Below are 72,089 nucleotides of genomic sequence, written 5' to 3'. Positions count from 1 at the left end.
ACTACCTCGGTCTCTTAGACCGAGCCTCGGCCTCCCAGACCGAGCCTCGGCCTCCCAGACCGAGCCTCAGCCTCCCAGACTGAGCCTATAAATAATAAATAAAATGTGCTCAACATTTGTTTGTAAAAACGTTTTGGATCTGGACTTAAGTGGTATGCAGTGTAAAAATGTTTTCGTGAGAGCCCTAGTGATCATAGTCTAGACTCGAGAAGGAATCCTAGTTCGCTATGATCAGAGCTCTGATACCAAGCTGTCACACCCTGGCTTTGCGGAAGCGTGGTTTATTTTGGTGTGACTTCTTAATACCATAGCTTAATCATAACAAAGCTATATGAAATAAAAACCATGCAAGATCATCCTTTGAATTAAGTTTTAAAACATAAGTAACATAACATTGTCTTAAGGCGTTGACTCATGCAACGGAAACTACAACCTGATAACATAAAAACATTGTTCAGAAGACACAAACATCAACATGAAATAAACACAGTTTAAGAACTGTGACTCGTCCAGGAAAAAGTCACAACCCTTAAACTTGGATGACCTCGTAACCCTTATGCAGCGGGAAAACGTAACATACCGCGCCAGATCTTTAGTTCCTGAAATACATGTAAGTTAGAAAAATCAACAATAATGTTGAGCGAGTTCATGTGTAAGTGAGTATGTAAAACCTTTGTAAGTATAAAATCCTGGTATGTAGCAAATAAGGAAAAAGAGATCACCAATGGTTTGCAAGGCCATTGATATGTGTGAAGTGCAAGTAGGAAGACTCAAACCTAGCGGATTTATGCGTTGGGCACAAAGTCACCCCGAGGTCCGTTATGCTGGGCCTGGGGCTGGGCTCGCTACACCCAGATAGATCTACCGCTCCTGTCCCTCGGTCCTACCCTGAGGATTAATGGCCTCAAGTTTCCGCCTACCCACTCACATGATCTAAGTAGTAACACTCCTTACGCTAACCATACCATGTAAGAAGTATTCGTAATCATAGTAACATGTATTTCACCCCCGCAGTTTAGAAAACCGAAAACAGTTAAGAGTAAAGGGGGACATGAACTCACAGTGGTGCGTCTCTACCAAGTATATCTCCTGATCAAGCAGCTGTGCGACGACCTACACATACTAACTCTATTAGACGGACGGTCATGCCTTAGCTTTATGGTTTAAGTTTTTGGGAAATAGTTAGACAACTATTTCGTGTTTACATTCTCTATATACTTGGTAATTATTTTCCTTCCCAAGGATGGGGGATTTAATACATGTGCGTTCGTATAACTTCGGAATATATTATTAAGTCTCACTTAATGTGACACCTGTGTCACTTCAACCATCAAACAAATGCCAAACCAAAGAAATATCGTACTTCATACTTGGATTTGTAAAAATATGTATATCATTTGCACATATCAATTCTTGTCCGATTTCAAGCTCTAAATCGCTTTCTGGAAGGTTATACGCGCACTAATGCGTAAATATAACCAGTTTAATGCAACCAACACTCCAGAATAGTGAAATAGGCTTAACATACCTTAAATAACCTCCATATAACTTAGAAATAAGTTTTGGATGGTTTGGTGTGTTGAAATCAAGTTTGTTCGATCGCAGGGACTAATTGTGTCAAACTGCGAAACTATACCGATTCGTATAGTAACGAACCTTCCGGAACTTGATCATAAGTTAAATATGCCCTAAATATCCTTTACATAGCTTAGAATTAGGCTTTGAGGTGTTTGGTGCGCAAAAATAAACTTTTGGTCATTCAGGGACTAAAAGCGTCAAAAAGTGCATAAGTTTGCATTTTCGCGCATATCTTACGTTCTGAATATATCCGGACATCCAAAAATTTATGTAAGCATTAAAATATTTTATTTTAGTGTTTGGAATAAGAAAATTCCATTCGTCGCTTGATTTGGATCGTTTTTGCGTTCGTTACGACTTCCGTCGTAATTAACCGAACAACGCAACCGTACGACCAAACGAGCCGACATCCGAGATATTTTTGAGCACATTTCTAGTTCCCTATACTATAACTTCATTTTAGAGCCTTGAAATGAGGTTAACGGGGCTTAAACGTGTCAAAAATGAGCCGAAATGCAAGATTCTGAAGTTCAGGGACCAAAATTGACATTCTGCCATAGTTATCTTAGGAAGGGACCGAAATGAAAAATCTAAATTCCAGCTTGTTCCAGCTGTTCCCCTCATTTTCACATGGTTTTAATGAAACTATGGGCTCCCATGGTTTCACAAAACCATGGGCACATGTGTACGGATGAGATAGAAGCTCGTTTTGCGATGAACGATCCTAACGGTTCTAGATTTCCTATAAATACCCACCATGTTTTCATTCATTCCTCACATTTGAATCTGATTCAAGCTCTCTAAGTGGAAGTATATGCTTCCTACCTGAGAGAGAATTGGGTTCAAATCTTGCGGGGACCTTCTGTAAGTATTCTTTCGTTCTTTTCTTTCGTTTTTCGCTTAAAAGTCAAACTGCGTTTGACTTTCTGCATTGACCAGTTTATGGCCAATGCGAAGTTCGTTTGAACTTCATAAGGTTAGCGTAATCACGATGGTTGTAGTCCCTAGTGACTATACCTACTGATTACCACGTTATCTAGGCTCAGTGACGAGTCGTAGCTTCGGCCAGAATACGTATTCTCGCGTATTTTGTAACCAAGCTAATTTTAGGTATCACAACCGTTTGTTTTGATACCAAACCTGTTTTCTAACTTTGTTATGTTTCGACATGTTTAGCTCGTCACTTTTAGTTTAGTGCTTGTGTAGAGTCGTAAGTCAAGCGGACTAAACACCCACTTAGACTTTCGAACACGACCCGTTTGGTCGATCATTAGGATCTGACCAAACATTTTTAGTGACCATAGTTATATAGGGAATAACCTTCCGAGGTTATACCTTATGGTCACTTTGTTTAAGTAGTTGTATGATAGGTAGTTTATATGCCTTAGGTAAATTACCAAAATACCCTTTTTATGCATAATTGATATTTAAGCATATGTAACCCAAACTTTTGTCATTAAACATGTTTAGGCATATAATACTTGTCATAAGACTAGTTAGGCGGTCCGAACGTGTTTTACGCAAATGACGCGTTAAAGTAGCGTAAGCTACCTAAACGGGTCGTGATGGGTCGTAAGCACTTAGGATAGGTTTCATATTAGTATGTAGGCCTTGTTAAACCATATCATATGAGTTCCCACACTCATTTGGTTTACGAGACTCATACTATCCGATCTCCCGATTTAGGTCCGTTTTATTTATGTAGTTATCAATATTAGGTGCCGTTTGATTCCGTGCTCCTCTAGCTTTGCTTGGTGGTTATCTTAGGACTTCTAAGCAATCTCAAGTGAGTACATAGTCCCCTCTTTTACTGTTTTCAAACTGTTTTGGGGTGAAGCATGTGTGCCTATCTGTTATTTTCATGTTTTTAAAAGTATAATTGATTATACATATTTGTACTTATCTTTTTACAAACTGAATGATTTATGATTTAAACTCTGATTTTTCAAAGATTATAAAATAAATTGTTGGAATAGTACTTATTTTTGTTCACCAGACCGGTTGGTAGTATGATATAGCGCTATAGGATTTGACACCCCATTCCTGTTGTCATGGAATGTCTGAAACCAATTTGTTGCTCCATCCAAATAGGGATTGCCTTTGTGGTATTTCTATAGTCTCAAAGGTATATTTTGATACACTAGGTCTGAATGAATTCTTAAATCACATTATTTTTGTATATTAAGTTATACTCCCAAAAGTATAGTTTGATATGCTTTCATATGGGATATTGTACAAAAACCAACATATATTTTGTTAATCATTAAAACATAGTTTGATATGTTATCTTCATAATCCAAAGCATAGTTTTAATATGTTATTTTCGAACCAAAACATAGTTTAATATGTTATTTATAAATCCAAAGTATACTTTTGATATACTACTGAAAACTTATTTATGTTACCAACTAAAGTATGGTTAATATACTATTTTCTTAATGACTGGTTTTTGGTTAGTGTTTAGATGACGGGACGGGTGTAATGTGATGAAAACACGGTAGATACGCCGCTGGTACTTCTTATTTATGTAAGTGTTATCATCGCATTACATAACGTGGCATTATTTGGTACACTTGGGTTAATGGTTTTGGAACTAAAATATATTTTAATATATAACTTATTCAACTTTCTTAAAACCGAAGTATATTTTTATATATACTATAAATCTTTTTATCAAAATATTGTTTTTCAAACAATACATTTTATACAAACTCATTTTACTTAATTATTTAACTACCTATGTATTATTATTTTGTATCATCTGATTTCTTATAAATTTTGGTATGATTTATAAAAGAAAACATTTTTCAAGGATCATGACTACTTTTATTAAAACCTTTTCTTTAAACTTATAAGTCATGAATCCTACATCAATAAAACCTATGTATCTCACAGGCATTTTTATGCTGATGTACCTATTTTTACACATGTTTCAGGTACTGCTCTGTGATTATTGATGATATATGCTACACTTAGGATGGACTCGTGCCTTAGCGACTTTAAAACTTGAAAGATAATAGTTGTACTTGCGAGAGTTTCATGAATGTGTTCAACAAGCAGAGCTTCTAGATATTAAGGGTCATGGTCTTCATTATACTTGGAGTCAAAAGCCTAAAAACGGTGTTGGTTTGCTGAAAAAGATAGACCGGGTTATGGGGAACGTGAAGTATCTAGAGCTGTACCCTGAAGCGTTTGTGCTATACCATCCTTTTCGCGTCTCCGATCATACGCCGTGCATCCTCAAGATGTTCAACACGGTTAGGGTTCGGCCGAAACCTTTTAAATTCGCTAATTTTATCACGTCAAAACCGGAGTTCACGTTGTATGTGGAGCAGGAATGGAAGAGGAGTGTTCAAGGCTTTACTATGTTCTCGGTAACCAAAAAGCTCCGAAACTTTTTTTTTGGGTAAAGGGTTACCCCGGTGATTCTATATATTCACAAACATAAAAACAAGTAGTGTAGAGAGCCTACACTAGTTCAATCATAGGACATGCCCTATGAAAGCAAAACCAAACCAAACAACTCAAACAGAGCGAAACCACAAACAGAACCACTAGACTATGACTATCTAGAAAAACAAAACACAACTACTGCCCTCTAATCAGCTGCCATCTTCCTTCATTTCGGCACTCTTTATCTCCCATTCCCCTAGCAACCTTCGAACATTGGCACAATCTTTCAGCTTGGCTCCCATGAGTTTATATCGCACTTTTTTTTTTTTTTTTTTTGGGTAAAGGGTTACCCCGGTGAATCTATTATAAACCGCAAATAAGTACAAGTAGTGAGGATGAATTCCACACTAGTTCATATACAGGACATGCCCCGTATATGTAAGCCAACAAATAAAAAACACCCAAGACATTCACATCAAACCTAGCCTACTACACATCATGCAAGATATCTAGTAGACAAAACAAAACATAACCAAAATCTTCAACCGCCATCATCGAAAATGAAGTACCCACAAAAGGGCAGCCCCTTTAAACGAACCGAATGCAAACTAGCCATTGAATTTCTTTGTCGAAGAGGTGCTTGCCCCTGTTCTAGAAGACGAAGTATATGTACCCGCATCTTTGGTTTATATCGCACTTGTTGAGTAATGAGTTCACTTATCGCTTCCGGGGGCCGCAATTGATTCTTAAAAAGCCTAGCATTACGCTCCTGCCAAATGAAATAAGTAGTCGCTGCTACTAATAGTCTCGCAACATAGTCATTAACAGCTTTTGACTTGACACGATCACGCAACCAATTGACAATTTCCTCCCACTTCGGCTGAACTAGATCCATGCCAACTTTAGCTCTAACCAAACTCCACACTTGGGCCGAAAACTTGCATTCAAAAAACAAGTGATGATGAGAATCATGGTTCGCGTAACAAAGTAAACAACACAACATGTTCATGTTTTTTCTTCGAGAAATATCCCAGCTCAATATTTTATCTTGCGTAAGCAGTTTTCGCTTCATGATCAGCCACATTAAGAAAGCATGACGCGGAATGCATTGACTAAACCACACAAAACCACACCAATTAACTGGATCTTCGCGATGTCTAATCGAATCCCAAACTCGAGAAGACGAGAAATCAAGCTTATCATCTCCATGCCGCCACCAAAATTTATCAGATTCGTTCGGATGTAAAGAAACCCGATCGATCTGATCTAGAGCCGGGCAAACCTCCCTCCACGCAACAGGCCATCTCCAACCATTATCAGAATAGACTTCGGACACATTAGAATGCATATGAAAACCCGCATTCGCAATGAGACGAGGCGAGAAAAACTGCTCTAGAGGCCCTAATTCGCTCCAATTATCAAACCAAGCTGAAGTGTGAGAGCCATTCCCAATTTCGGTCCAAAAGAAGCTTCTCACCAAAGGACGCAGCTGAAGAATTTTTCGCCAAGACCAACAGCAAGCCGACGGCACCTTGCAGGCCCAAATACTTTTACCCCTAAAAGCTCCGAAACTTGAAGCCTTTTATGCGAAAGATTTTGTCCATGCAGGGTAACTTGCATGATAAAGTTTCGGATCTGAGAAAGAAGCTTGATGGGATTCAGGAGCTGATTGATGCTAACCCGCTTGATGTTGACCTTAGAACCATGGAAGCAGAATGCCTTAATGAGTTCAGAATTGCTTCTTATGATGAAGAATGTTTCTTGAAGCAAAAGGCGAAGGTGGAATGGTTATGTGCGGGGGATTCTAACACGTCCTTCTTCCATAATATGGTGAAATGTAGGAATGCAAGAAGCAGAAACCAGTCTATTAGGGATGTGGCTGGAGATCGTTTTGATGGGGATGATGTCCCGAGTGCTCTTGTTAATCACTATGAAAATTTTCTGGGTTCTGAGGATCAAGTTTCCAAGCTCAGCATGGATGTTTTTCAGAATGTTTTGGCCACGGATGTTGCGGAGAACATGGTTCGCCAAGTTACTCGTGATGAGATAAAAAAGGCTATGTTTAGTATTGGTGAGAACAAAGCCCCGGGACCAGATGGTTACACATCTGCGTTTTTCAAAAATGCTTGGGATATTGTGGGCACAGAAGTCTCGAATGCTATCTTGGAATTCTTCGATAATGGTAAACTTTTAAGGCAATTAAACCACACGATTCTTGCTCTTATTCCTAAAGTGGACACTCCAGATTCGGTCCTGGAATATCGCCCTATTTCGTGTTGTAATGTCTTGTATAAGTGTATTAGCAAGATAATTACAGATAGAATAAAGGGAAGTTTGGGGGAATTGGTTAGCATTAATCAGTCTGCGTTTGTTCCGGGTAGAAAGATCTCTGATAATATCCTTCTTACTCATGAGTTAATGCACAATTATCATTTAAACCGAGGTCCTGCTAGATGTGCTTTTAAGATCAACATCCAAAAAGCCTATGACACTGTTAGCTGGTCGTTTCTGGAGGATGTTCTCAATGGGTTCGGGTTTCATTTGAAGATGGTTACTTGGATTATGGCTTGTGTATCTACGGCTTCTTATTCTATAAGTATTAATGGGAATTTGCATGGCTACTTCAGAGGTAGAAGGGGTTTGAGGCAAGGAGACCCTATGTCGCCATATCTCTTCACTCTAGTTATGGAGGTCCTTTCGTTACTGCTCCAGCATGGGGCCAGATCTAGCTCAGCTTTCAAGTTCCATGCTCATTGTGTGAAGCAAAGGATTATAAATGTGTCGTTTGCGGATGATCTTTTTATTTTTGTTCATGCTGATTTATTCTCGGTCAAGAAGGTGCGAGATGGCCTTCAGAAGTTTACGAAAGTATCAGGATTGGTGCCAAGTCCGGCTAAGAGTACAGCTTATTTTTGCAATGTGCCTCAAAGTGTAAAACGTGAGATCCTTCATATTATGCCGTTTCGGGAGGGGAATCTTCCGGTTCGTTATTTGGGAATCTTCCGGTTCGTTATTTGATCGCATGGAGAAGAGGATTGATAGTTGGCTAAATAAATCGTTATCTTTTGCGGGTAGACTGCAACTTATTAACTCGGTGTTATCAGCTATGCACATTTATTGGGCCTCAGTCTTTATTATTCCAACCCGAGTTATAAATGATTTGGAGAAGCTGATGCGACGGTTCTTATGGAACGCTCACGGTCAAGGTAAAGTAAAAGCAAAGGTGGCTTGGTCTGATGTTTGTTTACCAAAGGATGAAGGGGGCTTGGGAATTAGGAGTATCTCGGATGTGAATAAGGCTCTTATGACGAATCACCTCTGGAGTATTATAACGGAAAGGAAATCCCTTTGGGTTCAGTGGATCCATCTTCATAAATTAAAGGGTAGGAGCGTTTGGGACATCAAAGCTCGGGGTAGTATCAGCTGGGGCTGGCGGAAAATCCTTTCTATCCGAAATGCGGTTCGCCCGTTCATATGGAAGATTGCTAGGAGCGGTTCTCAAATAAACGCTTGGAGTGACAACTGGTGCCAGTTCAGTCCGCTTAACTCGTTTATTACGCCGAGATCCATAGCTAATGCGGGTTTTAATATTAATACTTCTTTAGCGGATCTTATTGATGAGAACGGTCAATGGAAGTGGCCTTCTGCGTGGTATGATATTTACCCGGTCTTGATAGGGTTACATGCTCCGCCTTTGACGCAGAATCTGGTTGATAGAACAATATGGAAAGATTTGGAGGGAAATACACGGCCTTTTGGTTCGATGGAAGTATGGCATAATACCCGGCATCGGGAACAACCGGTCTCTTGGGTGAATGGGGTTTGGTTTAGTCAATGTATTCCAAGGCACTCGTTCCATCTTTGGTTGGTTATTAAAAATAAGCTGAAGACACAGGATCGATTAGCAAGCTGGGAAGCGGGGAGCGATTATAATTTGAGGCTTATGTGCTGTCCATTATGTAAGCATGATCGGGATTCTAGAGATCATTTGTTTTTCAGTTGCTCGTTTGCGTCTCAAGTCTGGTATAATGTTAAAGGTTTGCTGAATATGGGGGAAGTAAATGACTCGTGGCAGTCGATCATGAACTGGATGGATCAAAAGGCTAACTCAAAGAAGACGGAACACATTGTTTGTAAGTTAGTTATTGCGGCGGCGTCGTATTTTATTTGGCATGAAAGGAACAATTGTTTATTCTCTAATAAAGTGGCCAATGTTAATGCGGTGTGTGATAAAATCAAGAACATGGTTCGGCTTCGATTGATGGGATTCAACTTTAAGGGGGGTTCGCACAATCAAAGCATTCAAGAGAAGTGGAAGTTGCTTCCAAGTGATGAGGACAAAGACCCGGGCTAGGCGATTACTTTTTTTAGTTTGTTCTTTGTTTGTCGGGCTGTGTTTTCTTTCTTGTGTAGTTCAGTTGGTTTGGTTGTGACGTTTGTCGGGTTGGTGTTGTTTTTGGTGTCCTAGTCTTGGTATGCCAAGTCTAGTAGTGTATATCGGTTTCTCGATGCACCCTGTTCTTATTTTTTGGTTGATATAAAATTTCACCGGGGTAACCCTTTACCCAAAAAAAGATAATAGTTGTACTTATTTGATTGTATTAAAACAATGAGTTTATTTATTCAATAAAACGAAACTATTTAACCCATGGTTGTGAAACAATGATTCTGTTACAACACTCCCCGACGTTTTCGCCACGTTTTGTTGTTTTACGTGGTCGGGGTGTGACACTTAATATATATTTTACTTCTTATTCCAAAATATAAATATTCTTCCCAAAAATATTATATTTTAATACATGTGATTTTCCCAAAATAATACCTTGACAAAAATACGCGTTCATAAATATTTCCTTAAAATGCGTAAGTTACGTTTTAAAGATCGAGTGGTAATAATAATTACCGGTGTAACTTAAATAATTATTGCGAAGGCGTTCGTATTATTTTGGAGTCGTTAACACGGTAATATTATTTTTACCCTAAAAATAATATTTGTATATTTCACAAAATAATCATAAACACATAACAAGTGACGTTATGAAAAATATATACTAATTATATATTTACCAAGTTTTATTTTGTGAAATCCCACCTCTGATATTTTGTAAATAAAGTCGTGGCGAAATCTATAATTTGAAAACAAGTCAAACTGTATTTCTAACACTTATAGTGAAAATATTTCTAAGTGTTAGGTTTTTGGAAAAATTTCGCCAGAGTTTCCCCTGTAACTGGAGGTGGCCACGCTTTCAAGCGTATCATTTTCTTTTATAAATTCAAACAACAATTTTCTCAATCAACAACAAACAATATTCCACCAACACAAACTAGTCAAAATAGATATACATCGTAAAACACATGAACTTGTGGCTTGTGTAAAATATATAGTAACTTCCCATTATTTTTTTAATAGATCTTTCTACTTTTATAAATGAAACCGGTTTCTCGAAAATCTTATTTTTACAGAAAATGCATTTGTACATCTTCTAGTAAAAAATTACAAAAATAATTCTTTGTTAAAACTTTTTGTTACACAAGTGTCTACACACTTGTGTGTTCACAAAAATCACCTTCGTTTAGGAAAGATCCGGCTTTAAAAATATGATTTCATTTGACATTTGGTTCTTCTTTTTTTGGGTAAAGGGTTACCCCGGTGATTTTATATATTCACAACCAAGCAAAACAAGTAGTAAGGTAACATCCTTACTAGTTCAGACATGAGACATACCCTCATGAAAGTAAACAAAATTAAACAACCAACAAGGAAAACAAAGCAAACCAAGCAAACGACCACTAGACAACAATCTAGACCATCACGACACTAGACCACATGAAATTAACCATTCTCCATAAGTAAATCGGCATCGTGAATCTCCCATTTCTCCAGCAACTCCCGAACTCTGATTGTGTTCTTGAATCTGAGCCCCATCAACTTGTATCTCACACTTTCTATCACGGCTTTAGAAATGATGTCCGGAGGCCTCGCATGGTTTTTGAACAAACGATTGTTTCTTTCCTGCCAAATAACATACATTGAGGCTGCAACTATCAATTTACAAAGCAGGTTTCTCGCCGATTTCGAACGCGACCGATGCTTCAACCAATCCACAATCTCGGTCCATCTTGGTTCAACTGTATCCATACCAACTTTAGATCGGACCGTACATCATATTTCCGAGGACAACTTGCATTCGAAAAACAAGTGATCATGCGAATCCACATTTTCATAGCACAAGAGGCAGCACATCATGTTCATATTTTTTTCTCCGGGGATAGCTCCATTGCAAGATCTTGTCTTGCGTTAGAAGCTTGCGTCGAACAATGAGCCACATCAAAAAAGTGTGACGAGGAACACATTGAGAGAACCAAACGATACTTGCCCAATTCACCTCCTGCTCCCTAGCCCGAACCGAATTCCAAACCCCTGAAGAGGAGTACTCGTTAAGCTTATCATCATCCCTCCACAAAAGCCGATCCTGATTATTCAAGTTTCGTTGCATGAGATCCAATTGTATAAGCACCGGATAAGTATCTCTCCAAGCATCCGGCCATAACCAAGAACCCTCCGTATAGACATCCGCCACTTTTGCATTCAACGAGAAACCCTCTCTGGTTATAACTCTAGGAGTTAGAAAATTGCATAACGGACCGATAGTACTCCACAAGTCAAACCAAGCAAATGTGTTATTACCGTTCCCAATCTGAGACCAAACATGCTGACGGATTAAAGGCCTAAGTAGAGACATCTTCCTCCAACTCCAACAGCAAGAAGTCGGAACCCTATGGGCCCAAAAACTCCGACCTCTTAGACGATAAGAATGAATCCAAGCCACCCAAAGCGAGTTACTGTTACTTAGAATGCTCCAAATATGCGACACCATGAGAGCTTTATTAACATCCGCGATCCGTCGAATACCCAAACCTCCCTCATGTTTCGGCACACAAACCGAACTCCAAGACACTTTCGCCCTACCCCGCTGAGAAGGAGATTGAGCCCAAAGAAAATTCCGCATTTTTGATTCCAACTCCTTAATGGCTCTAGCTGGTAAAATAAAAACCGAGGACCAGTACACATGAAGAGCTAAAAGGACGGAAATGATTAATTGCAACCTGCCTGCAAAAGATAACATTCTGTTCTTCCAATTATCTATCCGATTTTCAAGACGCTCCACAAGAACATTACAATCCTTGTACAACAGTCTAGAAGAAATAAGCGGAACCCCCAAATATTTCACCGGCAGCGAACCCTCCACGAATGGCATGATAGACAAGATTTCCCTTTTGACATTATTCGGCACATTACAAAAAAATCCTGTACTTTTCTGCGCACTCGGAATCAGCCCCGACATTCGAGTGAACTTCGTTAGCGAAGACATAATACAACGAGCCGAACCCATATCTCCTCTAGCAAAAAGGAATAAATCGTCCGCGAAACAAAGATTAACAATACGCTGCTTTTCACATTTATTATGAAACCTGAAAGACGAATCAATCCTTGTAGCATGATTGAGAATACATGTTAAAACTTCCATCACGAGAGTGAAAAGATAAGGGGATAATGGATCACCTTGCCTTAACCCTCTTTTCCCCTGAAAATACCCATGAATATTCCCGTTGACACATATCGAATAGGAGGCCGTAGACACACATAACATGATCCAGTTGACCATAATGTCGTTAAAACCGAACCCGACTAAAACATTCTTAAGAAAACCCCAATCTACCGTATCATAAGCCTTCTGGATGTCAACTTTAAAAGCACATCGAGGAGGCCCAAAATGACGATGGTAATTGTGCATCAATTCTTGCGTAAGAAGGATATTATCTGATATTTTCCGACCAGGAACAAAAGCTGATTGGTTTATGCTCACAATCTTACTTAAAGAACCTTTCAGCCTATCTGCTAGCACTTTACTAATGCATTTAAAAATGACATTACAGCAGGAAATAGGATGATAGTCAGTAATTCTAGTCGGAGACGATACCTTAGGGATCAGAACAACTAACGTATGATTGAGTTGCTTCAGCAGATTACCAGTATTGAAAAAATCAAGAACAACATTTGAAACATCACTCCCCACAATCTGCCACGAACTTTTAAAAAACGCAGCCGTGTAACCATCCGGACCAGGGGCCTTATCATTCCCAATCGAAAACATAGCTGATTTAACTTCCTCCAAAGTAACCGGTCGCGTCATATGATTAGCAGAATCAGAATCCAGCTTATTAGTGAAAATATCCGGAGATGGCTGTAAAGAAATCTGACCCGCACAACCCAAAAACTGCTCATAATGGCTGACAAAAGCCGCAGCCACATTATCCCCTTCATAAATGTTGCCATTCGAATCCGATATCACATCAATACGCTTAAAATGATTTTTACACTTTAAGGATGAATGGAAATAAGCCGTATTAGCATCACCCGCACGGGCCACTCCACTTTAGATTTTTGCTTGAGGAATCTTTCCTCATCAAGCAACGCCTCCTGAAAATCCTTTTGCATAGCCGCTTCTTGAGAACGTAAAACATCGTTTAGGGGATCCATATCAATATCATTCTGAAGACCCTCAAGATTGGCACGCAGATTAGCTACCTTTTCGTGAAGATTACCTTGTTGAAACAAGAGGACACGAAGCGAAGATTTCATAAGAGTGAGTTTTTTGATAACTCGAAACTGATGAACTCCATTAATGTGCACATCCCATTTAGACTTGACAATATCCAAGAAACCCGGCTTATCCCATTTTGACATTTGGTTCTTCGAAAATACCACTTGTAGATCTTTAGATCCACTAGTTTAGAACTCTATTTCATAAGAAAAATTGTTTTTACACAAGTTCATGTTTATGTTGGAAAGGGTTCGTCATCTAGAAACTTTACGACTAAACATAAGGCTAGTTCATGTTTCGTGAACATGCTCTAGCGTGGTTCGTTGACGATCCATTCCCATACTAGCAATCAACAATAATAAATATTCATATTAAAACTAAATTTATAAGTTTTACACTATTATTTACTTTTTAACCACTTTGTTTATTTTTTTATAGACTTTAAACTTGATCTTTAGTGTTTATGATTTTTGCCTGATAAATTTCTTATTAACCACTTTAGACAAGCTTAAGAAGGCGTTTAGAGTCACTTACTACTAGCTCGTGGCTAGGGAAGAAACTAGACGAAAAATGGGTGGTTAATAGCGTTGAAGAGAGGTCCCTTTGATTCCGCAAGCACCGAGCCTCCTTATATGAACCCTTTCACCTTTGGTTGTATGTGAAATAACAAGATGAAAATTTGAAAGTGGGTGGATTTATGTGTATGCTCTCGGCCGATCTTCAAAGAAGGAAAAGGGAGTAGTGGATTGTTGTGTGATTAGGTGAAATGAAAGTCTTAGACTTTCATGCTAATTTATAATCCATTCTCCACTAGTAACCATTAGGTAAAATGTATGGTAGATATTAGACATGGGTAAATAAAGTAGTCAAAAGTGAATGGGGTGTGTCTCCTTAGGGGGAACGATAGTTGGGGTTTGTTTGTTTTTTTTTTTTTTAGATCTTAATCATCTAGTTAGGCACTAGTTAGTTTAATTAGGAGGTTAATCCAATTACTAGTGTGTGGTGTTTCATACCGGGTGTTAGGGTATTTGGGGACCCTAACTGGCTCAGAAAAAGAAAGACAATGTTAGTGACAATATTTTTATGTCCCGGGTTGTCACACCCCGACCACGTAGGACAACAAACCGTGGCGGAAACGTCGGGGAGTGTTGCAACAGAAGCTATTGTTTCACAACCATGGATACAAAAGTGTTTTGTTTTATTGATAATATTAAACATTGCATTCTCTTAACATAGAATAAACAAGTTTTACATCGTCTATCACTATTATTATGTCACTAAGGCCTCGTCCAGATCCTATATGACGCATGCATCCTAGTAGTCATTCAAGCATCAACACCTGAAACATATGTAAAAACTTAGTCAGCAAAGAAATGTTGGCGAGTACATAGGTTTTATAGGAGTGTCGAATTCATGGCTAGTTTAAGTGTTGCAATACTTTATTAAAAACTTTGTTTTGAAAAGAGTATAATATTGCAACTTAATTAACCAACTCAAATCAAGCGGGTTATAGTTTATAAAACCTCGTAGCCATGATTCTTAACCCAAAAACATTTGCTTTAGAAAACCAACTTGTAAAACATCTTGTAAAAACTCGTTAAAAACTCGTATAGTTTATATCTCTTAGAAAAACATCGTTGTGTGACATCGTTTCAAAATCGTTTACCCAAGTGAACTAAATAACGCCACGAGATGTAATATGATGAAAACACTTATATATAAGAAGTACCAACGGCGTATCAACCATGTTTTCACCACATTACCCCCATCTTGTTATCTAAACACTTAACCAAAAACCAATCGTTTATCGAAATCGTTTAACATCTTTTCCAAATCGTTCCCAAATAGTTTACTCGTTCCCAAATCGTTTCCAATCATTCCTAATCGTTTACTCGTTTCCAAATCGTTTAAATCGTCAACGTTTTAATTGTGAAAACTTATATATGGTCGTCTCGTTAACAATATTCAAACCTTTGTGACTCGTCCATCGTTCAACTCGTTCTCGTATTAACAAACCACCAAAGGGTAAGTTAACAAACATCAGATTCAGTCGCTACCCACAACCCCCACACATAACCATGGGTGTAGTAAAGTAACGGGATTTGTCAGATCCTATGGTACCATAACCTAATACTGGTCGGCTTGATCAATGCTAATGAATGTCATTCGTTATGTAACTACAACCAACAAGTTCGTTCACTTTATCGAAATCGTTCTTAGTTTAGTAAAAATCGTTTTAATCGTTTTTGAAACCATCGTTTAAACTTTGAAAACATTTCGTACATATGAATCACCCCAAAACATTTAAAACAGTAAAATAGGGGAACTCTGTACTCACATGTAGTGCAAAGTATCCTCGATCAAATAGAACTTCAACAAACTCGAGCAAACCAGAGAAATCAAGTAGCTCAGAAGGTCCCCGCAAGCTCTTGATCCGATTTACTCTCAGGTATGAAGCATAAACTTCAACTTAGAGAGCAAAAATCAGATTCAAGTGTGCTTTGGGAGTGAAATGGGTTTGGGTATTTATAGGAATTCAAGTACCGTTAAGATCGTTCGTCGAAAAATGTGCTTTGATCTAGACCTTACATGTGGGCACATGGTTTTAAAAACCATGGGAATACTTGAAACCATCAAATGGTATTGCAAACAAGGATCAAAACCATCCATGTGTGGCACATCGTTTTGAAATACCATGGATGCCTAAAAAAATGGACCAAGTTCAATGTATCTACAAGAATTTTCAAAAATGGTCCATGCACTTGTAAAACTTGATTTTTTGGCACTTTTAAACCCCTTTAACCTTATTTCAAGGCTCTAAAATGATATTAAAGTATAGGGAACTTAAAATATGCTCAAAGACATCACGGATGTCGGTTCGTTTGGCCGTACGGTTGCGTTATTCGGTTAATTACGACGGAAGTCGTAACGAACGCAAAAACGATCCAAATTAAGCAACGAATGGAATTTTATCATGCCAATCACTAAAATAAAATATTTTAATGATTACATAAATTTTTGGATGTCCGGATATATTCAGGACGTAAGATATGCGCAAAAAAAAATGCAAACTTATGCACTTTTGACGCTTTTAGTCTCTATTGATCAATAAAGTTTATTTTGGCATACCGAACCCTTCAAAGCCTATTTCTAAGCTATGTAAAGGATATTTATGGTATATTTAACTTATGATCAAGTTCCAGAGTGTTCGTTACTACACAAATCGGTATAGTTTCGTAGTTTGACACAAATAGTCCCTGTGATCGAACAAACTTGTTTTCGACACACCAAACCATCCAAAACTTATTTCTAAGTTATGTAGAGGTTATTTAAGATATGTTAAGCCTATTTCACTATTCCGGAGTGTTTGTTGCATTAAACTGGTTATATTTACGCCTCAGTGCGCGTATAACCTTCCAGAAAGCAATTTAAAGCTTGAAATTGGAATTGAATCGAATTGTAAAATCACCAAACACAAATACACACAAAATAATACCAAAACACATATAATAACACCAAACCAACATTGTTTTACATCGTACAGAGATTACAGAGCACAGTTGTCACAGTCTTCCCTACTTCAGGAAATTTCGTCCCGAAATTTTAACTAGAGGAAGCTTGTGAAAACAAATGCGGATATTTGGTCATCATTTGGTCCTTACGTTCCTAAGTAAATTCTGGGCCACGTTTGGACTCCCAACGAACTTTAACCAAATGAATCCGTTTGTTCTTCAACTGCTTGAAAGTATGGTCCACTATCTCCACGGGTCTCTCGACAAACTGCATTGTTTCATCGATTCGGATCTCGTCGAGAGGAATGTGAAGATCAGCGTCAGCTAAACACTTTCGCAGATTGGACACGTGAAAAGTCGGATGAATATTTCCAAGCTCTGGAGGTAGCTCTAGTCGATAGGCAACCTTCCCAATTCTTTCCACAATCTTGAATGGTCCCACATATCGAGGTGCAAGTTTTCCTTTCTTTCCAAATCTCACGACTCCTTTCCAAGGTGAAACCTTGAGTAGGACACGGTCTCCGACTTGAAATTCCAAGGCTTGCGTCGCATATCCGCATAACTATTTTGACGGTTTCGAGCTATCACAAGATTATCACGGATTTTCTTGATTTTGTCTGTTGTTTCCAGAACGAGCTCAGGTCCAGTAAGCTGAGCTTCACCGGTCTCGTTCCAACAGACAGGTGAACGACATTTGCGACCGTAGAGAGCTTCGAATGGTGCCATTTTTATGCTAGCGTGATAACTATTGTTGTAAGAGAACTCGATCAATAGCAGATGAGAATCCCAATTACCACCAAAGTCTATCACGCATGCTCTAAGCATATCCTCCAAAGTTTGAATCGTCCTTTCAGATTGACCATCTGTTTGGTTATTCAATAAAACGAAACTATTTAATCCATGGTTGTGAAACAATGATTCTGTTACAACACTCCCCGACGTTTCCGCCACGTTTTGTTGTTTTACGTGGTCGGGGTGTGACACTTAATATATATTTTACTTCTTATTCCAAAATATAAATATTCTTCCCAAAAATATTATATTTTAATACATGTGATTTTCCCAAAATAATACCTTGACAAAAATACGCGTTCATAAATATTTCCTTAAAATGCGTAAGTTACGTTTTAAAGATCGAGTGGTAATAATAATTACCGGTGTAACTTAAATAATTATTGCGAAGGCGTTCGTATTATTTTGGAGTCGTTAACACGGTAATATTATTTTTACCCTAAAAATAATATTTGTATATTTCACAAAATAATCATAAACACATAACAAGCCTTGTTTCTTCAACAGAAATCTAAATTGGACTGGTTAGATCTGGGCGACTCGAATACCAAGTATTTCCATAATGTTGTCAAAGCGAAAAATCACCGGAGTCGAATATTTTCAATTAAGGATGCGAGTGGTAAACGCTTTGAAGGTGATATGGTGTATGATGCGATGGTTGATCATTATGCAAAGTTCTTTGGGTCGACAATGAATGTTAGTATGCAGCCAACACGGGATCTGTTCCATACAAAGTTGACAAATGAGAAGGCAGAGTGGATGGTTAGACAAGTTACGGATGATGAGATAAAAAAAGCTATGTTCTCGATAGCAGGAAATAAAGCTCCGGGGCCTGATGGATATACTTCGGTATTTTTTAAAAGGGCGTGGAATGAGGTGGGTAATGATGTGTGCAATGCGGTGAAAGAGTTCTTCCATAATGGCAAACTTCTTCAACAACTTAACCACACAGTGATCTCGTTAATACCTAAGGTCCCAACTCCTGATTCTATAACGGATTATAGGCCAATCTCGTGCTGTAATACGTTATATAAGTGTATTAGCAAAATTATCAGTGACCGGATGAAGAATGGCTTGGCGGACATCGTTAGTATTAACCAGTCCGCATTTGTCCCGGGGAGAAGGATCTCGGACAACATTCTTTTAACACAGGAGCTCATGCATAACTATCACCGTAACTTTGGTCCTCCTAGATGTGCGTTCAAGATAGATATCCAGAAGGCGTATGATACGGTCGAATGGAGTTTTTTGGAAAACACTCTGAAAGGGTTTGGGTTTCATGCTAAAATGATTAAGTGGGTTATGGCGTGGGTCTCATCTACGTCATTTTCGCTAGCAATTAACGGTAACCTTTTTGGGTATTTTAAAGGGAAACGAGGTCTCCGACAAGGAGATCCAATGTCTCCGTATCTTTTTACGATGGTGATGGAAGTTCTTACGTTGATATTAAACCGGCAGGTATCGCTATCTAATGACTTCAAGTTCCATAATAAATGTGAAAAGCAAAGTATTATAAACTTGTGTTTTGCGGATGATCTATTTATATTTGCTAGAGGCGACTATAAATCCGCTCAGGTCATAATGACGGCTATTAACATGTTTAAGTCTATGTCGGGTCTGGTTCCTAGCATGGCGAAGAGTACAGTTTTCTTTGGGAATGTTAAGGATCAGGTGAAAGCGAGAATCCTTAGTATTATGCCGTTTGAGGAGGGGGTTCTTCCAGTTCGCTACTTGGGGGTTCCGCTTGTTTCTACTCGGCTGAAATATAAGGATTGTAAAAGGCTAATTGAGAATATGGAATCAAGAATCACTGACTGGAAAGCTAAATGTTTGTCTTTTGCGGGTAGAGTGCAGCTGATTCGTTCGGTTTTGGCATCTATGCATATATATTGGGCTTCGGTCTTCATTTTACCGAAACGGGTTATAGAGGAGCTGGAGGAGAAGATGAGATGCTTTTTGTGGTCTCAAGGGAATAAGATTAAAGGCAAAGCGAAGGTCAGATGGAAAACGGTTTGTCGTCCGAGATGTGAAGGGGGTTTGGGTATTCGTAGAGTACAAGATATGAACATCGCCTTAATGGCTTCTCATATATGGAGCTTGGTTAATAATAGACAATCTCTTTGGGTTAAATGGATCCATTCATACCGTATTAGAGATAGAAGTTTTTGGGATATTCCGCTTAAGAATGATGTTTCGTGGAGTTGGAGAAAATTGCTTCAGTTACGACCGATTATACGTAACTACATATGGGTAAAGGTTGGGGATGGTACAGGCACGATGATTTGGTTTGATAAGTGGCATGAGATATGTCCGATTAGCTCTTTTATCACTCCTAGATTGATAGCAAATGCGGGATTCAACCTAAATTCTAAGCTGGCGGAAATTCTAGTTAATGGTGAATGGAGATGGCCGATGGAATGGGTGAACCGGTTTCCTTTGCTTCAACAGGTTCAAGGAGTTCATCTGGATCCCCTGCGCAAGGACGAAATAATATGGAGAACACGACAAGGGGTTGATACCGGATTTTCTTCCTCCACGGTTTGGGATGATCTCAGGATAGTTCATGATGAAGTTCAATGGGCCAAGGTTGTGTGGTGTCCTCAAGCTATTCCAAGGCACGCTTTTCTCATGTGGTTGATTCTTAATACAAAATTAAAGACACAGGATATCATGAGTAGATGGAACGCTTCAGGAAATGCAAATTTAAATCTTATGTGTTGCTCGCTATGTACGAGAGGCCCAGACTCACATGAGCACTTGTTCTTTGAGTGTGAGTATGCTTCTAGAGTTTGGGATGGGGTGAAATTTCGTGCAAATATGGCGTCGACCCAGCATCATTGGAGCCAGATTCTGGATTATTTAATGAAAATTGCGGCTTCCAAATCAGCTGATCATATCATTTCAAAAATGGTGGTAAGTGCGGCTGCATATTTCGTTTGGGATGAGAGGAATGCTAGACTTTTTTCGGCTAGGAAGAGAAGCAGAGAACAGCTTGTGGATATCATTCTAAACACAGTAAGAATGAAGCTTCAGACAATGCAGTTTAGAGCATCCAGTCGGACTGAAAGAGCGTTACAATAGTGGAGGCTGCCCCGTGGATTGCTGGTAGCGGATGATGATTGCGGCTAGTGTCTTGTGTCTGTTTTTTTATTTGTAGTGGCCTCCTTGTTTGTTAGGAGTGTGTATGTTGCGTTTGTCTTGTTGTCTCGTTTGTTTTCGAGTTGTAACTCCCCTGTTTCATGTTGCTTGGGAGAACTGTGAAGTGCTTTTGCTTCACACTTGGTTTTATTTTTTGATATAAAATTCACCGGGGTAACCCTTTACCCAAAAAAAAAAATCCCACCTCTGATATTTTGTAAATAAAGTCGTGGCGAAATCTATAATTTGAAAACAAGTCAAACTGTATTTCTATCACTTATAGTGAAAATATTTCTAAGTGTTAGGTTTTTGGAAAAATTTCACCAGAGTTTCCCCTTTAACTGGAGATGGCCACGCTTTCAAGCGTATCATTTTCTTTTATAAATTCAAACAACAATTTTCTCAATCAACAACAAACAATATTCCACCAACACAAACTAGTCAAAATAGATATACATCGTAAAACACATGAACTTGTGGCTTGTGTAAAATATATAGTAACTTCCCATTATTTTCTAATAGATCTTTCTACTTTTATAAATGAAATCGGTTTCTCGAAAATCTTATTTTTACAGAAAATGCATTTGTACATCTTCTAGTCAAAAATTACAAAAATAATTCTTTGTTAAAACTTTTTGTTACACAAGTGTCTACACACTTGTGTGTTCACAAAAATCACCTTCGTTTAGGAAAGATCCGGCTTTAAAAATATGATTTCATTTGACAGTTGGTTCTTCGAAAATACCACTTGTAGATCTTTAGATCCACTAGTTTAGAACTCTATTTCATAAGAAAAATTGTTTTTACACAAGTTCATGTTTATGTTGGAAAGAGTTCGTCATCTAGAAACTTTACGACTAAACATAAGGCTAGTTCATGTTTCATGAACATGCTCTAGCGTGGTTCGTTGACGATCCATTCCCATACTAGCAATCAACAATAATAAATATTCATATTAAAACTAAATTTATAAGTTTTACACTATTATTTACTTATTAACCACTTTGTTTATTTTTTTATAGACTTTAAACTTGATCTTTAGTGTTTATGATTTTTGCCCGATAAATTTCTTATTAACCACTTTAGACAAGCTTAAGAAGGCGTTTAGAGTCACTTACTACTAGCTCGTGGCTAGGGAAGAAACTAGACGAAAAATGGGTGGTTAATAGCGTTGAAGAGAGGTCCCTTTGATTCCGCAAGCACCGAGCCTCCTTATATGAACCCTTTCACCTTTGGTTGTATGTGAAATAACAAGATGAAAATTTGAAAGTGGGTGGATTTATGTGTATGCTCTCGGCCGATCTTCAAAGAAGGAAAAGAGAGTAGTGGATTGTTGTGTGATTAGGTGAAATGAAAGTCTTAGACTTTCATGCTAATTTATAATCCATTCTCCACTAGTAACCATTAGGTAAAATGTATGGTAGATATTAGACATGGGTAAATAAAGTAGTCAAAAGTGAATGGGGTGTGTCTCCTTAGGGGGAACGATAGTTGGGGTTTGTTTGTTTTTTTTTTTTAGATCTTAATCATCTAGTTAGGCACTAGTTAGTTTAATTAGGAGGTTAATCCAATTACTAGTGTGTGGTGTTTCATACCGGGTGTTAGGGTATTTGGGGACCCTAACTGGCTCAGAAAAAGAAAGACAATGTTAGTGACAATATTTTTATGTCCCGGGTTGTCACACCCCGACCACGTAGGACAACAAACCGTGGCGGAAACGTCGGGGAGTGTTGCAACAGAAGCTATTGTTTCACAACCATGGATACAAAAGTGTTTTGTTTTATTGATAATATTAAACATTGCATTGTCTTAACATAGAATAAACAAGTTTTACATCGTCTATTACTATTATTATGTCACTAAGGCCTCGTCCAGATCCTATATGACGCATGCATCCTAGTAGTCATTCAAGCATCAACACCTGAAACATATGCAAAAACTTTTTTTTTTTGGGTAAAGGGTTACCCCATCAGCAAAGAAATGCTGGCGAGTACATAGGTTTTATAGGAGTGTCGAATTCATGGCTAGTTTAAGTGTTGCAATACTTTATTAAAAACTTTGTTTTGAAAAGAGTATAATATTGCAACTTAATTAACCAACTCAAATCAAGCGGGTTATAGTTTATAAAACCTCGTAGCCATGATTTTTAACCCAAAAACATTTGCTTTAGAAAACCAACTTGTAAAACATCTTGTAAAAACTCGTTAAAAACTCGTATAGTTTATATCTCTTAGAAAAACATCGTTGTGTGACATCGTTTCAAAATCGTTTACCCAAGTGAACTAAATAACGCCACGATATGTAATATGATGAAAACACTTATATATAAGAAGTACCAACGGCGTATCTACCATGTTTTCACCACATTACCCCCGTCTTGTTATCTAAACACTTAACCAAAAACCAATCGTTTATCGAAATCGTTTAACATCGTTTCCAAATCGTTCCCAAATAGTTTACTCATTCCCAAATCGTTTCCAATCATTCCCAATCGTTTACTCGTTTCCAAATCGTTTAAATCGTCATCGTTTTAATTGTGAAAACTTATATATGGTCGTCTCGTTAACAATATTCAAACCTTTGTGACTCGTCCATCGTTCAACTCGTTCTCGTATTAACAAACCACCAAAGGGTAAGTTAACAAACATCAGATTCAGTTGCTACCCACAACCCCCACACATAACCATGGGTGTAGTAAAGTAACGGGATTTGTCAGATCCTATGGTACCATAATCTAATACTGGTCGGCTTGATCAATGCTAATGAATGTCATTCGTTATGTAACTACAACCAACAAGTTCGTTCACTTTATCGAAATCGTTCTTAGTTTAGTAAAAATCGTTTTAATCGTTTTTGAAACCATCGTTTAAACTTTGAAAACATTTCGTACATAAGAATCACCCCAAAACATTTAAAACAGTAAAATTGGGGAACTATGTACTCACATGTAGTGCAAAGTATCCTCGATCAAATAGAACTTCAACAAACTCGAGCAAACCAGAGAAATCAAGTAGCTCAGAAGGTCCCCGCAAGCTCTTGATCTGATTTACTCTCAGGTATGAAGCATAAACTTCAACTTAGAGAGCAAAAATCAGATTCAAGTGTGCTTTGGGAGTGAAATGGGTTTGGGTATTTATAGGAATTCAAGTACCGTTAAGATCGTTCGTCGAAAAATGTGCTTTGATCTAGACCTTACATGTGGGCACATGGTTTTAAAAACCATAGGAATACTTGAAACCATCAAATGGTATTGCAAACAAGGATCAAAACCATCCATGTGTGGCACATTGTTTTGAAATACCATGGATGCCTAAAAACATGGACCAAGTTCAATGTATCTACAAGAATTTTCAAAAATGGTCCATTCACTTGTAAAACTTGATTTTTTTGGCACTTTTAAACCCCTTTAACCACATTTCAAGGCTCTAAAATGATATTAAAGTATAGGGAACTTAAAATATGCTCAAAGACATCACGGATGTCGGTTCGTTTGGCCGTACGGTTGCGTTATCAGGTTAATTACGACGGAAGTCGTAACGAACGCAAAAACGATCCAAATTAAGCGACGAATGGAATTTTATCATGCCAATCACTAAAATAAAATATTTTAATGATTACATAAATTTTTGGATGTCCGGATATATTCAGGACGTAAGATATGCGCAAAAAAATGCAAACTTATGCACTTTTGACGCTTTTAGTCTCTATTGATCAATAAAGTTTAATTTGGCATACCGAACTCTTCAAAGCCTATTTCTAAGCTATGTAAAGGATATTTATGGTATATTTAACTTATGATCAAGTTCCAGAGTGTTCGTTACTACACAAATCGGTATAGTTTCGTAGTTTGACACAAATAGTCCCTGTGATCGAACAAACTTGTTTTCGACACACCAAACCATCCAAAACTTATTTCTAAGTTATGTGGAGGTTATTTAAGATATGTTAAGCCTATTTCACTATTCCGGAGTGTTTGTTGCATTAAACTGGTTATATTTACGCCTCAGTGCGCGTATAACCTTCCAGAAAGCGATTTAAAGCTTGAAATTGGAATTGAATCGAATTGTAAAATCACCAAACACAAATACACACAAAATAATACCAAAACACATATAATAACACCAAACCAACATTGTTTTACATCGTACAGAGATTACAGAGCACAGTTGTCACAGTCTCCCCTACTTCAGGAAATTTCGTCCTGAAATTTTAACTAGAGGAAGCTTGTGAAAACAAATGCGGATATTTGGTCATCATTTGGTCCTTACGTTCCTAAGTAAATTCTGGGCCACGTTTGGACTCCCAACGAACTTTAACCAAATGAATCCATTTGTTCTTCAACTGCTTGAAAGTACGGTCCACTATCTCCACGGGTCTCTCGACAAACTGCATTGTTTCATCGATTCGGATCTCGTCGAGAGGAATGTGAAGATCAGCGTCAGCTAAACACTTTCGCAGATTGGACACGTGAAAAGTCGGATGAATATTTCCAAGCTCTGGAAGTAGCTCTAGTCGATAGGCAACCTTCCCAATTCTTTCCACAATCTTGAATGGTCCCACATATCGAGGTGCAAGTTTTCCTTTCTTTCCAAATCTCACGACTCCTTTCCAAGGTGAAACCTTGAGTAGGACACGGTCTCCGACTTGAAATTCCAAGGGCTTGCGTCGCATATCCGCATAACTATTTTGACGGTTTCGAGCTATCACAAGATTATCACGGATTTTCTTGATTTTGTCTGTTGTTTCCAGAACGAGCTCAGGTCCAGTAAGCTGAGCTTCACCGGTCTCGTTCCAACAGACAGGTGAACGACATTTGCGACCGTAGAGAGCTTCGAATGGTGCCATTTTGATGCTAGCGTGATAACTATTGTTGTAAGAGAACTCGATCATTGGCAGATGAGAATCCCAATTACCACCAAAGTCTATCACGCATGCTCTAAGCATATCCTCCAAAGTTTGAATCGTCCTTTCAGATTGACCATCTGTTTGGGGATGATAAGCGGTGCTTAGATTTAGTTGGTTTCCCATAGCAGATTGCATGGTCTTCCAGAAATGAGATGAAAATCGAGCATCACGATCAGAAATGATATCCAAAGGAACTCCATGTCGTGAAACAATCTCATCAACATAAATCTTTGCAAGTTTATCAGCAGATAGATCCTCGCGAATCGGAAGAAAATGAGCTGACTTCGTTAATCGATCGATAACAACCCAAATAGCATCATGACCTTTAGATGTATGCGGTAATTTAGTGATGAGATCCATCGCAAGGCTCTCCCACTTCCAAACCGGTATCTCTGGTTGTACAAGCAAACCAGAAGGTCGTTGATGTTCAGCCTTGACTTTAAGACAAGTTAGGCATTTCGATACATACAAGGCAACATCTTTCTTCATACCAGGCCACCAGAACTTAGTACGAAGATCCTTGTACATCTTATCAGCACCAGGATGGATAGAATATCGAGACTTGTGAGATTCATCCATCACTAGGGCGCGAAGATCATCTTGTTTTGGGACCCACAAACGATCCTTGAAATAAAGCAAACCATCGCCTTTTGCTTCGAGTTTAAGCTCAAGCTGATGTGGTAATTCCATACCCATCAAATTTTGTGAGACATAAGATTGCTGAGCTTGAAGAAAACGAGTTTGAATATCAGATAGTGTTTGAACAGAATGAAGCTTGACTCGCTCTTTTTGACTAAGCGCATCTGCCACGACATTCGCCTTACCAGGATGGTAGCGAATCTCGCAATCATAATCATTCAAGAGTTCAACCCAACGTCGTTGCCTCATGTTCAGCTCTTTCTGATTAAGAATATGCTGGAGACTTTTGTGGTCTGTGAAAACCACACACTTCGTGCCATAGAGGTAATGTCTCCAGATTTTAAGTGCGAAAACCACAGCTCCTAACTCAAGATCATGAGTCGTATAGTTCTTCTCGTGGATTTTCAGCTGTCTAGATGCATATGCAATAACTTTACCTCGTTGCATAAGGACGCAACCAAGGCCTAAGTTGGATGCATCGCAATAGATAACGAAATCATCGTTTCCCTCGGGCAGAGATAGAACAGGAGCATTACATAACTTCCGCTTCAGTGTTTGGAACGCTTCTTTTTGTTTGGGTCCCCACTCAAAAGGCTTATTCTTCTGAGTCAAAGCAGTGAGTGGAACCGCAATTTTCGAGAAGTTAGAAATGAATCGACGATAATAACCAGCAAGACCAAGAAAAGATCGAATCTCTGTAGGTGTCGTTGGCGCACTCCAATCCTTAATAGCAATAATCTTGGATGGATCCACATGAATACCTTGCTTGTTGACTATATGACCCAGAAACTGAACTTCTTTAAGCCAGAATTCACACTTGGAGAATTTAGCGAAAAGCTGTTCCTTCTTAAGGAGTTCCAACGTTAAGCGAAGGTGTTGCTCGTGATCGGCTCGAGTCTTCGAATAAATGAGAATATCTTCGATGAACACAATAATGAACTTGTCTAAATAAGGTTTACAGACCCTATTCATTAAGTCCATAAAGATAGCTGGAGCATTTGTCAAGCCAAAAGGCATGACTGTGAACTCGTAATGCCCATATCTCGTGCGGAAAGCAGTTTTGGGAATATCTTCTTCGAAAACACGAAGTTGATGATACCCAGAACGCAGATCGATCTTAGAAAAACATGAAGCACCTTGCAGCTGGTCAAAGAGATCATCAATTCGAGGTAGGGGATATCGATTCTTGATGGTAAGCTTGTTAAGCTCACGATAATCGACACACATTCGAAAAGACCCATCTTTCTTTTTCACGAAGAGGACCGGAGCTCCCCAAGGTGTGACAACTCGAATTTCCAAGATTCATATTTCGCATTTATTGCACGTTCACTGTTTGTGTAGTTAATTATTTGCACAATTAGTTGCTATGGAATTGTATACGTTTTGATACAATGAAGTGTATTGTGTGATTGTGCATGGTTATGTGTTAATTGTGATAAATTTGTTAAATGCATAAACTTGGTGGTGAAACTGTGAAATTGTTGTGAGATGGTGTACTTGTGTAAAAGTTAATACTTGAGGATGTAGAGAGCAATTAGTGAAATCCTAGTGATACTTAACCCTAATCCCTTTTTCACTAATCATTTCACAAAAATCCAAGCACGTACTGTTATTCTCTGATTCTTCCCTGGCAATCATCATCATTCCATCAAGCACAAGTCTCCTACATCAATCATAATCTTGCAATCTAGTTAGAATCAATCCAAGGTAATTATTAATGATTTGTTGTTGTTCTTGATTCTTGATTATGTGTTCATGAAAACCCTAGTTCTTCACAAAATATTCTGTGATTTTGATTTGATTCTGGATTATTGTGATTATGATGAATGATTAGTTGTATGCCGATAAGATTGTTCACATAATGATTGTTGTAATCATCGATTGATTGCTGATTGATTAGGGTTTTTGATCGTACGAATATTGAAGTGTAACTGTTGGGATGCTGTGAATTGGCTTGGAAAAATCACGTATGTTGTTAGTCCGTGGATTAGGTCAGAGTTTCGTAACCATGAATAATTGTCTGAGTTTTATTATAACACATTGATGTCCGAGCTTTAATAACATTACGTAGTCTGAGTTTTATTATTGGACTTAGTCCGACTTTTAAACATGTAATTGTGTCCGAGTTTCATATATATAACATGATGTCCGACTTTTAGATGAGTATGATATCCGAGTATCAACCAAGCACTCTTGTCCGAATTTTTATAAACACAAACATCTTGTCCGAGTTTTTATAAGATGCAAAGAGGTCCGAGTTCTTTGGTTGAGGCATTGTCCGAGTTTTATGGCCTGTGTATTGGTCCGAGTTTTATGTAAAACTCACCCTAGTCCGACTTTTGAATATTAAGGGGTCCGAGTTTTACCCCTTACCCTTGTCCGACCTTTTTCATCTAGTAGGGGTCCGAGTTTTCTCATGCACAAGTGTAGTCCGAGTTTTAAACTCCCCCCCCCCACACTACTGTCCGAATTTTATGTGTAATGATAGTCCGACTTATGTATGCTTTGTACATGATGCCAGTTTTAATGTATGCACGCATGATCCGAACAATTGTTGTGTCTTGTAGCCCAGATTGTGGTAATGATGCATGATCAAGTTCTGTTAATTTCGTTAAGTGTGTAACCCTGATTTAAGTGGGTTGTGTTGTTCAAGTTTATTGATTCTGTACGTATGAATAAATAAATAAGGGTTCTGGGTTATGACAAACACCAGTATTTAAGCTTTCTGTATGCTTCTGTATATAATTGCATGCAACTGTTCATTTCTGCATATAACTGTATGATTCGATATATGATTGTATGAAGTTGAATGCAACTGTATGATCCTGCATGCGTGAACATTCTATGTGATATCATCATGTACACAATAAACACATAAAACACAGTTGCTTGAATATCAAGGATTTGTAAACCCTAATTTGATGCAAACACTTACATCGTATCATGTGCAACATATCCTAGGTCTTGTGTAACGGACTTAGACATTTGATAAACCCTAGAGCATAGCATACCGAGCAAACCAAGGTGAGTTCACACAGCCAAGCATGGGGTTCCCAGGGTGGGAATGGGATTGAATGATTTATTCTTACATACTTAGTTAATCGAACCTAATGATATGGTCCTCGGGAGAGGAAGAGTAAAGATAAGATACGGCTAGACTTGTATACCCATTTGAACTGATCTTCGCACACACGCCAGGGGTTGGCTGCGATATTATGACTAATCATTCGCACACATGCCTTGGGAAGGCCGCGAACTATAGATACTAAAACTTCGCAAGTAATGCCAGGGTGGCCGCGATACAAATATACATAGTCTAGGATATTTGGGAGTATTACCCCAAATCTTCGCATACATGCCGAGAGGCCCGCGATGGAAACTAATACGATACATGACTTAACGAACGAACAAAATGCTACTCATACTATTACCATTACTGAACTATACACTGTGAACTCGCTCAACTAGTTGTTGACTCTCTGCTGCATGCCTTGCAAGTCGTTAGATACATGGAGCTTGCACAGGGAGGAGCAGGTCGTTGTGGAGCATGGATCGTGGATGCCATGTTGAAACATTTAAACATTTGAACTTACGTTATACATTGGGTTTTCATACTTATGCTTCCGCTACACTTTGAAACTATAATTATGTTTTGAACACCTATCGTATTGAATGTTTGGTTTGCATTTATTTTACTTGATATTAATTACATGTTCAATATGATTGGTGGCTTGATCCTGGTCAGTCACGCTCCCAAGCGGTAGTACTCCGTGTGTGGATTTTGGGGGTGTGACACAAGGTGAAAAGCTCAGACGAATGAATCCTTTATCAGATAACTCTTGAAGCTGTTTCGATAACTCTTGCATCTCTGAAGGTGCAAGACGATAAGGTGCTTTCGCAATCGGGTTGGCATTGGGTACAAGGTCGATATGAAACTCAACTTGACGAACTGGAGGCAAACCAGGCAGTTCATCAGGAAACACCTCTGGATAATCCCGAACAATCTGAATATCCTGAATACTCTCGCGTTTGTCTTTCTCCTCGGTGACATGTGCTAGAAAAGCAACATATCCTTTTCTCAAATAACTCTGGGCCTTTGTGCACGACATAAGCTTCAATCCACCTGAAGGTTTCTCACCACGAACTTCCAAAATATCGCTAGAAGACAAAGGAATACGGACAATCTTATCGAAACAAACCACCTCAGCGTGGTGTTTGGTTAACCAATCCATTCCAACGATAATGTCGAAACTCCCAAGTTGCATCGGTGTGAGGTCAATAGGAAAAATATGGTTATCAAGGTTCAACTGACAATCACGAATAACAGAATCGAGAACAAGAGGTTTACCAGTAGCAACTTCGACAGACAAGGGTTTCCTCAATTTAGTTCTAGGTATCGCAAGCAAAGTCTCAAAACTTTTATCGGCACCAGAATCAAAAAGAATAGATGCGGGTCGATTGTTAATAAGAAACGTACCATTGACAACCTCGTTGTCAGCCCTCGCTTCGTTTGCATTCAAATTGTATGCTCGCCCTCGAGCAGGATTCACGTTGGCGTTGACGTTCGCATTCGGATTCGCATTAGCATTTGCCAGCCTCAGACAGTTGTTGCGGAAGTGGCCAAACTCTCCACAATTAAAACATGATCCTGGTGGGAATCTAGCAGCATTCCCTTGTGCCGGAGCTTGAACCTGGGCACACGTCGTGCATTGCCTACAAGCTTGTGCAACATGATGACCGTTGCAACGAGCACAATGAGGTGCGGTACCGGCATACGCCTTTTTCGCAGGAGGTTGAGCCAGTGTGTTCTGTTCAGTCTGTGTCGTAACAGCAAAGTTCTGTGCACCCTTTCGCTTCCTTGATTTCTTCGACGACTCACCTTCTTTACCTTTACCCTTCTTCTTGTCTTTCGCAGAATCAGACGATTTCTTCTTGTCACCCTTGCGAGTGAGTTTACCCTTCCTGACTTGGGATTCAGTCAGGGTAGCAGACAATTCGATTGCTTGACGAAGGGTAGTAGGTTTAACAGCGGTCACAATATCCAGCATAGAATCGGGTAGACCATCGATATATCTTTCGATTGCTTTGTCTGGTGGGGTAACCATGGTGGGACACAATAGATTGAGTTCCTCAAAGCGATCCGTGTACGCACGGTGCTCAGCCTCATCTTGTTTTAAATCGTCAAACTCTCGCTCCAAAGCTCGTATTTCATGACGGGGACAAAACTCTCTCATCATGAGAGCCCGAAGCTCATCCCATGTTTGTGCCAACGCCACTTCGGCACCCCTATCGCGCATAATACCATTCCACCAGTTAAGCGCTCGCTTCTCAAACACGCTTGAAGCAAATTCAACCTTGCGTGCATTCGGACACTGCACATGCCTGAATGTGTTCTCAATACTCTCGAACCACTGTAGGAGCGCAGTTGCCCCTTGCGACCCAGAAAACTTTAGAGGTTTAGCAGAATTGAAGTTCTTGAAATTACACTGCGCATTGTTGTTATTATTGTTATTGTTGTATATCTCATGAACTTGAGTTACAACACCGGGAAGCACAGCAGCCACTTGCTGAGAGACCAGGGCTGCGATTTCTTCAATGGTGAAAGACTGTGCTTCACGTCGTGGAGGCATCGTCTAACAAGGAAATATGAGAAACGAGTAAGGTTGATAATTAGGAAAAGCAAAAGATGTATCGACAAAACACAAGGAAGGCGATCTTTTGTTTGTTACCTCGAACAAACAAATGACACGCAGTGACTAATCAAAGTAAATGAATCAAAATAATGTATCGCGAAGACATGCTCGCCTATAAGTGATCACTCACCCCAAGAGTTCCCAGGTAAGAGTGACTGGTCCGATTATGTGGATTTGTACGAACACTCTAGCCTTAGACAAAAAACTCTACAGGCATTCACTCTTCCAGTTTGCACGTGTTCACATTATTTAAACCCAAACTTTGACGAGATTTTGAAAATTCAAAAGGCACTAAGCCAAATATGAATCAACTGGAAGGGTTCAAAACCATATAACAGAGGGTTCAAAACCTAGTAATCAATCATCCTAGAACGGATGAATAATTTTCGAAGCAGATTCGGATTTGTGTTCTCGTTGTGGTTATCACCTAAGGATAGGTGATGGTTTTGTTTTAAAAAAATCTAAACACAAGTAAACTTGTGTTAGGGTCCTAAAGTTTTTTTTTTTTTTTTTTGGGTAAAGGGTTACCCCGGTGATTCTATATATTCACAACCAAAAAAGAACAAGTGGTGTAGAAAGCCTACACCAGTTCAATCATGAGACATGCCCCATGAAAGTAAAGCCAGTAAAACAAAACCAAAAGAAACCGAACGCAACAACCGGACATAAACACCTAGACACTCATCTAGACAGAACCGAAACTACAAATAAACTAACTAATTAGCCTCCGTCATCTTTCGTTTCAGTTGCAACATCCCAATCCCCAAGCAGCTTCCGCACCCTAGCGTTGATCTTCAGCTTAGCTCCCATCAGCTTGTATCTCACAGTTTTCAGAATAGCATCCTTCACCATTTCAGGTGGACGTAATTGGTTTCTGAATAGTCTAGCATTCCGCTCTTGCCAAATCGTATACGCAGCAGCCGCAACTAGAAGCTTCGCGACATAAATCTCCACTTTCTTTGACCGAATGCGAGCACATAGCCACTCGGTGATATCCGCCCATCTCGAACACACAGCCTCCATACCCACTTTACCCCGAATCATATTCCAGACTTCGTCCGAAAATTTGCATTCAAAGAATAAATGCTGATGAGAATCAAAGTTCTCGTAGCACAATAGACAGCACATCATATTCATGTTTTTCCGCCTTGAGAAATCCCACTGCAGAATCTTGTCTTGAGTAAGGAGCTTTCTCTTCATAATCAGCCACATCATAAACGCGTGCCTAGGGATACATTGAGCAAACCAAACAATACCACTCCAATCAACCTCTGATTCTCTATGACGAACCGAGTGCCATACGGCTGACGAAGAGAAGTCCTGACATTCGTTCCCATCTTTCCATAGCAATCGGTCAGATTTTGACGGGTCTAAATGAAAGTGATCCAGCTGAATAAGAACAGGGAAAAGATCCCTCCATGCGACAGGCCAATTCCAAGTATCGTTAGAGAAAATATTGAAAACAGTGTCATCTAACCGAAAATCAGCATCCGTAATAGTCCTTGGTGACAGAAAATCACCAAGAGGGCCTAAATCACTCCAAAAATCAAACCAAGCTGATGTATCACGGCCATTACCCACATCGGACCAAACATATTTCCGAATAACATGCCTCAACTGAATGATTTTCCTCCATGACCAAGTAGAATTTGAAGTAGCTTTGCAAACCCAGAAATTCTTTCCTTTAAGCCGATAAGAGTGAACCCATTTGACCCAAAGAGAATCCCGCTTCATCACAATACTCCAAATATGAGACGCCATCAGGGCTTTATTCATATCCCCAATCCGTCTAATGCCTAAACCACCTTCATACTTAGGAGTACAAACCACTTTCCACGAAACTTTAGCTTTACCTCTATTGAACGACACATCTTGAGACCATAAGAAATTTCTCATTCTAGCTTCAAGCTCCTTAACAACCCGCACAGGAAGCAAAAACACAGAGGACCAATAAATATGCATTGAAGAGAGAACTGAGATAATCAGTTGAAGCCGCCCCGCAAACGATAACAATTTATTCTTCCAGTGCATAATACGTTTCTCTAATTTTTCCACGAGCACACGGCAATCACTGTACCTAAGCGTAGAGGAAATAAGAGGGACACCCAAATACTTGACCGGTAACGTACCTTCCACAAAAGGCATAATGTCCAGAATCTCCTGTTTAACATGATCTTTCACATTGCAAAAGAAGACCGTACTTTTCTGGTTGTTAGGCACTAGGCCCGACATCTTAGAAAATTTTGAAAGAGAGGTCATAATACAATTGGCCGAGTTCACTTCCCCTCTAGCAAAAAGGAACAGATCATCCGCAAAGCAAAGATTTATAATCTGCTGTTTTTCACATCTGTTATGATATTTGAAGGAGGAATCTATCCGAACAGAGTGCTGAAGAATACCCGTCAACACCTCCATGACAAGAGTGAAAAGATAAGGAGAGATAGGATCCCCTTGCCTTAACCCCCGTTTACCTCTGAAAAACCCATGAACCATTCCGTTAACACAAACCGAAAATGAGGTAGAGGAAACACACATCATGATCCACCTCACCATATTATCGTTAAACCCAAACCCACGAAGCACACTTTTCAGAAACCTCCAGTCCACCGTGTCGTACGCCTTCTGAATATCAACCTTAAACGCACATCTTGGAGGCCCCACATTTCGATGATAGTTGTGCATTAACTCTTGCGTTAATAAGATGTTGTCCGAAATTTTCTTGCCCGGGACAAATGCCGATTGATTAATGCTAACAATCTCATTCAAACCTCCCTTTATCCTATCAGCAATTATCTTGCTGATACACTTGTATAGAACGTTACAACAAGCAATCGGGCGAAAATCAGTAACAACCATAGGCGTTGGCACTTTAGGAATAAGAACTATAAGCGTATGATTCAGCTCCCGAAGCAAATTACCAGTATCAAAAAAATCTTTAATGGCATTAACAATATCATTACCAATTAGCGGCCAAGCATTCTTGAAAAACGCAGCCGTAAAACCATCCGGACCCGGAGCTTTATCATTGCCAATGGAGAACATCGCCTTTTTAACTTCCTCCTCCGTAACCGGCCGTAGGGTCCTAAAGTTATAGTCTAGGTCAAAGCATTACTAATAACCTAATTCCCTATAACCATTGGCTCTGATACCAACTTTCTTCTGTCACACCCCGACCACGTAGGACAACAAACCGTGGCGGAAACGTCGGGGAGTGTTGCAACAGAAGCTATTGTTTCACAACCATGGATACAAAAGTGTTTCGTTTTATTGATAATATTAAACATTGAATTGTCTTAACATAGAATAAACAAGTTTTACATCGTCTATCACTATTATTATGTCACTAAGGCCTCGTCCAGATCCTATGTGACGCATGCATCCTAGTAGTCATTCAAGCATCAACACCTGAAACTTATGTAAAAACTTAGTCAGCAAAGAAATGCTGGCGAGTACATAGGTTTTATAGGAGTGTCGAATTCATGGCTAGTTTAAGTGTTGCAATACTTTATTAAAAACTTTGTTTTGAACAGAGTATAATATTGCAACTTAATTAACCAACTCAAATCAAGCGGGTTATAGTTTATAAAACCTCGTAGCCATGATTCTTAACCCAAAAACATTTGCTTTAGAAAACCAACTTGTAAAACATCTTGTAAAAACTCGTTAAAAACTCGAATAGTTTATATCTCTTAGAAAAACATCGTTGTGTGACATCGTTTCAAAATCGTTTACCCAAGTGAACTAAATAATGCCACGATATGTAATATGATGAAAACACTTATATATAAGAAGTACCAACGGCGTATCTACCATGTTTTCACCACATTACCCCCGTCTTGTTATCTAAACACTTAGGGGCTGTTTGGTAGCCTCTTAATGACCATTCAGATGCTACCTCTTAATGGTTTAAAACCTCTGAATGAATAAGAGGTAACCTCAAGTCTGAATGGTTAAGAGGTAACCTCTGAATGGTAAATCATCACATGTCACATTCTTCTACCTTCTCATTGGTAAAATTTTTAATAGTTCTATTAAGAGATAGCCTCTTAATGACCATTAAGAGGCTATCAAACAGCCCCTTAACCAAAAACCAATCGTTTATCGAAATCTTTAACATCGTTTCCAAATCGTTCCCAAATCGTTTACTCGTTCCCAAATCGTTTCCAATCGTTCCCAATCGTTTACTCGTTTCCAAATCGTTTAAATCGTCATCGTTTTAATTGTGAAAACTTATATATGGTCGTCTCGTTAACAACATTCAAACCTTTGTGACTCGTCCATCGTTCAACTCGTTCTCGTATTAACAAACAACCAAAGGGTAAGTTAACAAACATCAGATTCAGTCGCTACCCACAACCCCCACACATAACCATGGGTGTAGTAAAGTAACGGGATTTGTCAGATCCTATGGTACCATAACCTAACACTGGTTGGCTTGATCAGTGCTAATGAATGTCTTTTTTTTTTTGGGTAAAGGGTTACCCCGGTGATTCTATTAAAATGCAACCGCAATTAAGTACAAGTAGTGAGGATATGTTCCACACTAGTTCATATACAGGACATGCCCCATATATGTAAATCAAAACAAAAACCAAAGACCAATAACACCCCATAACCTAGTCTACTATACATCATGACACGACATCTAGTAGACAAACTAATGCAAAAACACAAAACAAACCCTCAACCACCATCATCAAAAATAAAATAGCCACAAAACAGCAGCCCCTTCAGACGAAACACAGCTAGCCTATCCATTCGAGAACTTGGTCGAAGAGGTGCTTGCCCCTGCTGTCGAGGAGAAAGGATGAGTACCCGATGTCATTAATGCACTAGTTTCATTGTAGACTTCTTCAACTTCCTCCTCATCCGATTCCTGCTGGTCAAGTTGACCTTCACCATTTTTACCCACATTCTTACCCCTATCCGATAGAACATCAAACGGATTGTGCGTTTTGACACTAGATGGCGGACCTGAGGTGGTAGCCCCACCATGCGGCTTGGATCCAATCGGCCGATATTCAAATTTCTGCTTCTGCTTATTAACAGGAAACCCTGATTTCCTAGCCGCTTTTTTGCGCTCCACATCCGTAAAACCCTCTTTGTCTACAACCGGCTGCTTAACTTGCTTCCGGGTATTGCTACCCTCTTGTTTGTTCTGACCAGTGATCGGCCCCTTAGGAGCCCTCCTAGGCTGTCTCGGGCAAGAATCATCAGAATGACCAAACACCTTACAATGTGCACACCTAAGAGGACTCCATTCATATTCTACGGACAAAATCATTTTACTAAATCCTTCCCCCTCCAACTCTGGAACTGCAATAACTAACTCCTCCTTAAACCCATTTTCAGCTGAAATTTCTACTAACGCTCTCGCGTAGCTACTCCTTCCCCAATTATCTGTGCACATAGAAGAAGTGTACGTGTCCAACATCTTAGGCTCACCAATAGCCGTAGCAATCATACTCAATCCATCCTCCGTATACGCAGCAATCGGAACATCATGGATTTTAACCCACACTTGCAACTTCTTTACCTCCTTCTTTTCTAACTTAGAAGTAGGAGACCAAATATGCAAAAACATAGGCTGAGATCGGATAATCCAAGGACCTTCTTTAAGAACATTCAACATACCAGCTTCATCAGCAAACTTAAAGAAAAAGAACCCATTAGCATTCATCATTGCTTTCTGTAATCCAAACCTCTTCCACTGATTCTTCACAAAATAGTCCACAACCGGATATGCAACTCTGTCCCCTAGGAAGTAACCATACAGCATGGCGAACACGTCCCTCCTTGTAACCCTAGAATTTTCTTCTTGATCTTTGTATAACAGTCTGACTATTGAGGAGTGGGAATTCTCATCTTCAATTCGAACTAGTTAGCAAAGGGATTGAGTTAATTTTTAGGGTTTTGTTTTTTGTTTCTGTGCTTTTTCGCCGCCCTAGTTCCTGGTTATTGATCAGATCGTATAGCGTTGTGGGTTTATTCACTGAACCGATTACTCTATATGGTTTTGAAAGATTCCGGGATTAGGGTTTGCTAGTTTAGGGTTTCTGCTGTGTTCTCGTTCGTTGGTTTCTGGTTTTCTTGTTTTTTCTCGTGCATGGTTGTCTGAGTTTTTCTTGAGATTAGAGAGTTGTTTTCTATAGCATGGATGAACGTAAAAAACATGGGGTAAGTAACCAAGGGGATCGTGGAAAGTCAGCGATGCAATTCAAGGGTATTTCTACTCGTGGAGTTAATAGTGTTGGTAATACGGTGCTGCCGAAAAGAGGTATTGTTATCAATGAACCGAAGCCGATTAATGTTATTGATGAACTAACTAAGGTTACGATACCGGTTCCGATTGAAAAGCCGGTGAATCAAGGTCCGGGCTGTAGTGTTCCGAATATAATGATGGATGGGCAAGAGGGGGTCAAAGAGGTTAATGCGGATAATGGCAGCGTTTTAAAAACTAAATCATATGCTGATTCGTTACTTGCAAATAAGAATGTTAAGCTGAATTTTCGTGCTCTTGCTAGTGATAGTATCCAGGAGGGATGTGATGTCGTTCTTCCAAGGGAATCTGTACGGGTAGTTCAAAACAAAATGGCTAATACCCTTTATGGTTATTTTCTGGGTGATCGGGTAGCATACCCGGTTGTTGATTATTTTGTCCGTAATAACTGGAAGAAGTATGGTGTTCAGAAATCTATGATGAATGCGAACGGATTTTTTTTCTTCAAGTTCTCGGAGGAGGCAGGTATGCTTAATGCTTTGAAAGATGGCCCATGGATTATTCGATCGCAACCTCTTTTTCTAGATATTTGGAGCCCGACTACAAAACTGGAAAAAAAGGAAGTAAAGAAAGTGCAGATTTGGGTTAAAGTTCATGATGTTCCGATTGCGGCTTATACGGAGGATGGGCTAAGCTTGATTGCGACTACGATTGGGGAGCCGAAAGTATTGGATTCTTATACATCGTCGATGTGTTCGGATATGTGGGGAAGGAGCAGCTATGCGAGAGCTTTAATAGAAGTCTCGGCTGAGAAGAGTTTAAGGGAGCAGATAACGTTAGCGATTCCTGAACCGGAGGGGGAGGGTTTTGTTAAGGAGACGATGTCGGTGGAGTATGAATGGTCACCGTTGAGATGTGGCCATTGTTGTGTATTTGGGCACTCTAACGAAACTTGTCCTAATCAACCGAAGCAGCAGGGTAGTGTTCGTAATGCTACTAGGGCTGGAAAAAAACCGGTGATTGATGACGAGGGTTATTCGGGAGTTCACGGGAAGAAGGTTGCTAAGAAGACGGGGTTCCCGGTCAACAAGCCGAAACCAAAGTTTGAATATCGGCCTGTGGTTTCTAAGAAGAATCATGCTTCGGGTAATGGGTCGTCTGAGCCCACGTTTCAATCGGCTAATCCTTTTGAGGTTCTAAATGATCCTAGTGTTAATGAGGATGGGGATGGCAATAATTCGGGTGAGATTCCTGTAGACGAGGAGGAGAATGAGGTGGAGGAGGGATATGTTGAAGGAGACGAGTATGAGCTTGATGATTACCTACGGCAAGGTACGTTTAAAAGCACTAATAGTAAAGGGGCAAGCACTCCTTCTTCGTCGGTTATTAATGGTTAGTATAGCTTCTTGGAACGTAAGGGGTTTGAACCGCCCCATTAAGCAAGCTGAGGTTCGGCAAGTTATCAAAGATGTTAATTTAAGCTTATGTGCTATTCTTGAGTCTCACATTGATCCGAGTAACCTTTCTAAAATTTGTAAGGCGGTCTTTCGGTCGTGGAGATGGACTTCTAATGGGTCTCTTTGTAATAAAGGTACGAGAATTATCGTTGGTTGGAATCCGTTAGTGTTTGATGTTATGGTGCTCTTTCAGTCAGATCAGGTTATGCACTTGCAGTTGTTTTTTAAACACGAGAAAAAAATGCTCTTTTGTTCTATCGTTTATGCTGCAAACTATTATATCTCTCGTAGGGAGTTATGGAACCACCTCGGCCTGCATAAGTCGCTTGTTCGTAATGATCCGTGGGTTATGCTAGGTGATTTTAACTCAGCGTTGTATCTTGAAGATAAGTCTATGGGATGTTCGTCAATTTCGGCTAGCATGAGAGACTTTCAAGCGTGTGTTAATGATATTGAGATGCTGGATTTGAATCAGTCCGGCTTACATTTTACGTGGAGTCAAAAACCAAAGAAGGGGATTGGTTTAATGAAAAAGATAGATAGAGTCATGGGGAATTCTCAGTTTTTAACCCTTTTCCCGAATGCGGTGGCTGTTTTTTGTCCAGCTCGGTTATCGGATCATAGTCCAAGTGTTCTCAAAATTCCGGTTATTGGGAAACTTAAACACAAGTCGTTCAAGTTTGCTAATTTTCTTGTTCATAAGCCTGAATTTTTAGACATTGTGAAGCGTATTTGGGAGACGGATGTTAGAGGGGTGTATCAGTTCTCGGTTGTGAAGAAGCTTCGGATGTTAAAGTCTCCTCTTCGGGTTTTACTCTTTCAGCAAGGCAATTTGCATAGAAAAGTGCAAGATTTACGTGAGAGACTTGATCAAATTCAGCGAGAGCTTGACAGTAATCCGGCTAGTTTGGCAATTAGTGAGGAGGAAACTACTACTCGCCGTTCTTATCAGGAAGCTTTATTGGATGAAGAGCGGTTCTTGAAACAGAAGTCGAAGGTGGACTGGTTGACGGTCGGAGACATGAATTCAGCGTTCTTTCATTCGTCCCTTAAAAATAGAGTTCATTTTAGTCGTATCAGTGTTATTCGGGACGCTAATGGTAAGGTGTATGAGGATGAGCATGTCCAGCTTGCTTTCGTTAATCATTACGAGAACTTCTTGGGTAATCAAGGTGACATTTCGCTTAGCCCGGCTCCAGAGTTATTCACAAACAGATTATCGAGTGAAGTTTCGGGTCTTATGGTGCGTCCGGTTACGCATGATGAGGTTAAAAAGGCGCTGTTCTCGATTGGGTCAGACAAAGCCCCGGGCCCTGATGGTTTTACTGCTGGTTTTTTTAAAGGTGCTTGGCCTATCATTGGTAGTGCAGTGTCGAATGCTGTGATTGATTTCTTTGTGACAGGTAAACTCCTTAGGGAATTGAACCACACGTTTCTTGTTCTTCTCCCCAAGACGTCCTCCCCGTCAGTGGTTACGGACTATCGTCCGATTGCTTGTTGCAATGTGTTGTACAAATGCATTAGCAAGATTGTAGCTGATAGAATAAAAGTGGGCTTGAATGATATAGTCAGTATCAACCAATCAGCTTTTGTGCCAGGTAGGAGAATATCGGACAACGTTTTACTTACACAAGAGTTGATGCATAACTATCATCGTAATGTTGGCCCTCCGAAATGTGCTTTCAAAGTGGATATTCAGAAGGCGTATGACACTGTCGATTGGAACTTTCTGAAGGGTATTTTGATGGGTTTTGGTTTTCATCCTACAATGATTCACTGGATTATGTTATGTGTTTCCACTACATCGTACTCGGTGTGTGTTAATGGCGAGGTTCATGGGTTCTTTAAGGGTAGAAGGGGATTGAGGCAAGGTGATCCGGTCTCTCCTTATTTATTTACGCTCGTCATGGAAGTTCTTACGGCCATCTTACAGCATACGGTCAGGATTGACAATTCGTTTAAATTTCATAATAAATGTGAACGTCAGCAAATTGTCAACTTGTGTTTTGCCGATGATTTGTTTATCTTCGCGAAGGGTGAGATTGCTTCAGCTAGATGTATTATGAAGGCGCTGGATTCATTTTCTAAAATGTCGGGGTTGTTACCTAGTGTTCAGAAAAGTACTGTTTTCTTCTCGAATGTTCCATCGTATGTGAAAGCTGCTATTCTAAAGTTAATGCCTTTTAAGGAAGGTTCGTTGCCTGTGAAATATTTGGGAGTGCCGCTTATCTCGACCCGTTTGCTCCAAAAGGATTGTCTTCTGTTAGTAGAGAAGATTGAAAATCGTATTATGCACTGGCGTAATAAACTTCTATCTTTTGCAGGTAGATTGCAACTTATAAATTCGGTTTTATCGTCCATGCATATTTACTGGTCTTCTGTGTTTATTTTACCGAACCGGGTGATTCAAAAGCTGGAGGCTTTGATGCGAAACTTTTTATGGTCTCATGATAGTGCGTTTCAAAAAGGCCGATCCAAAGTTTCTTGGAAAACGGTGTGTGTTCCTAAGTATGAGGGTGGTTTAGGTATTCGTCGGATCAGTGATGCTAATGTCGCCCTTATGACAAATCATATTTGGAGCATTCTTTCGAGGCGTAATTCAGTTTGGGTTGAGTGGGTTCACTCTTATAGGTTGAGAGGTAAAAGCTTTTGGGTTTGTAAAGTTCCAGCTTCCTGCTGTTGGTCTTGGAGAAAGATTCTTCAGCTCCGGCCGATTGTTAGGAAGTTTTTCTGGTCCGAGATTGGAAATGGTTCGGCTACCTCCGCTTGGCACGATAATTGGAGTGAGATAGGCCCGCTCGATCAGTTTCTTTCTCCCCGGATGATTGCTAGCGCGGGTTTTAATATGGAGTCCAAGGTGTCGGATGTCTATTCCGATACGTCTTGGAGCTGGCCGGTTGCGTGGCGGGACTTGTATCCGGTTCTTATTCAGCTCGATGGTATTTCTTTGCAGCCAAATAAGTTGGATAAAGTCTTGTGGCGTCATGGTAATCAAAAGCATGTGTTCTCGTCGTCTAGAGTTTGGGATTCGGTTCGGTTTCATGCTGTGGAGGTGGATTGGTGCCGTCTTGTGTGGTTTGGTCAGTGTATTCCGCGTCATGCTTTTCTTTTATGGCTTATCATGCGAAGGAAACTGCTTACTCAAGATAAGATCTTGAGTTGGGATTTATCGCGCAGGAAAAATATGAATATGATGTGCTGTTTGTTATGCTATGCCAATCATGACTCTCATACCCATTTGTTTTTTGAATGCAAATTCTCGTCCCAAGTGTGGCTGCTGGTTAGACAAAAAGCGGGTATGGGTTCGGTGCATGCTAAATGGGATGACATTGTTAACTGGTTACTTGATCGATCCAATTCAAAATTGGCGTCGGTTTACGTTGCTAAACTGATAGTGGCTGCTACGGCCTATTTCATTTGGCAAGAGCGGAATGCTAGATTATTCAGAAATCAGGTGAGGCCCCCGGAATCATTAAGTGACACCATTATACAACAAGTGCGGTACAAGCTGATTGGTGCAAAGTTGAAAAAGTGCGATAATGTTCGAAAGCTTTTAAGGGCTTGGGATATTGAAGCTTCAGATCTGCACGATGATGGCGGCTGATGATGCTTTTGTATTTTTTCTTGTTGAGTCTAGGTTTGTAGCCTAGTGGTTTGTTAGTCCAGTTTCGGTTGTCGTTTGTTTGGTTTTTCTCTGGTTTTTACTTTCATAGGGCATGTCCTATGATTGAACTAGTGTAGGCTCTCTACTCTACTTGTGTTTTTTTGGTTGTGAATATATAGTTTCACCGGGGTAACCCTTTACCCAAGTAACCATACAGAGTGTTCGCTAATTTTTCTTGAACTGCTCTAACCGACTCACGAGGAAGAACCACATCACAACCCTCATACGCAACAGGGCTAGCAAGAGATCTGAAATTTACCTTAATAGGTTTAGCTGCTAAAACCGAATCTGCATATGACAACGGTTTGGAGTTGTTACCACCATCACTAGACACTCCAGACGATCTTATGGTCCCTAAACCAGCCTTTTCAGCAACATGATCAGAATTAGGAGGCGCAAAAGTGCTGCTATCGAATCTTGAGTACAAGTTACCAGCCAATGGATTCAACTCATTCACTCCATGAACACCCGATGTTGGCGAGGTATCCAACTGAACCGGAGTAGAGACCCTCGTGAGTTCATCAATGATGTTAATACCACGTTTAGGCTGAATGGTATTCCCATCAACGTCCAGAAGACGATCCGCAATTTCCTTAAACGAAAGTGATGGCCGCCCACCTGGTTTCAACCGTTCTTCCATTGGACAGAACCCTAGCAGCCAGGATTCGTCAAGAAATAAACCACCTGAAAACCCCAGTAGCCGACAATCCCCTATACACCTGCCAAACCCCTAATCAGGTGAAGAGCAACCGCAAACCCTAGTGAATAAGCAGCCGCCAATCCCTAATCAGATGAATATGCAGCCGCAAACCCTAAACTGAACCAATCGGAAGAACTCAGATGCGCCAAACCTGATTCTGCCGAGACCCTGAAAAACACAATCTGATTCTGGACTGCCGAAACCCTAATCTGAAAATCAGGACCTCTTCACTAATCAGAGAATTATAGCCAATGAACAGCCGCACCTCTTCACTAATCAGAAAAATAGATGAAATTCGGAACCCTAAATGCAGAATTGAAGCGCGATTTCAACTGATTGTCTTCTAAGGATCGTCTATAGAAACCCTTAGATGATAACCAATGTCAATCGTGATTAGGAATGTCATTCGTTATGTAACTACAACCAACAAGTTCGTTCACTTTATCGAAATCGTTCTTAGTTTAGTAAAAATCGTTTTAATCGTTTTTGAAACCATCGTTTAAACTTTGAAAACATTTCGTACATATGAATCACCCCAAAACATTTAAAACAGTAAAATAGGGGAACTATGTACTCACATGTAGTGCAAAGTATCCTCGATCAAATAGAACTTCAACGAACTCGAGCAAACCAGAGAAATCAAGTAGCTCAGAAGGTCCCCACAAGCTCTTGATCTGATTTACTCTCAGGTATGAAGCATAAACTTCAACTTAGAGAGCAAAAATCAGATTCAAGTGTGCTTTGGGAGTGAAATGGGTTTGGGTATTTATACGAATTCAAGTACCGTTAAGATCGTTCGTCGAAAAATGTGCTTTGATCTAGACCTTACATGTGGGCACATGGTTTTAAAAACCATGGGAATACTTAAAACCATCAAATGGTATTGCAAAACAAGGATCAAAACCATCCATGTGTGGCACATTGTTTTGAAATACCATGGATGCCTAAAAAAATGGACCAAGTTCAATGTATCTACAAGAATTTTCAAAAATGGTCCATTCACTTGTAAACCTTGATTTTTTGGCACTTTTAAACCCCTTTAACCTCATTTCAAGGCTCTAAAATGATATTAAAGTATAGGGAACTTAAAATATGCTCAAAGACATCACGGATGTCGGTTCGTTTGGCCGTACGGTTGCGTTATTCGGTTAATTACGACGGAAGTCGTAACGAACGCAAAAACGATCCAAATTAAGCGACGAATGGAATTTTATCATGCCAATCACTAAAATAAAATATTTTAATGATTACATAAATTTTTGGATGTCCGGATATATTCAGGACGTAAGATATGCGCAAAAAAAATGCAAACTTATGCACTTTTGACGCTTTTAGTCTCTATTGATCAATAAAGTTTATTTTAGCATACCGAACCCTTCAAAGCCTATTTCTAAGCTATGTAAAGGATATTTATGGTATATTTAACTTATGATCAAGTTCCAGAGTGTTCGTTACTACACAAATCGGTATAGTTTCGTAGTTTGACACAAATAGTCCCTATGATCGAACAAACTTGTTTTCGACACACCAAACCATCCAAAACTTATTTCTAAGTTATGTGGAGGTTATTTAAGATATGTTAAGCCTATTTCACTATTCCGGAGTGTTTGTTGCATTAAACTGGTTATATTTACGCCTCAGTGCGCGTATAACCTTCCAGAAAGCGATTTAAAGCTTGAAATTGGAATCGAATCGAATTGTAAAATCACCAAACACAAATACACACAAAATAATACCAAAACACATATAATAACACCAAAGCACATTGTTTTATTAATAACCAACATTGTTTTACATCGTACAGAGATTACAGAGCACAATTGTCACACGGGTAAAGTCCGGTTGTTCGGTTGGATACTGATCCGTTAAAGTGTCAAACGAAGCTTTAAAGTGTCTTTATTATTATTTTTAGTGAAACAAAGAGTTCCCGATACTTTGGAAAGTGTCTAGTATTATTTTCCCATGTTTTTGCACTTTACTAGCTAGCTTAAATGCTGAATTTTATGTTAAAGTGCAGAATTTTGTGGTTAGAACATGTTTTAGGCACATCCGGTCACTATAACTATCACCTAGTGACGCAATTCTACAACCCTCATTTCCCTACACTCTCTACAGGTGTAGTAAACTATCTCTGGCTCATACAGGCCTTAGAGGCAGTGTCTGCCTGGTGCTTGGCTATGTCAACACGTTTACTGGGTTATCCGTTCATTGTGCTACTGTGCTTTTGTGCATCAAGGTTGTCACTAAAGTTCTGTATGTAAATACTAGAGTGACAGTTGAGAGATGATGCAAGTATGTGTATGTATCAGTATTCAAGTAGCAGTTTATCTACAATTTCAAGCAAGCACAGTAATTAAGCAGTAATTAAATAGTAATTAATTCGTACGGATACCTGATTTGGTGAGGGTTGTCACACTTTAAGTACATTCATCATACCATCTTTATCAGCGAATTTGAAAAAGAAAAATCCATTGGCGTTCATCATTGTCACACCCCGACCACGTAAAACATCAAACCGTGGCGGAAACGTCGGGGAGTGCTGTAACAGAATTATTGTTTCACAACCATGGCATACAAAGTTATATTTTATTGATTAAACAAACGAGTTACATTGTCTTAAAACAACTGAAATAAAGAGAACATAACATGTTTAAACTAGTCTAGCTCCATTTTTATGTCACTAAGGCCCAAGTCCACCCTAGCGTGTCACGAACATCCTATGCATTAGCTCCTGAAACACATGTGAAAATACATACATCAGCATAAAAATGCCTGTGAGTAACATAGGTTTTGTGAAAATAGGATCCATGACATAGGTTTTAGAAAAATGTTTAATGAAATGCAGTCATTAACCTTGTTAATTGTATTGTTTGTAAATCATTTGAAAAGCGATGATAGATATGTATTTTTGAAAGAATAATGTATGGTTAAATGAATAACCAATAAAAATGAGTTTGTATAAGATAAGTTGTTTGTAAAACAATGTATTGTGAAAAATATGTTATATATCTGAAATGATTTAAACAACGCTGCGCTATGTAATATCATACAAACACTTATATATAGGAAGTACCAGCGGCGTATCCACCATGCTTGTATCATATTACACACGCCTCGTTACTTGAATCATTTACCCAAACAAACCACCAATGTAAACATGTTTATGTATAACCAAATGTTGAAATGTTTATGTGAAAAACCATGTCTAATGTCAAGTGTAAATCATGAAATGCGTATAACAATGTCAAAATGTCTATGTCAAATGTCAATTATGTCATGTGGTAAACAAAATGTCATGTATGGCAAGTGAAATATGTATCAACTAAACCATAGGTGAAAATGCACAAAACAATGTATTGAAGTAAAACATGGTTTAAATCAATGTTATGTTTTGTGGAAATGCATGCTATACTGAATACAAACATTTATGCGGTATTGTGAAAATGCATACATCCAAGCCTTGCGACTGTGGTGATAAACCTTTAAACAAATTAAAGGTCTATCTGTGTTATGTTTTATCGAATTCGGTCATTCCTTCCATCCAAACATGTCACACCCCCAAATTCCACCTGCGGAGCATCATCCGCTTGAGGGCGTGACTGACCAGGATCCAGCCACCAATTAATTATATTGTTTAATTGAATTAATAACCATAGTAATACTTACTAACCATACGATTAGCAAATATCATGATCAAAGCTTAAAGTTTTTAAGTCTAAATAGTAGTAAGTAGCGGAAGCATAAGCAAAACAATTTTAAACGAGGTTCATATTTCATGTTTATTTAACACCCAACACAGGGGTAGACGAGCACTACACATCCCCAAGCAGCAAGCTCCTGAGTCACTGGTTACCTGCAAAGCATGCAGTAAGGTGTCAACAATAATGTTAAGCGAATTCACTAGTTGTCCAGTTTTAATTACCAAAAACTTGTTTCACCAGTTAATTTATCCGTTTATACATGCCATGGGGAGCTACCCCAAAAGTAAGCGACTAAACTGTTTTTCCAATACCGAACACTAGGTAACCGTTGCGTTTCCGCAGAATGCCCCGATGTCAATGTTTTATCATCATTGACGGATGCCTGAGTCCATTAGTTCATGCCCGATCCCATACACGGGCACCGTGTGAGGCTGGTAAAACCTAAATAGCGCTATCAACTAATAACCCGTTCGCCTGGCCCCGGCGACTAATCGGTATTATGTAGTAGGGACTTGAGTGATAGAGTTTCGTTTAGTGCTGTTTGTTTTTTGGGTAAAGGGTTACCCCGGTGATTTTTATATCAAAAAACAAACCAAGTAGAAGGCTGAAAATGCCCCCTAGTTCTCTGAGTGACATACCACCACAGAGTTCAACCACAAGACAAACAAAACAGAAAACCAATTACATGATAAAAAAAACAAACATTGGTCTTCAGTCTTCATCCAAGAATTCTTCCTTTTCCATCTTCCACTCTTCTAAGAACCTTTGAACATTCAAACTTTGCTTGTACTTGAAGGAGATCAGCTTTGTTCTAACCGTGCTAATAACAATATCGGCCGTCTTCTCTGGAGGTCTTAATCGATTGCTAAAAAATCTAGCGTTTCTTTCACTCCAAATAACATAAGCTGCAGCCGCCACTATCAATCTACCTGCCACCGAAACAACCGTTTTCGAGTTTGCTTTGGAGATTAACCATTCCGAGATATCCTCCCAAGAGTCCGAAGCCATATCCATGTCTATTTTCTGCCGAACCTTATGCCAAACTGATGACGAGTATGGGCATTCAAAAAACAAATGCTCATGTGTTTCCAAACCCGTATGACATAGGAGGCAACACATCAAATTCATAGAACCCGTAACTACATGATTCCACCTCAGAATTCTATCTTGAGTCCACAATTTCTTTTTAAATATCAGCCAAGCCATGAAAGCATGTTTAGGAATATTAAAGGCGGACCAGATCACCTTCGACCACCTAATCGGCTGATCACGAGTCCGGATAGTATCCCACACTTCTCTAGACGAAAACGGGACAAGCCTCTCTTCAAAATTCTTCCATACCACCCTATCTTGCGTGCTAGATAACGTTAACGGCTGGAGCTGAAACAAACTCGGATATTGGCTCCTCCATTCTTCCGGCCACTCCCATCGACCATTTATAAATGCTTCTGTAACTTTTGACATAACCGAAAAACCATAACGAGCCAATTGACGCGGAGTAACAACATGATATAACGGGCATTCATTCGACCATTTATCAAACCACAGATATGTATTTTGCCCATTACCAATCTTTTTCCACATATGCTCTCGAAACACATCTCTGCATCTCATTAGTCTTTTCCATCCCCATGTTGAACTAGGCTGAATAGGAATATCCCAAAGACTACGACCACGAAGCCTATATAGAGACACCCATTTAGTCCATAACGACTCTCTGCCAGAAACAATACTATATATGTGATAAGCCATCAGCGACTTATTAACATCCGATATTCGTCTAATGCCTAAACCCCCTTCATTTTTTGGAAGACATACCTCTCTCCATGCTACTTTAGCTCTCCCCTTGGAACCCATGCCATGACCCCAAAGAAAATTTTTCATCTTGCATTCCAAATCTTTTATGATACTAACGGGCAGAATGAAAACAGACGCCCAGTAAACATGGATGGAGGATAGAACTGAAAGAATCAACTGAAGTCTGCCCGCAAAAGAAAGAAATCTGTTTTTCCAGTCGTTAATACGTTTAGACATCCGGTCTACCAGAATTCTACAATCTTTTGACAATAGCCGCGAGGCAAGCAAAGGAACACCCAAGTATTTAATAGGAAGTTTCCCTTCATCAAACGGAATCAAACTCGAGATCCTTGCTTTTGTCAAACCCGGCACATTACAATAAAAAATTGTACTTTTTGCATTACTTGGCACTAACCCAGACGTTTCCTCAAAAATTTTCAAGGCGCGCATAACGACCTTCACCGATCCAACATCCCCTCTAGTGAATAAGAACAGATCATCCGCAAAACAAACATTGATTATCATTTGCCTTTCACATTTGTTGTGAAATCTAAATGACGGATCCAAATCAGCGGCTCTCTTGAGAATCAATGTTAAGATTTCCATGACCATAGTGAACAAATATGGCGACATAGGGTCCCCCTGACGCAACCCCCGCTCCCCTTTGAAATACCCGTGAACATTACCATTTACACTTATGGAAAAAGAAGTGGTGGTGACACACTCCATAATCCATAAAATAAAACGCTGATTGAAGCCGAACCCATGCAAAACATCCCGTAAAAAATTCCAGTCTACCGTATCGTAAGCTTTCTGAATGTCTACTTTCATAGCACACCTAGGCGGCCCACTTTCGCGATGATAGTTATGCATAAGTTCTTGCGTCAGCATCACATTATCCGAAATCCTCCTTCCTGGAACAAACGCCGATTGATTTTCACTTATGATGCCCTTTAAGCCTTCAAGAATCCTAGCCGTAAGAATCTTGCTAATAGCTTTGTAGACCACATTACAACACGATATCGGCCTATAATCCGTAACCACTTCCGGGGTAGTAACCTTTGGAATTAAAGCCAAAAAAGTATGGTTTATCTCCCTAAGCATTTTCCCCGAATCAAAAAAATCTATAATAGCAGCTGTTACTTCATTTCCAACAATAGACCATGATTTTTTAAAGAATTCTGATGTGAACCCATCCGGCCCCGGAGCCTTGTTTTCATTAATGGAGAATATAACCGCTTTTACTTCATCCGTCGTCACTTGCCTACACATAAAAACCGCCACTGAAGGGCTAATAGTAGCCGATAAAATGTTTCCATCCACTCGGCTAACCCTGCTTCCGTTAGAACCCAAAAAATTTTTAAAATGATTAACCAGGGCCGCTGAAACTTCGTTCCCTTCATACACATTTCCAGCAGTATCTTTAATAACATTTATTTTATTCACGTGGTTACGACATTTAACCACATTGTGAAAGAACGCTGTATTCAAATCTCCAGCTTCAAGCCATTTCTGTTTAGCCTTCTGTTTCAGAAACCTTTCTTCATCTAACATAGCCTCCATGTATTTTTTCACACAAATTGACTCAGCTTCTTTAATTGTTAAGTTGAAAGGATCCGCATCTAGCAAACTCTGCAACGACTCCATTTCCGCTTTCAAATCAGCCACCTTTTTATGGATATTACCTTGTTTCATGAGAAGCAACCGTAACGGACGTTTGAGCCCTCTTAACTTCTTGACAACACGAAACATCGGAACCCCCACCACCTCCATATCCCATCCCATCGCTACTACATCCACGAACTCCTTCTTATTAGCCAAAAGATTTGTAAACTTGAAAGGTTTAGGTTTATTCTTTTCGGACTGAATAATTTTAAGCAAAGCTGGCGAGTGATCCGAGATTCCGTTAGGAAGGAACATACCATACGCGTCTATAAACCTATCCACAAAGCAAACATTCACCAAGATTCTATCCAATTTCTTCCTAATTCCCATCCCATTCTTTGGACACCGACTCCATGTGTAATGGATGCCATGAGCTCGAACATCAAAGACTTCAAGATAGTTTACACAATCAATAAAATCCTGCATAGCACTCGTCACATTTGATGACCCCATACACGTATCGTCTAAATTCAGCACAACATTAAAATCCCCCATAATCGCCCACGGGTTTCGCTGAGCCGGACCTTTATGCATTTTAAGCGATTCCCAAAGCTGTTTCCTTTCTTTTTCATTATTACTCGCATAAACAAATGAGACATTTAGCATAGAATTGTCTTTTTTGAATCGGATTTGAACATGAATAACTTGATTCGTTGCATGCAACACTACTAATTCAACATTATCCACATTCCAACCAATAATAACTCGCGTTCCTTTGTCACACAAATTGCCATTCGACGTCCAATCCCATTTATTAAACACCTTATTACATACCTTCTCCAAATTATCTACCTGAACATGAGACTCCAATATCGCTAACACTTGCAAACCGTTATCCCTAACAAACTTTTGAACCTCCTTTTGTTTGAGGGTGTGGTTCAAACCCCTCACGTTCCAAGTAGCCACACTATCCATTAAAAACCTCCTGATCAGGTGTGCTTGCACCTGTTTTTTTTACGTTACTTGGATTTGTGTCATCCATGAAATTGTATCCTCCCACCATCGAACTCAATCTAACCTCATCATTCTCGGTTCCCCATTCATCCTCCATATCATTCAAAACCTCAAACGAGTTTTTCATTTGAACCTCCGGGCCCTTAGAAACTTTTGACGTTTTAGACGAACTCGGTTTAGAAGACGACATACCTTCATGTGATTTCTTCGGCCTATAGATGAACTTCTGCTTTTCTTTCATGTTAAACTGTTGTTTTACTCCTTTTTTCCGCAGATTACCATTCTTAAAACCTTGATCATCAACACTCTCTTTGACATGTTCTTGCTTATCAGCTGGTTCCTTAACGTTTGTTGGGCACTCATCAGTTCCATGCCCAAAAACATTACAAGTTTTGCAATGAGGTGGCTTCCATTCATATTCAACTCGAATATTACTCTTTAGGTACCCCCCCCCTCTTCTACATTCGGTATAAACACCGTGACACTATCCTTTAGATCTTTATCCGCATCTAGCTCAACGATTGCTCTAGCATATCCACTCCTGCCCCATGAGTCTAAGCACATTTTGGTCGTTTCATTATCAAGAATCTTTGGAATTCCAACCTTTGAAGCAATTAAGCTTAGACCATCCTCAGTGTAAGCAGCTAGAGGAACATCATGTAACTTGACCCAGACAGGTATCTTTTTTAATTCTTCCTTTTTCAACTCCGTGTTCGTCGACCATTGTTTTAGAAAAAGCGGATTGTTTCTAATCAGCCATGGACCATCTTGCATTACTTGTTCCATTCCTTCCTTTGAATTGAACTTAAAGAAAAAGAAACCCTTACCATTCATCATGCATTTCAGCAATCCATACTTCTCCCATCGATGACTAACAAAGTACTCAACCACTGGAAACGCCAATCGTTTCCCCAGAAAATATCCAAACAAAACATTAGTAAATCTATCCTGAACTTGCTTAACCGAAGCAATCGGAATTGTGACATCCGTATCCACATCCTCCCCCGCTTTACTGTTTTCCAGGAAACGAAAATTCACCTTTGGCAATGGTTTAATACTGGATACCTTTTCTGCATACGATTGACCTTTCATAGTATTCCCATCATCCAACTTAGTTGATCCCGAATCTTGTTCAACAGGCACACTAATCTTTATTAATTCGTCAATAACATTTATAGGTTTTGGATCAGATTGAGCCTGTTGAACTACACCCCTACGCGGCGCAAAAACATTACCTTCTATATTAGTCACCTTGCTCGCTAACCCCTGGGCCGGTAATGGCGGCTTGAACCGACCATCCTGAATATTTCCGTCAGACCTTTTACGTTCATTCATGGTGAAATAAGCTCCTCTCCCAAATACCAGATCAGCAACTCAGCATGCACACCCAAAAGACCAAGACAGCAACGAAACTCAAAAGAAAAACCCTAATCTAGCAAAACCCTAATCCAGCAACCTTAACGAAATCAAATAGAATACCCGATCAATCAAGGTTACTGCCTCACCAGTAGGACCGAAAGACCCAATATGCTATTCAATCAGTTTTAGTTGAAAGATTAAAGCCGGCGATAACGAGAAAAATCCAAGAACAAACCGATCAGAAGCCGCTAACAGGTTCGTTACAGAGAAGATGGTAATCCTACTCCGATCACAGACTGTTATACGCCCACATCACGACGAATTCCAGGATTCAGGGAAGAAGAAAATCGCCTGCCAGAGAGAGAGTCTAGGGTTGCAATCCAGCAACCTTAACGTTTAGTGCTGTTTGTTGCAATCCGTATAAACAGTAATTAACTAAAGGTTCCCAATAACAAGGGAAGAAAAGTAAGTTGTATCCCTCATAAGGGGATAGTGTTGTTTTTAGTTCCGTTTCTCAAACCACCGGGAACGCATGCTTTAAGTTGTGAACTCACCTTGGGTTGCTCGGTAGATTATTTACTCGGTCAATCACGTTGGTCACCACGTCCAAGCATGGTTACCAATATAGGTCAAGTTTTTTTTTTTGGGTAAAGGGTTACCCCGGTGATTCTATATATCAACATAAACAATACAAAGCAAGTAGTATGGAGAGTCCATACTAGTTCAAACATGGAACATACCATGAAAGTAAACCAAACACACAATTACATCAAAACCAAAACAACTAGACTACCAATCTAGACATCCCCTCAACAAACACTCTACTCATAATCAGCTGCCATCATCAAACACCCGTGTATCATATATCTCCCAAGCTCGAAGCAGCTCCTGGACTCTCAATGTGTCCTTCAGCTTAGCTCCCATAAGTTTGTAGCGAACCGTATCAAGTATCACGTCACATAGGGCCTCTGGCGGTCTTGTCTGGTTCTTGAAAAGTCTAGCATTCCTCTCTTGCCAAATAAAATAGGTAGTTGCTGCCAGGACTAATCTGCTAATATAGACGGATGCAGACTTAGACCGGGACTTATGAACCATCCAGTCAATAATAGAGCTCCAATCTGAACCAACATTATGCATACCACACAGGAAATAAACACACAGGATACATACAGTTATAAATTGGGTTATTGGGCCGGCCCTAACATTTGCACAGTCATACAGAATTCAGCAACACATAGTCCAGTCAAACAGGTAGCCCAATTAAACATGCTGTGGCCCAATAACCATAGTAGGCAGCCCAGTCGAGACAAGGCGGTCTCGACTCGAGAGCACGCGGTCTCGAGTCGCAACCAAGAGATCTCGAGTGATCACGTTTTGGTCTCGAGTGGTGCTGGTCAGGAGTCGCAACCTCAGAGGTCTCGAGTCCAGTCTCGAGTCGAGATCATGAAGTCTCAAGTCGAGACCTTGCCGGTCTCGAGTCCCTGAAGTCCGTCTCGAGTTGTCATGGGATGGTCTCGAGTCGCAACCAAGGGGCTTCAATTTTGGCGTGGATGGAGCAGCACTCGAATTCAAATACCTTAGATCGTGTGGTATGTAAGTTGGTGGTAGCGGCTGCGACGTATTTTATTTGGCAAGAACGCAATAATAGGCTCTTCAACAGAATTCATGGTTCGGTGAGTCAGGTTGCTGAGAAGATTAAACACACAGTCCAGATTCGGTTGATGGATTTCAAGCTTCAAAAGCATGTGGATTACAACAGAGTTGTGACGAGGTGGCAGATCCCAGCAAGGGCGCTGAATGAAGACCCGGGTTAAGCATATCGATGGGGGGATTTTAGATAGATAGTTCGTTCGGTGGTCGTGATTTATTGTTTCGGGTTGTTCTTTGTTTTTGGTTGTCGTGTTGTGGGTTTTGTTTAGTCTTGGTTGTCTTGACTTGTAGTGTGTGTCAGTGTTTTGGCACACCCAGTTCTTTTTTTTGGTGATTTATAAAATTTACCGGGGTAACCCTTTACCCAAAAAAAAAAACATGTACTATCCAATAGAAATGCATTTCCATGATATTGTGTACTATCCAACCACAATGCACAAACATGTTTTCTTGTCTGATTTCCAAACAAAACGGATCAAACATGGTAATTTGAAATATTCATATCATATTCAACATGTTCTTCACATATTCAAGTATTCATGCCATATTCAAATAGTTCATTGTATGTTCATATCGTATTAAATCAAGTCATTACCAAAATGATCTTAAAAGCATAACAATAAGTGATAACATGTAATATCTCATTCTTCTCCTTCAAGAACATATATGTGCACATTCATTGAACTTATCCTAATCTATTCAACAATCATGCATACCATTCGGTCAAAACATTATCAATAGCAACAACACATGGTTCGACTTCTAACTAGCTAAAACATGTTCGTCATCATCATTAGTGACATTTCTATATCATACATACATATATCATACATAAGTATATACATATATATATCATACATATATGCTACGGATCAAGTCATGCATCTACAATTAGTCTTTAAAGGTGTGAAGAAGGCTATGTTCTGTTCAATGGTGTATGCTAGTAATGATTACAAGGATAGAAGGGAGTTATGGAATTCTTTGAATAGACATAAAGGATTTGTAAATGACAAACCTTGGGCTATTATGGGGGACTTTAACGCGATGCTTGAGCTCGGTGATACTCATTTGGGGGCTTCTGGTATCTCGGCAAGTATGATGGAATTCAAGGAGTGTATTAGGAACATTGAGGTGTTTGATGTTAAAAGCTCAGGGTTGCACTTTACTTGGAATCAAAAACCTAAGCATGGGGTTGGGATTATGAGGAAGATAGACAGAGTCATGGCTAATTGCCATTTCACGGATGTGTTTCCTAATGCGTTCGCGGTTTTTCAGCCACATAGAGTGTCGGATCATTCAGCTTGTGTATTAAAGCTTCCTGAAGTTGTTAGAAACAAGCATAAACCGTTCAAGTTCCCTAACTTTCTCATCCACAAAGCTGAATTTGCTAATCTCGTTAAGGATGGTTGGGCTACTCGTGTTGATGGGGTTCCCATGTTTAGAGTGGTGAAGAAGCTAAAAAGCTTAAAGCAGCCTTTAAGGTCTCTTTTTCGTCAGCAAGGAAACCTTCATGTGCGTGTGGAAAGTATTAGGAAGGAGCTGGATGATTTTCAGAGCAAAGTGGATAAGGACCCGGATAATTATGCACTCCGAAACTTGGCAGCTGACTGCCAGAAAAGATTCATGGAAGCTAGTTTAGATGAAGAGCGGTTCCTTAAACAAAAAGCGAAGCAAAAATGGCTTCGTGAGGGGGATGCAAACACCAAATATTTTCATAGCATGGTTAAGAGCAGGAACCACATGTCTCAAATCCAATTTATTAAAGACGCTAATGGGAATGAGTTTGAAGGAGGGGCGGTGGCCAATGTGCTTGTGGATCACTATAAAGCTTTTCTAGGAGTCAAGGGTAATGTCACAAAGTCTCCGAATGATATGTGCTTTCCTAGACGAATTAATGTTGATAAAGCTGAAATCATGATTCGTACTGTTTCTGATGATGAGATAAAGACTGCTTTCTTTGATGTCGGTGATGACAAAGCTCCGGGTCCTGATGGATATTCGGCAGCTTTCTTTAAAAAATCATGGCAGATTATTGGTGAGGAGGTTATTTTTGCTATCAAAGACTTCTTTAACAGTGGCCGATTATTACAAGAGATTAACCACACCTTTCTGGCGCTGATTCCTAAGGTGAACTCCCCAACATTTGTGACTGATTACCGCCCTATATCTTGTTGCAATGTTATTTACAAAGCTATTAGTAAGATTCTCACTAATAGGCTTTTGGAGGGTATTAATGATGTGGTAAGTTTAAACCAGTCTGCTTTTATTCCGGGCCGTAGAATTTCAGACAACATCATGCTAACTCAGGAATTGCTCCATAACTACCACCGAAATACGGGTCCCCCAAGGTGTGCTTTCAAAGTAGATATTCAAAAGGCTTATGATACTGTGGATTGGGATTTCCTTCGAGCAATACTTTTGGGTTTTGGTTTTCATCAGAAGATGGTAGGTTGGATTATGAGCTGTGTTACCTCAGCGTCGTACTCGATCAGCATTAATGGAGAGATCCATGGGTATTTTAAGGGTCAAAGGGGGTTAAGACAGGGTGACCCCATTTCCCCGTACTTGTTTACGCTAGTCATGGAGGTCCTCACGTCCATCCTTCAAGATGCAGCAGCTAATAGCAGTGTTTTTCGGTTTCATAATAACTGTAAGAGGCAAAAAATCATGAACTTGTGTTTCGCTGATGACCTGTTTCTGTTTGCCAGAGCTGATTTTCATTCGGTTAAAATCATCATGGATTCGTTGAATAGCTTCAGAGACATGTCCGGTCTCGTTCCCAGTTTGAGCAAGAGCTCTTCATTTTTTTGTAATGTTCCAGCTCGAGTTAAGACTCAGATTTTATCTCTAGTGCCGTTTACAGAAGGAGCTTTGCCTATTAAGTATCTGGGAGTGCCGTTGATTGCCTCTAGACTTCTTAAAAGTGATTGCAAAGTGTTGGTTGACAGGATTTCTAAACGGCTTCTAGATTGGAAGACGAAACTCCTCTCTTTTGCGGGGAGACTTCAGTTGATTAACTCGGTTCTAGCAGCCATGTATTCTTATTGGGCTGCCGTTTTCTGTCTCCCAGTCAGTATCATCAAAAGCATCGAGAGAATTATGAAAGATTTCCTTTGGCAGCATGGTTCTACGGGTTCGAAAGTAGCGAAGGTGGCATGGAAGGATGTTTGTCTTCCTAAGTGTGAAGGGGGTTTGAGTATTAGAAAGGTGTCGGATGTCAACAAGTCGTTAATGATCTTTCATATCTATAGTATTGTATCGGGGCGGAATTCGTTGTGGGTGGAATGGATTCAGGCTCATCGGCTTCGAGGGCGGAGTTTTTGGGATGTTAAAGTGCATCAGAATTCAACATGGGGTTGGCGGAAGCTGTTATCTTTCAGGAGCTTGGTCCGAAAATTTTTTTGGAGCCAAATTGGTAATGGAGTGACTACGTCCTTATGGCATGATACTTGGTGCAATCAGGGTCCTCTAAGTCGTTATGTCTCTCCCAGGAACATGTCTCAACATGGGTTATCTATCTATTCAAAAGTCGTGGATGTAGTGCATGATGGCAATTGGATTTGGCCGGATGCCTGGCGGGATCTGTTCCCGGTTCTTTTCCAGCTGAACCATGTTAACCTCGTCCCCAATAAACATGATGTTATCCTTTGGCGGTCTGATGAAGGTAAACTCATGGAGTTCTCTTCAAAGTTGGTTTGGGAAACTACCCGTGCTCGAGGTCAAGAAGTTAATTGGTCAAAGATTGTGTGGTCGGGATGTAATATTCCGAGACACTCTTTCCACTGCTGGCTGATTTTTAGAAGAAAATTATGGACTCAAGATCGAATTCAGAAATGGAACCACATCACTAGTGGTTCGATGAACATGATGTGTTGTTTATTATGTCAACGTGAGTTGGAATCACATGAGCATTTGTTTTTTCAATGTTCTTATTCAGCGACAATTCTGGATGCGATCAAGGAGAAATCTAGTATGAAGTTGGTGCCTAACAAGTGGAGTGACATAGTTGGATGGTTGCTGCCGAGGGCGAACTCTAGGTCCCTAAATTCGGTTATTGCTAAACTTCTTGTTAAGGCAGCTGCGTATTTCGTTTGGCAAGAGAGAAATCTCAGGTTCTTCAATAATCAATTGCGGCCACCGGAGGCGATAACAAATACTATTATTGACACTGTGAGACTGAAGTTATCCTCATTCAAGTATAAGGATAAGCCGAACGTGAGGAAAATCTTGGAAGATTGGAAGTTGAGCTCTATAGAGACCTTTGAAGAGACATGATTGTTTAGTGTCTAGAGGGTAGTTTTTAGTTGTGGCTTGTTTTGCTTGTTTATACTCTTATGTGGCATGTCATGTAAGAGAATTGGTGTAGGCTTTTTCTACTCCACTTGTACGTTATTGTTCTGTTTGATATAAAATCACCGGGGTAAAACCCTTTACCCAAAAAAAAAATATATATATCATACATACATACAACACATAATAAAACAGATAATCCTTAGTTTTCATTTAATAACGTATATACACACAATGGTATTACAAGATAATAGCTCGGGAAAACCTAGAGTGTCACATTATCCCCGAGTTTTAAGAACTTTCGTCCCGAAAGTTAAGGCAGCCACTGACAAGCTAGTGTAAATGAGAACGTTTCAACGGGGTGTCACATCATCCCCCCGTTAGTTTGGAATTTCGTCCCGAAATTCGGTTGTAGCTTCAGTGCTGGGGTTTTCGTTTGGGAACAACTGGGGATACTTGCACTTCATCTGGTCTTCCCGCTCCCAGGTGAACTCTGGGCCACGTCGCGAGTTCCAACGGACTCGTACGAGGGGTATTTGGCTACGTTTGAGGGTTTTGATCTCTCGATCCGTGATCTCAATCGGTTCCTCAGTAAAGTGTAGCTGTTCGTCAATAGTTAGTTCCTTGAAAGGAATTACGAGCGTTTCATCTGACAGACACTTCTTCAGATTAGATACGTGAAACACGTTGTGTACCGCACTCAGTTCTTCAGGCAGATTCAATCTATACGCAACCTTACCGATTCTCTCGGTAATTTCGAATGGTCCGATATATCGCGGATTGAGCTTGCCCCTTTTACCAAAGCGAACCACACCCTTCCAGGGTGAGACTTTAAGTAGAACCCGGTCACCGACCTGGAATTTCAGTGGTTTCCTACGCTTATCAGCGTAACTTTTCTGGCGGTCACGAGCTGCCGCCATGCGTTGTCTGATCTGGTCAATCTTTTCCGTTGTGTCTACCACCAGTTCTGGGCCTGTGATTTGGCTATCGCCAACTTCCGCCCAGCAGAGAGGTGATCGGCATTTACGACCGTACAATGCCTCAAAAGGTGCTGCCTGAATGCTAGTGTGGTAGCTGTTATTGTAGGAGAATTCCACTAGCGGTAGATGCTTCTCCCAATTCTTGCCAAAATCGATCACACATGCCCTAAGCATGTCTTCCAGGGTTTGGATGGTGCGTTCAGACTGCCCATCCGTTTGCGGGTGATAAGCGGTGCTCATGTCCAAACGTGAGCCAAAGGATTTGTGCATAGCTTGCCACAAATCCGAAGTAAAACGAGCATCTCGGTCGGAAATAATGGAGGTTGGCACCCCGTGCCTCGAAATTACTTCCTTTAAGTAAACCTCCGCCAAGGTAGAAAACTTGTCTGTCTCTCTAATAGCCAAAAAGTGTGCGGACTTGGTCAATCGATCTACTATTACCCAAATAGTGTCATTTCCGCGTTGAGACCTAGGTAGCCCTGTAACAAAATCCATGGAAATTTGCTCCCATTTCCATTTCGGGATTTCTGGTTGTTGGAGTAGGCCTGCTGGTTTCTGGTACTCTGTCTTGACTCTTGCGCAAGTCAGACATTTGCTGACATATGTTGCTATGTGGGCCTTCATGCCAGGCCACCAGTATGTTGTCCTCAAGTCATGGTACATCTTATCCGAGCCAGGATGTACTGAGTAACGGGACTTATGGGCTTCGTCCATCACGAGTTCACGTAAATCTCCATAGAGTGGAACCCAAATGCGACCTGTTACATAGTAAGCGCCATCTTCTTTCTGTTCTAGTCGCTGTCTCGATCCTCGCAGGGACTCAGCCCTGATGTTTTCCGGTTTTAATGCTTCAACCTGAGCATCTCGAATCTGAGTAGGTAGGTTAGACTGGATGGTAAGTTGCAATGCTCGCATGCGCTTTGGTGTAGTGTCCTTTCGGCTGAGGGCGTCTGCCACGACATTGGCTTTGCCCGGATGGTACTTGATGGCGCATTCGTAATCATTTAAGAGTTCGACCCATCGACGCTGTCGCATGTTTAATTCCTTTTGCCTAAAGATATGTTCGAGACTCCTGTGATCGGTGTAAATAGTGCACTTGGTACCGTACAGGTAATGTCTCCATATCTTAAGAGCAAAAATCACTGCTCCCAGTTCCAAGTCGTGCGTAGTGTAGTTTCTTTCGTGCGTCTTAAGTTGTCGAGAAGCGTAAGCAATGACTTTCTCGCGTTGCATTAACACGCAACCGAGTCCATGGATAGACGCGTCGCAGTAAACCACAAAGTCGTCAGTACCTTCAGGTAACGAGAGGATAGGAGCACTACAAAGGTTATCCTTTAGCCTTTGAAAAGCCGATTCCTGAGCTTCTTTCCACTTGTAAGCAATACCTTTCTGAGTGAGAGTTGTGAGGGGTTGAGCAATCTTTGAGAATCCCTTGATGAATCTGCGGTAGTATCCTGCCAATCCCAAGAATTGGCAAACTTCGGTTGGAGTCTTGGGCGTAGGCCAATTCTTTATCGAGTCGATCTTAGCGGGGTCGACGTGAATCCCGTCCTTATTGACCACATGCCCAAGGAAATGGACCTCTCGAAGCCAGAAGTCACACTTCGAGAATTTGGCGTACAGTTGCTCATTGCGTAAGAGTTCGAGGACAAGGCGTAGGTGTTGTTCATGCTCTTCTTGACTTTTCGAGTAGATCAGGATGTCGTCGATAAACACAATCACGAATTTGTCAAGGTAAGGCTTACACACTCGGTTCATGAGATCCATAAAAACCGCAGGCGCGTTAGTAATTCCGAAAGGCATGACGAGGAACTCGTAATGACCATAACAAGTCCTGAACGCAGTCTTGGAGATGTCTTCATTGCGAACTCTCAGCTGATGATAGCCTGATCGCAGGTCAATCTTAGAATAGTAGCTCGATCCTTGCAACTGATCGAACAGGTCGTCGATGCGTGGGAGAGGGTAACGATTCTTGATGGTAACTTTGTTCAACTCACGATAGTCGATGCACATTCGGAATGTGCCATCCTTCTTCTTAACAAAGAGTACTGGTGCTCCCCAGGGTGATGAACTAGGACGGATAAATCCTTTATCCAATAGTTCCTGTAATTGCGTAGAGAGTTCCTTCAGTTCTGCAGGGGCTAGTCCATAAGGTGCTCGAGCTATGGGCGCTGCCCCAGGAGTTAGCTCGATTTGAAATTCGACCTGACGGTGGGGAGGGAGTCCAGGTAGTTCCTCAGGAAATACCTTGGGGTAGTCACGTACTACTGGAAAATCTTCAATCCTCTTTTCCTTTTCATGTGTGTCGGTGACAAGTGCTAAGATAGCGGTGTGCCCTTTTTGTAAACACTTCTGGGCTTTTAGAAGCGAGATAATGCCTGTGACTCCTCCGCCTTTGTTACCTTGAACGATGAGGGGTTTGCCAGAACGGCGAGGAATACGAACCGCTTTCTCTTGACAGCGGATCTCAGCGCGATGTTTGGATAAACAATCCATGCCGATGACGACGTCGAAGCTTCCAAGTTTGACAGGGAAAAGATCGATACTAAATGTTTGACCAGACAATTCTAGTTTGTAGTCGTGGATCACGTGCGAGGCCTCGATGTTTCTACCATTGGCTATCTCAATGATGTGCTTAGAACTTAATAATGCAGGTGGGTGCTTAAGCTTCTAACTAATACGTAGGGATACATAACTAGCATCGGCTCCAGAATCAAATAACACAGAAACATAACGACCATCAAGTAGGAACTTACCCGCCACGACGTTGGGGTCGTTCCTTGCTTCTCCAGCTCCGATCACAAAAGCTCTTCCCCTTGCACCATTCCCAGCATTGTTGTTTTGTTCATTGTTCCCAGCTCCCTGGTTGTTGTTGCGATTCTGATTCAGTTCAGGGCAATCCTTTCGCATGTGCCCTGTTGCCCCACATTTAAAACATCCGCGGTTGTTTCCCTGCTGCTGTTGCTGTTGGGGTTGTTGCTGATTCTGCCTTGCCGGGAACTGACTTCTACAATCCTTGGCTTCATGCCCCATCTTGTTGCATCGCTGGCACTGACCTTTGTTACATGCCCCATTGTGGTGTCTGTTACACTTGTTGCACTTAGGGTAGCTTCCCCGATAGCCACCCTGTTGCTGAGGGCCTTTGTTGTTTTCAGTTTTCCTTTGCTGGGCTGGGGCCTGAGTAGAGTTAGTATCCTTGCCCTGATTTCCATCCCACTTTCGTTTGCCGTCACTGGATGTTCCTTCCGTAACACTGATCCTCTTGGGCAACTTGCCCTCTTCCACAGCCTGGTTGGTGAGTTTGTGGGCAAGACGAACCACGGGCTGTATGGTATTGAGGTTGGCCGAGGTCACATGGCTCCGGATTTCTGGGATCAAGCCTTTGATATACAATTCGATCCTTCGATACATAGGTCGGGACATGTTTGGGCAAAGCGCAGCATAGTCGTTGGACAGCTTGGTGTAGGTCTCTATCTCTGACCCAACCATCTTGAGACCATAGTACTCGTCCTCGAGTTTGTAGATGTCGTCCCTGTGACAATACTCTTCCTTGATCATATCCTTGAAATCTTCCCATGCAGTAGCATTAGCAGTCTCCAAACCAAGCATTTGAATTTGCGCCTTCCACCACGAAAGCGCGCTTCCCTCAAGGGTACCAGTAGCAAACTTCACCCAATTAGCAGGAGGACATTCGCAGACAGCAAAGACAGCTTCCACCTTCTCGATCCAGTGCAGAAGCCCTATGGCACCCTCAGTGCCATTGAAAGGAAGAGGCTTGCAATCGATGAAGGTCTTGAAAGTACAAACACGTGGTTGCGCAGGCGCATGCTGACCTGTTGTGAGGAGTGAAGCGAAATGGGTTTAGAGGTGAAAAGACGATGCGGCGGTAGGATCTAAACATCCTAAAACAACGAGCTTACCTCCAGGGTGAGCTGCGAAAGCTGCAGCCACCGTGTTGATCAGGTTAGTGAACTGAGCCTGAGTCATGATGACGTTCCCTCGTCCGCGTCCACTCATTGTCTTCATAGCCAGAAAACATAGTATGAGTGTGATGTCGTAATATAGCGAGAATGAGATAGAAGAGGGGAGGCGTATCTATCTAATTAGGCAAACTAGTACGTATAGCAGAGCAGAAAGCATAAGACAAACAAGCAAGTAAACATGGGTCCGAGCTATGAGGTCAGGTAAGTCGAGTCTTGCACTTGGAGTGTAGTGTCGTCACGGGTTATAGTCTGGTTTTTCTCAAAAAGATTTTCCCCTTATTAAAACCAAGTTCACTATAACCAATGGCTCTGATACCAATCTGTCACACCCCCAAATTCCACCTGCGGAGCATCATCCGCTTGAGGGCGTGACTGACCAGGATCCAGCCACCAATTATATTGTTTAATTGAATTAATAACCATAGTAATACTTACTAACCATACGATTAGCAAATATCATGATCAAAGCTTAAAGTTTTTAAGTCTAAATAGTAGTAAGTAGCGGAAGCATAAGCAAAACAGTTTTAAACGAGGTTCCTAGTTCATGTTTATTTAACACCCAACACAGGGGTAGACGAGCACTACACATCCCCAAGCAGCAAGCTCCTGAGTCACTGGTTACCTGCAAAGCATGCAGTAAGGTGTCAACAATAATGTTGAGCGAGTTCACTAGTTGTCCAGTTTTAATTACCAAAAACTTGTTTCACCAGTTAATTTATCCGTTTATACATGCCATGGGGAGCTACCCCAAAAGTAAGCGACTAAACTGTTTTTCCAATACCGAACACTAGGTAACCGTTGCGTTTCCGCATAATGCCCCGATGTCAATGTTCTATCATCATTGACGGATGCCTGAGTCCATTAGTTCACGCCCGATCCCATACACGGGCACGGTGTGAGGCTGGTAAAACCTAAATAGCGCTATCAACTAATAACCCGTTCGCCTGGCCCCGGCGACTAATCGGTATTATGTAGTAGGGACTTGAGTGATAGAGTTTCGTTTAGTGCTGTTTGTTGCAATCCGTATAAACAGTAATTAACTAAAGGTTCCCAATAACAAGGGAAGAAAAGTAAGTTGTATCCCTCATAAGGGGATAGTGTTGTTTTTAGTTCCGTTTCCCAAACCACCGGGAACGCATGCTTTAAGTTGTGAACTCACCTTGGGTTGCTCGGTAGATTATTTACTCGGTCAATCACGTTGGTCACCACGTCCTAGCATGGTTACCAATATAGGTCAAGTTGGGGTACAAGTAATCACGTATGATACACGAAATAAACACACAGGATACATACAATTATAAATTGGGTTATTGGGCCGGCCCTAACATTTGCACAGTCATACAAAATTCAGCAACACATAGTCCAGTCAAACAGGTAGCCCAATTAAACATGCTGTGGCCCAATAACCATAGTAGGCAGCCCAGTCGAGACAAGGCGGTCTCGACTCGAGAGCACGCGGTCTCGAGTCGCAACCAAGATATCTCGAGTGATCACGTTTTGGTCTCGAGTGGTGCTGGTCAGGAGTCGCAACCTCAGAGGTCTCGAGTCCAGTCTCGAGTCGAGATCATGAAGTCTCAAGTCGAGACCTTGCCGGTCTCGAGTCCCTGAAGTCCGTCTCGAGTTGTCATGGGATGGTCTCGAGTCGCAACCAAGGGTCTTGACTCGCAACCACAGTTACGTGCACAGAAATCCTTCTAGAACCTGTCAACATGTACTATCCAATAGAAATGCATTTTCATGATATTGTGTACTATCCAACCACAATGCACAAACATGTTTTCTTGTCTGATTTCCAAACAAAACGGATCAAACATGGTAATTTGAAATATTCATATCATATTCAACATGTTCTTCACATATTCAAGTATTCATGCCATATTCAAATAGTTCATTGTATGTTCATATCGTATTAAATCAAGTCATTACCAAAATGATCTTAAAAGCATAACAATAAGTGATAACATGTAATATCTCATTCTTCTCCTTCAAGAACATATATGTGCACATTCATTGAACTTATCCTAATCTATTCAACAATCATGCATACCATTCGGTCAAAACATTATCAATAGCAACAACACATGGTTCGACTTCTAACTAGCTAAAACATGTTTGTCATCATCATTAGTGACATTTCTAGCTAAAAACATGGCAAACACTTATCATCAATGCTCAAGAATCATAGCAAACACATAAATATACTAACCGGTTTATGTTGGGGGTATGAAGGATCAAAGAATCAACTTCCGAGTGACGATTCCGAGCTTGATCCGAGAGCCTTGATGTTTCCGGTTGAGTCCAAGTGAGGAGGAGAGGAGGATGATTTTGTTAGGGTTTAGGGTTTTAGTGAGAGAGAATGAGAGGAGAGGTTTGATGCACAAAGGTTGTTGTCAAAAATGGAAATAGTGGCCAAGTCCAAGAGTTTTATACCCGTCTCGAGTGGGTTAGGGGTTTCCGAATTGGGCTTCTCGGTTGTATGGCCCAACCGGCCCAAGTGTCTACTGTTTACTCGAGACCGGGTGGTCTCGAGTCGGGTTCGCTGGTCTCGGCTCACTTTATACATAAGTATATACATATATATATATCATACATACATACAACACATAATAAAACAGATAATCCTTAGTTTTCATTTAATAACGTAGATACACACAATGGTATTACAAGATAATAGCTCGGGAAAACCTAGAGTGTCACAAAACATACCTAGGATGTCAGGAACGGGAGTTGTCAATCCCTATGGTACCATTACCTACTAACGAGCGGCGTGATCAAAGTTAATGAATGTATATGGTCCCACTTAAACAAACCAAATGTCATACCCAAAATGTAGCATGTGATGAAAAATGTACTAATCATGATGAACATACATAGCATGTGATGTAAAACAAATGTACTAAGTATGATGAACATACATAGCATGAAAAGGTAATGTAAAACAATGCACTAGGTATGCACTAAATGGACATACATAGCGTGAAATGTCATGTAAAACGATGTACTAAGTATGCTACAAAGAACATACATAGCAAAAACACAATGAAATCATGTACTATAAGTGTACTAGAGAACATAGCAAGCATATGATGTGAAAACATGAAAGCATGAAAGTAACAAGTAGGCACATGTGTTTCACCCCAAAATGTTTGATAAACAGTAAAAGAGGGGTACTATGTACTCACTTGAGATTGCTCAATAGACTTTAGATATCCACAAGCAAAGCTAGAAGATCACAGATTCAAACGGCACCTAATATAATCTATATTAATAAACGGACCTATGGAGGATCGGGTAGTACGAGGGTTCGTAAACCAAATAAGTATGGGAAGTTATGTAATATGGTTTAACAAAGCCTACATACTAAAACGAAACTTATTCTATGTGCTTTTGACCCATTACGACCCGTTTAGGTAGCTTATGCTACTTTAACGCGTCGTCTGCGTAAAACGCGTTCGGAATGCCTAACTAGTCCTATGACAAGCAAGATATGCGTTAACACGTTTAATATTGTTTCCAAATCAGTTTATATGTCAAAAGTTATATTACATAGGCTTAAAATGAATTTTGGCGTAAAAAGGGTATTTTGGTAATTTTCCTAAGGCATAAGAACTACTTATCATACAACTACTTAAATGACGTGACCATAAGGTATAACCTTGGAAGGTTATTCCCTATACAACTATGGTCACCTAGAGTATTTGGTCGGATCCTAATGATCGACCAAATGAGTCGGGTTCGAAAGTATAAGCGATTGATTAGATCGCTTACCTTTACGACCCTAAACAAGCACAAATCTAAAAGCGACGAGCTAAACATGCTAGAACATGTCTAGTAAAGTTAGAAAACAGGTTTGGTATTAAAACAAACGGTTTTAATACCCTACAGTAGTTTGGTTACAAAATACGCGAGGAAACGCATTTTGGCCGAAACTACGACTCGTCACTGGACCTAGATAACGTGGTAATCAGTAGGTATAGTCACTAGGGACTATAACCATCGTGATTACGCTCACGTTATGAAGTTCAAACGAACTTCGCGTTGACCATAAACTGGTCAATGCAGAAAGTCAAACGCAGATTGACTTTAACGCTAAAACGAACAAAACACGAAAGAATACTTACAGAAGGTCCCTGCAAGCTTTGATTCTCCAAGTAATCTTAGGTATGAAGTGATTAGCACTTCAACTTAGAGATATCTCAGAAAATCAAATGTGGGTTTTGCAAGTGAAGGGGTGGGGGGTATTTATAGGATTTCTAGAACCGTTAGGATCGTTTATCGGGAAACGAGCTTCGATCTAGACCCTCCACTTGGGCCCATTGTTTTGTAATACTAGGGGTACTAGAAAACCATCAAAGTTTGCCCCTAGATTGATCAAAAGCATGTCCAAATTCACTGAATACCAGCTGCTGTTTCAGAAAATGGTTTTCTGTTACTGGGCCTCTCACACAGCCCGCGTAAGATACACATAAAAGCTTACGCGGCCCGCCTGGCTGACTATTCAGAAATTACAGTTTTAGTCCCTGAACTTCAGAAACATGTATTTCGGCCTATTTTTGGAACGTTTAAGCCCCGTTAACCTCATTTCAAGGCTCTAAAATGAAGTTAAAGTGTAGGGAACTCGAAACATGCTCAAAAATATTTCGGATGTCGGTTCGTTTGGTCGTATGAACACGATGTTTGCTTAATTACGACGAATGCGCATAAGTGCGAAAAACGATCCAAATTGCGCGACGAATGGATTTTTCTCATGCCAAACACTAAAATAAAATATTTTAATGCTTGCATAAAGTTTTGGATGTCCGGATATATTCAGAACGTAAGTTATGCGGGAAAATACAAACTTATTCACTTTTTGACGCTTTTAGTCCCTGAATGAGCATAAAGTTTATTTTAGCACACCGAACCCCTCGAAGCCTATTTCTAAGCTATGTAAAGGATATTTAGGGTGTGTTTAACTTATGGCCATGTTCCGGAATGTTCGTTACAGTTCAGATTGGCATACTTTCGCAGTTTGTCAATTTTAGTCCCTGTAACCGAATAAACTAGATTTTGCCATACCAAAGCCTTCAAAACTTATTTCTAAGTTATGTAAAGGTTATTTAAGGTATGTTAAGCATAAATTGATGTTCCGGAGTATTTGTCGCGTTTAACTGATTACGTTCACGCACCAGTTTGCGTATAATTCTCCAAAAAGCGATATAGAGTTTTGAAATTGAATAAAAGTCAAAACATGAAAAACATCAAACACAAATAAACAAACATTGGGATCAAATAACTTTATTTCATTGATAACTGAATTGTTTACAATGATTACAAGCACACATCAATGTCACAGTCTCCCCTACTTGTGGAAATTTCGTCCCGAAATTTGTTTAGAGGAAACTTGTGGGAAAAGATGTGGATACTTCGCCTTCATTTGATCTTCACGTTCCCAAGTAAACTCAGGTCCATGTTTAGATTCCCAGCGAACTTTAACCAACGGAATGCGCTTGCGTTTAAGCCATTTGACTTCACGATCCATAATTTCCACAGGTTTCTCAACAAAATGTAGTGTTTTATCAACACGAATTTCGTCAAGTGGTATGTAGAGGTTCTCATCACCTAAACACTTTTTGAGATTGGATACATGGAAAGTTGGATGAACATTACCAAGTTCAGGAGGTAACTCAAGTCTGTAGGCTACCTTACTGATTCTTTCGACGATCTTGAATGGTCCAACATATCTAGGTGCAAGTTTTCCTTTCTTTCCAAATCTGATCACACCTTTCCATGGTGAGACCTTAAGTAATACACGATCACCGAGTTGAAATTCCAAGGGCTTGCGTCGTCGGTCCGCGTAACTCTTTTGACGGCTTCGAGCTGTCTGTAGGTTATCACGAACTTTCTTAACCTTGTCAGTTGTCTTTAGAATGAGGTCAGGTCCAGTAAGCTGAGCCTCACCTATTTCATTCCAGCAAACTAGTGAACGACATTTTCGACCATAGAGAGCCTCGAAAGGAGCCATGTTGATGCTGGAGTGATAACTATTGTTGTAGGAGAATTCAATCAATGGAAGATGTGAATCCCAACTACCACCAAAATCGATCACACAAGCTCTAAGCATATCCTCCAAAGTCTGGATTGTTCTTTCAGTTTGGCCATCTGTTTGTGGATGATATACTGTGCTCAGATTGAGTTGGGTCCCCATAGCAGATTGCATGGTTCTCCAAAAACGAGAAGAGAAGCGAGCATCTCTATCAGAAATAATGTTCAAAGGAACACCATGTCGAGATACAATTTCATCCACGTAGATTTTGGCCAGCCTTTCAGCAGAAAAATCCTCACAGATTGGCAAGAAATGCGCTGACTTAGTAAGACGATCAACAACTACCCGGATGGCATCATGACCTTTCTTTGTGCGCGGGAGTTTGGTAATGAGATCCATAGCAATGTTTTCCCATTTCCAAACTGGGATCTCTGGTTGCTCCAGAAGACCATAAGGATGTTGGTGTTCAGCCTTAACCTTGAGACAAGTAAGGCATTTTGAAACGTATAAGGCAATGTCTTTCTTCATACCAGGCCACCAATACTGAGTACGAAGATCCTTATACATCTTATCTGAGCCAGGATGAATAGAATAACGAGACTTATGGGCTTCATCCATAAGCAAAGTGCGAAGGTCATCAAGGCTTGGGACCCACAAACGGTCCATGAAATAATACGATCCATCTTCCTTCAGAACAAGATCAGGCTTAATGTCCTAGGGTAATTCCTTACCCATCAAATCTTGTGAAACACAAGCATGTTGAGCCTGAGTAATGCGTGCTTGGATATCAGATCGAGTTTGAATAGCAGATTGATCACGAACACAATGAAGCATAGTACGTTCCTTACGACTTAATGCGTCAGCCACGACATTCGCTTTACCAGGATGGTAGCGAATTTCGTAATCATTGTCGTTTAGGAGTTCGACCCAACGCCTTTGCCTCATGTTGAGTTCCTTCTGATTGAAGATATGCTGAAGACTTTTGTGGTTAGTAAAAACCACGCATTTTGTGCCGTACAAATAGTGTCTCCAGATTTTGAGAGCGAAGACAACTGCACCCAACTCAAGATCATGATTGGTGTAGTTTCTTTCATGCACCTTCAATTGTCTCGATGCGTAGGCTATGACTTTGTTCCTTTGCATCAGAACACAGCCAAGACCTAATTTCAATGCATCATAATAAACGACAAAATCATCATTGCCCTCAGGCGAAGTTAAAATAGGTGCATCACAAAGCTTCTGCTTCAAGGTCTGAAAAGCTTCTTCTTGCTTAAAACCCCATTCAAAGGGTTTGTTCTTCTGAGTTAGAGCAGTTAGAGGAACTGCAATCTTCGAGAAGTTCTCGATGAAGCGGCGGTAATACCCGCAAGACCAAGAAAAGAACGAAC

General features: G+C 40.3%; 3 protein-coding genes across 3 annotated transcripts; 1 reads left to right on the top strand and 2 right to left on the bottom strand.

Moving 5' to 3' along the window:
- Window positions 1–5,512: 5,512 nt before the first annotated feature.
- Window positions 5,513–6,319, bottom strand: LOC110914534. Its single transcript, XM_022159324.1, has one exon. It carries the CDS (start codon window positions 6,317–6,319, stop codon window positions 5,513–5,515), a length of 807 nt encoding a protein of 268 aa, XP_022015016.1.
- A 26,657-nt stretch (window positions 6,320–32,976) lies between these two features.
- LOC110914533 lies at window positions 32,977–38,035 on the bottom strand. Its single transcript, XM_022159322.1, has 2 exons — window positions 37,150–38,035; window positions 32,977–35,351 (listed from the first exon to the last, which is right to left on the bottom strand). Exons 1-2 carry the CDS (start codon window positions 38,033–38,035, stop codon window positions 32,977–32,979), a joined length of 3,261 nt encoding a protein of 1,086 aa, XP_022015014.1.
- Window positions 38,036–38,409: 374 nt separating this feature from the next.
- LOC110914532 lies at window positions 38,410–43,537 on the top strand. Its single transcript, XM_022159321.1, has 2 exons — window positions 38,410–39,808; window positions 39,879–43,537. The coding sequence occupies exons 1-2, from the start codon at window positions 38,410–38,412 to the stop codon at window positions 43,535–43,537; spliced, it is 5,058 nt and encodes a 1,685-aa protein (XP_022015013.1).
- Window positions 43,538–72,089: the final 28,552 nt, after the last annotated feature.

This window comes from Helianthus annuus, chromosome 15 (assembly GCF_002127325.2).
Source record: "Helianthus annuus cultivar XRQ/B chromosome 15, HanXRQr2.0-SUNRISE, whole genome shotgun sequence".
In the NCBI taxonomy this organism is placed as follows: domain Eukaryota; kingdom Viridiplantae; phylum Streptophyta; class Magnoliopsida; order Asterales; family Asteraceae; genus Helianthus; species Helianthus annuus.
Note: the sequence above shows the minus strand (reverse complement) of the source record. Positions and strands in the feature narration are given on the sequence as shown.

What these genes read in the sequence shown, in the direction of transcription:
- LOC110914532 (XM_022159321.1), top strand. Translation starts at nt 38,410, where the DNA reads ATGGATGAACGTAAAAAACATGGGGTAAGTAACCAAGGGGATCGTGGA. An exon ending in TGATGATTACCTACGGCAAG is followed by an intron (nt 39,809 to 39,878) that starts GTACGTTTAAAA and finishes TGGTTAGTATAG; the next exon opens with CTTCTTGGAACGTAAGGGGT.
- LOC110914534 (XM_022159324.1), bottom strand. Translation starts at nt 6,319, where the DNA reads ATGCATTCTAATGTGTCCGAAGTCTATTCTGATAATGGTTGGAGATGG.
- LOC110914533 (XM_022159322.1), bottom strand. Translation starts at nt 38,035, where the DNA reads ATGCTGTATGGTTACTTCCTAGGGGACAGAGTTGCATATCCGGTTGTG. An exon ending in TGTGGGTAAAAATGGTGAAG is followed by an intron (nt 35,352 to 37,149) that starts GTCAACTTGACC and finishes GCTTTGACCTAG; the next exon opens with ACTATAACTTTAGGACCCTA.